At 44.4% G+C, this 68,156-nt stretch overlaps 1 long non-coding RNA gene across 1 annotated transcript; it reads right to left on the bottom strand.

Annotated features, from left to right (window-relative positions):
- Window positions 1-30,144: 30,144 nt before the first annotated feature.
- On the bottom strand, window positions 30,145-32,420 carry LOC144381752 (uncharacterized). Its single transcript, XR_013447531.1, has 3 exons — window positions 32,377-32,420; window positions 31,044-31,339; window positions 30,145-30,324 (listed from the first exon to the last, which is right to left on the bottom strand). It is a non-coding gene; the product is annotated as an uncharacterized LOC144381752 (long non-coding RNA).
- Between the last annotated feature and the right edge of the window lie 35,736 nt (window positions 32,421-68,156).

Genomic DNA, 68,156 nt, shown 5'->3' with positions numbered 1-68,156 from the left:
CCCCAGGGACCTGCTATCAGAAAACTCAAAAGGGAGTTTTCTACTATCAGGAGTTCTTGAAATAGCTTCACCTGGCAATGTGCAAGGACAGTACCAGATGACAATAAAGGGCATTCAATGAATCTATCCTTGTGACAATGTTGTTTAAGAAATTCAAAGTATTTTTGTCTATCATGTGACCAACAGCCTCTGAAAGGTGAAATGGCATCATACGGTGAAGAACAATTATATATGTGCTCCACATTCCTCACAGGGTGATAATGAGAATCAAATGAAATCATGTGTGTGCAAAAGTGCTCTGGGCGTGCCTGGGTGGTTGGGCGTGGTTGGTTGTGCGTGGGACTCTTGGTTTCCGCTTGGGTGGTGGGATCAAGCTCCCAGTGAGGCTCGCCCTCAGCACGGAGTCGGCTTGCAATTCTCTCTCCTTCTCCCCCTGCCCCTCCCGCTTGTGCGCTCACTCGCGCGTGTGCACTCCCTCTCTCTCTCTCAAATAAATAAATAAATCTTAAAAAAAAAAAAAAAAAGCGCTCTGTAAACTCTTAGGCCCAGTATGGACGGCTGTTGTTTTATCTGCCTGGCGACTTCCTACCATTATCTAACCTGCGATTCTAGCCGCTGACCACCATCCCTAAGCCTGAGCCTAAAGAATGAGATAGTGCCCCAGGTCTGGCCAATCATAGGCCCCAGGGATTTTTTTTTTTTGCCACAGTGATTGGTCCAAGAGGTGAACACATGACCCAGGCCAAGCCAATCAGAACTCTTCCCTAGGAGGAGTTTGTACCTCTTCATTTACTGGGTTACCAGCTGGAATAAAGGCTGCGTGGAATTCGTCACAGCCCTGGGTTCTGAACGGGGGAAGCGGAGTTCAGAGGTGGAGAGGGAGGTTCTGACCCATTGTTTCCGAGACCAGCTCCACGTCTGTCCTCCAGAATCACATGAACAAATTGTTGGTTAAATGAAAAAAATTCCCTTTTTTTCCTATAATAGCTTATTTGAGTTGGCTATTTTCCACCTGAAATAAAAATAATCCTAATAAAATACTATATACAAGTAATACATTATTCAAGAGATTTTTTCAAAGGGACTTTGAGAGCTTATTTAGAGATTGTAACCAACGACGATGCCACTCAAGACTCTAACCAAGAGTGGCCACCTTGCCTCTGGAAGAGCCATCCTTTTTGACCAACCATGTGGCTTCTAAGGGGGCATACCCTTACTGATGAAGGTGGAAGAGGATCCCAATCAGCCAGTGATTCCAGTCTGGCCCGCCCTGGTGATCACTGCAATGATAGTTTTGCTTAAATGCTTCCAAGTATGGGAGTCTCACCTCCTCACAAGGGAGACCACCCTACACCTCTGATTCTTTTTTTTTTTAAGATTTTATTTATTTATCTGAGAGAGAGTGTGTGAATGAGAGGGAGAGGGAGAGAGAATCTGAAGCAGACTCCACATTGAGCACAGAGCCTGTTGTGGAGCTCGATCCCACAACCACGAGATCATGACCTGACCCGAAACCAAGAATCAGGATGCTTAACCAACTGAGCCACCCAGGTGCACCTGTAACACCTCTGATTTTTAGAAAGAAAATGAATTCTGGTCCTTTCAGACTTTCCTTTGTCTCTTTTTCACTCTCTGAAGCTGCACAGGATGTCAACCTGCCCCCAACAACCTATACTCCCACCCCGCCTAAGTGGATGGCTCTTCAGATATGCGAAAACAGGTAACATATGTCCCTGAGTCTTTTCTTCTCTGGACTAAAAAGCAGCTTTGCTCAGGTGACAAGCCTATTAAACTCATCACCACCCTGACTTGTCTCACTGGGTGCCCACCAATGAGCCATGTCTCTCTTTGACCATGATATCCAGAACCACATTCATAAATGCAGCCAGGTTCTGACTGGTGCAGAGCATACCAGAACGATCACCACCCTGGATCTGGACCTGCACATTCTAGAAATGCAACCTAAATTTATGTCCTTTTAAAAACTTCTTCTCAGACTGTTGACTCATATTGAGCTTAAAATAAACTAGAACCACTAAATCTTCTCTCTAAAGAAGTGCTTTAACCTATCTTTTACTTTTGTGGATTATTTTTTGAAACCAACTTAAAGAAGTTACATGGATTCTGATTTATTCATTGTGATCCATCATTTCATATTTTTTTTAAAAACAATGAATATGTGAACAAATGTGTTCTGCATTGCTTAGGGTTGGGTCATTTGCAAATTAGATAAGCTTGCCTCTTTGACTTTATTCAAATCCTTGGTTAAAATGTTGACTAGAGGGGCGCCTGGGTGGCTCAGTCATTAAGCGTCTGCCTTCGGCTCGGGTTATGGTCCCAGGGTTCTGGGATCAAGCCCCACATCGGGCTCCCTGCTCGGTGGGAAGCCTGCTTCTCCCTCTCCCACTCCCCCTGCTTGTGTTCCCTCTCTAACTGTCTCTCTCTCTCTCTCGGTCAAATAAATAAATAAATAATCTTAAAAAAAATTTAAAATGTTGACTAGGATTGGGCCAAGGGCAAATAAACCTCCCTTCAGAAGGCCAAGGATTTTTTTTTTTCTGGGAAAGAGCCTTCAGCCAACTATGAATCCACCCACGGGTACACTATCCAACCCACCTTTCTCCATCTGGTCTCCATCATGAGAAATTTGTCAAACTCCTGAGCTGACCTAATTAACACATTAATGATATTGTCCCTTAGCATTGGAGAAAGGCCTAGGCCAACAGACATGAGTCAGGTTCATTTTGTGGAAGCGGTGAGAGGGGTAGCAGAATTGGGCCCTGCAGAGGGAAGATCAGACCTGCAGAGAGGTCCTGAATGCTTCAGGGTAGGGGAGCTTTTAAAGGGAGACTGGAGGAAATTAGAACACAAGGGCATCCCATTCACCTTTTTTCCAGGCAGTTCTTATCAGAAATACAAACTAGATCTAACCCCTCAGCACACAGTTCCCTAGTCCTTCATAGTGATGACATTCCCTGGTGTAAGCATGGTGTTACCAAGACGGCCTTACACTGCCAGAACCAGAATCAACATACTCTCCCTGGGAAGATTGCAGGCTAATCTTATGACTCTCCTAAGCCCTAGAGCCTTTGAACTTGGATAGATGAGAAATACTGCTAAACATCCTTAAAAGCTGGGGTGTGGGGCTCAGCTGAGTACATTTCTGGGGAAGGCCGTACAGGACCCACAATGGAGTGAAAGGGGCAAAGCTCTGATGAATGAGTCAAAGAGCCTAGGGACCCCCTGGAAAGTCCTCCGAGAGACTGTTGAGCCCAGGGAAGCTCACTAGGGCTTCCATGGGGATTTCACATTACTGGAATTTGGATTGAGGGTTTGGGTGTTTATAACTTTCACAGGGAACATTTGTGACAAGATAGTAGCTCAGAATTCTATTCATTTCATAAGCCCGCTGTAACAAATTACCCCAAACTAGATGACTTAGAACAGTAGAAATGTATTCTCTCACAGTCTGGAGGCAGAAGTCTGAAAACACAGTGTTAGCAGGGCCGCACTTCTTTCCGAGGCCCTGGGACAGAATCCCTTCCATGCCGCTCTCCTAGCTCCTAGGGCCTGTGGATAATCCTTGGCATTCCTTGGCTTGTAGTCACATCAAACCTATCTCTGCCTCTGTCTTCAAGTCACCTTCTCCTCTTGGTGTCTTCTCCTTCTCTGTCTGTCTCACATTTCTCTCTGCCTTTCCATAACAAGGACATTGGTCATCTGATTTAGGGCCCACTGAACAATCCAGGATGATCTCATGTCAAAATTTTTAAGATAATTAAACCTGCAAAAATCCTTTTTCCGAGTTAGGTAACACTCCCAAGTTCTAGGGTTTAGGACATAGACAGATCTTTTGGGGGTATTCAACCCATTGTAAGAATCCATCTCAATTTTTCTTTTGATGGTACCAAATCACTCTCTCATCTTGACCAGGAGCGGTGCTTTTCCTGCCAAAAGTCATCAAGAGTTGCAACTGGAAATGAACAGGAAGTGTAGTACCACCTATGGATGGAAACATAGCACAATATTTGCTGGGATCTGGAGAAGGAACACACATGTGTGCACACGCACACATGCACAGACACATATGTGGAAAACATTTTATTTGAAGCCCCCAACACCAAACACAATCTCACTCTGTGTATATCACCAACTAGAGTAACTATAAGTACAACTTGGGTATGTGTGCATGTATTAGGTGTTTTATAAAGGTCATTTGATCTTTATTATTATTTATCTATTATTTTTTCTCTTTGTTGCTTTTGCTCTTATCTCATTGTACGACGCCCACCTCCTGTTTATCCTCAGATCACTGCCTCCTTCCCTAGTTGCACTCTTGCACTTGGCTGTCCCCACACCAACCCCAGGTCTTTGGTGGCCAGCAAACAGATGATTCAGCGGCCTCTTCCTCCTGAGTCCGAACTGGACTCTGCTTACCATGCTTGCCCCATTCCTACTAGCTCCTCTCACCTATTACCATAATACCCCAGTGACTGTCGCTGGACAGGCTAGCACTTGAGGACCCTCAAGAGGAGGTCAGGGAGCATGACAGTAATTGTTGTAAAGGGCCATGGCCCGAGCAGTTATGAGCTCAACTCATTCATTCATCATTCATCTGAGCAGATGTCTCAGAGCACCTGCGCTGTGCAAGGCACCATTCTAGGTCCTAGGGGATAGGGGAATGTAAAGATGGTCCCTGCCTCAAAGCACTTAGAGCAATTTCATAACATCCCATCTCTCAGACTGAGAGCTTGAATCCAAAGCAAGAAAGAAGAGGTCATGTCACACGGAACACTGTAAATACCTCACTCTTTTGGTTCTTTACAAGCAGCATTCACACATAGCATCCCATTAGAATTAGTGTCATCACACTGGTGAGGTTGGCAACCTCTGAGAGTTTTTGGAGGAAGAAGCAGAGGTGCAGGTGATCCCCCAGGTTCCCAGACTGTGGGCGGCAGGGCTGGGGTCTGAGTCCAGGGGCTTGCTTCACTCCACCGTGAAAGTTTGTTTTCTCTTGCCTTGAATTCTGGGCCATTGTTAGCCTTCCTCCTTCTTCTCCCCCAGTGCTCCTGGGCCCCATGGCCCTCGTGGTTCCCTCTGCCTTTCCATCCTGAGATTCCTGGGCTCCTTCATCTTTATCCAGGAGCTTCTCAGTTCTCTAGTCTGATAAATTATGCTAATGGGTGAAAATAGGTCAAACACAGCAAATTTCCAATCCTATTTTAAGCTTCAGGGAGATGAAGCTCTAATGGAAAAAAGAATACAAAGACTATTTAATGGACATGCTGGCTGAGGATAAACTACTTTCAGCATCATGCAAACATTTATCCAGCACTTAGCATCTCAGAGGAAATGAGCTAGGAAGTACATGGAGGGTCTGGTGCAGTTGCTTCCCCAGGGCCATGGCACAGAAACCTGGGAGTTGGGGGCCAGCTGGAGCTCTGTGTGAGTCCGTCCTGTGAGACACTGGGCAAGTGACAAGCTCTTTGAGCTTAGTGTGCCGTGAAATAGAGATAAAAATATCTACTCACAAGGTTCTCGTGAGGCTCCGAGAGGCTAGAGTAGATAGACGTGCCTTGCAAGTGTTAGGAGTTTAAATGTTTAACAGGTTTGTTCCCTGCCCCCTCGGAGAGCTTACGTTCCAGCTGGGGCCGTAACGTCATTCCCGTGAATTGAATAGAGGTCAACTACACTCCAACAGTCTCGCCCTTCCTGAACCCTGCAAAAGAGCTACATACTTTGGGGAGGTGGTAAAAGGACAGAACACAGGTGAGAAGACAGAGGACAAGTGAGAGGGCAGGTGAGGCACACAGGTAGGAGTACAGTGGGGAGGGCAAGGGCATGTAGGGTCCAGGTTCTGGGAGCTCCAGGCATTCCTTATCTTGGGCAGCATAACTCCACTCTGCCTCTGTCTTCTCCGTCTCGGTCACTAGCTCCGTCTACATTTCTCTTCTAAGTACATCATCATGAGATTTGGGCCCCACTCTAAATCCAGGTTGATCTCATCTCGAGATCCTTAAGTTAATTACATCTGCAAAGGCCCTTTTCCAATGCCTAATGAGTGCCCCAGATCTTATTCTTAAAACTCATTGAAGCCTGCTATGGGAATGTAAAATGGTACAACCACTATGGCAGTTTCTTAAAAAGTTAAACATATGTCTACCATTTAATCCCGCCATTCTGTTTCTATGAATTTACCTAAGAGAAAAGAAACCAGATGTCCACGTAAAGACTTGTACACAATGTTCATAGCAGCTTTATTTGTAATAGTCAAAAATTGGAAACCCAGATGTCCAAGAGGCGAATGGATAAACATATTACAGTGTATCCATACAAAGAAAACCTACTCAGCAATCAAAAGGAATGCACTACACAGCAACATGGATGAATCTTAAAATAATTATACTGAATGAAAGAAGACAAAAAAAGAATATATACCGGATGGTTCTGTTTAATAAAACTCTAGAAAATGCTAACAGATCTATAGTGACAGAAAGCAGATCAATGGGTGCTTGGGGATGGGAGAGATTGGAGGGAGGGGGCGGAGAGACTACAAAAGGACACAAGAAAACACTTGGGGATGATGGATATGTTCTCTACGTTGATCATGGTGATGTTTATATGTGTGTCAAAACTTAACGCATTGTACAATTTAAATATCTGCTGTTTATGGTATATCAATTATACCCCAATAAAACTTTTTTAAAAACCCACTGCGAATTTTTAATTAAGGTAAAGACATGGACAGATTTTCAAAGGTCTTCCAGTCTGTACAGAAATGGGGAAGACACTAGACATAGAAAAACAGCCTAAGGCATAATTATGTATATAGTTAGGTAAGAGAGGAAATGCTGATTCATTCAATTTAATTGCTGTGTAGTATTCCATTGTGGAAATATACCATAATCTATCCATTTGCCCATTGTAGGATATTTAGATTGTTTCCAATTGTTTATTATTACCAAAATGCCTTAATGAATAGTATTGTAAGTTTCTCCAAGTACTCACATGTGCTAATGTCTCTAATGAAATACCTACAGGTGCAATTATTGAGTCAGAGTACAAGTGCCTTCAAGTTTACTAAGTATTGCCAAATTGCTGTCTCCAACGTCATTGCAAAAATATTCACTCCTGTCAGTATTTTTTATGAAAGTTCCCATTGTTCCACATTCTCATCAACACTTGGCATTATCAAAATGTTAAAAATTTTTATGGGTGTACAATGGTATCTAATTTTTCCAGTTTTCATTTCCAGAATTATTAGTGAGGTTGTGCATCTTATTACTCTTGGCCACTGAGGTATTCTCCTCTGTGAATTCTATACATATCTTTTGCTTGTTTTCCTAGTGGGTCACTTGTCCTATTTTATTGACTTGTTGTTCACCTTATATTCTTGTATCCTAATCCTGCATGCTGTATGCTTTGTAAAAATCTCCTAATCTGTGGCTTATCTTTTCACTTTGTTTTATGGTGCCCTTTGTTAATATTATGCATTTGTCTCCTAATGCTCCTGTAACAAATTACCACAATCTTAGTGGCTGAACACAACAAATTTACTATCTTATAAGGTCAGAAGGTCAGATATGGCTTTCACTTGGCTAAAATCAATGTGTAGGCAGGGCTGTATTCCTTCTTCAGGCTCTAGGGGAGAAATCCATTTCCTTGTCTTTTCTGTCTTCTAGAACCCATTTCTTGGCTGTGGCCCCTTCCTCAATCTTCAAAGTAACCACATAGAGTTTTCAAATCTCTCCCTCATTTTGACATTCCTATGTCCCTCTTGTAAGGACCAGGGGTCAGCCCAGTTTATTAAATTGTTCACTTTTCCTACTAATCTGCTATGCCGTCTTTACTGTATAGCAAGCTTTCATAAATGCATGGGTTTGTTTCTGGGCTCTCTATTCTTTCAATTATTTACTCCCTTGCTTCTCAAAGTGTAGTCCTCGGACCAGCAGCATCAGCATCACCGGGTACCTTGTTCAGAATGCAGAATCTCAAGCTGCATCCCATACTTTCTCAATTAAGACCTGCGATAAACAAGATCCCCAGGAGATTCCTATGAGCAGAAAAGTTTAAGAAGCACTAGTCTACCCAATGCTTTTGAAATCTTAGTTACTTCATTTCAAGCATTGATATCTGGTAACTCAAGTTCCCTTTTTTTCTCTTCATCATGATCAATTAATAGTTTGGGGAGGATTGGAAATTTTATAATAATCGAAATTCATGGACTTGTCGTGTTGGATTTACTTGGGGCTTCTTTTTTGTCTTTCAGTAAACGTTGGTAATTTTCTCCATAGAGGTTTTGTATATCCTTTTTGAAGCCCCAGAGGCAGGTTTTTATCCACACGAGGGTTACTCTGAGCCTCTCACTGGGCAGGGCGTGTCCTTGCTGCAGTCACTCACTGTGGTTCAAAACCCAAGGCCGTACCCACCTGCCCCTCGGGGACCAATTTCCACCGGGCACGCGCAGCGCGGAGAGGGACTTGCAGGAAGTGAGGCGCATGCGCAGCGGCCCTCGTTTCTTGCTGGTTGTTGGGGGCGCAGGGCCAGGTGTTCAGCTGTCTTCCCACCGTGGGCTCCCTCACCAGTGAAGTAAGTAGTCCGTCACCCGTTTAGAAAGCTCCGCACGCTCACGGCCTGTTCTAGGCAGATTTCCAGGGCAGTGTACAGAGCGGGTCTGAGCAGACACACATGTCCTGGTTGCTCTTGCCAGTAGAGAGAAGAGGGCTTGGTTCTTCAGCCACCCATCTTGCTTCTCAGTATGGCTTCTGCCATTGGTTCTCGATTACCCCTTCACCCCGCCGCCGCCAGCACCCTAAAACGACAGGGGAAGAAGTCCACTCGGTTCCAGAAAATTTAGAGGCAAATGGAGGAGCCGGGTGCCCCGCCCAGGACCCTGACATGGTAAGCATAGGAGTAGATCCAGTATTTATATAAGGAATTTGCAGAGTTCTGGTCAGTTTCCAGACTGGCTGAAGGCTTTGATGTCCATACAGATGTGGTACCCACGGTGGAGCAAAAACTGAAGCAGGATCAAGAAGTCCTTAAAGCTCCGCTTGCCCGATCCATGCTCTAGCAGTTCCTAGGCTCTGGGGATACCCTGAAGCGGCTTCCTGCAGGCCACTCTGTATCAGGCTCTTTGCTGATGCCAAGGGACTAAGCCCCAGTCAAAGGCCAGGGTCACAGCACAGTTTTTGTGTTTTTTTGTGTGTTGTTGATTTTAGCCATTCTCACAGGTGTGAGGTGTTATTGCATTGTAGTTTTGATTTGTATTTCCCTGATGATAAGTGATGATGAGCATCTTTTCATGTGTCTGTTTGTATCTGTGTTTTCTTTGGAGAAATGCCTGTTCATGTCTTCTGCCCATTTTTAATTGGATTATTTGTTTTTTGGGTGTTCACTTTTATAAGTTCTTTATCTATTTTGGATACTAACCCTTCATTTTTTTTAAGATTTAATTTTTTATTTGACAGAGAGAGCACAAGCAAGGGGAGCAGCAGAAGGAGAGGGAGAAGCAGGCTCTCTGCTGAGCGGGGAGCTTGATGGGGGGGAGGGGGGCGCTTGCTCCCAGGACTCTGGGATCATGACTTGAGCTGAAGACAGATGTTTAACCGACTGAGCCACCCAGGCAACCCTGGATACTAACCCTTCATTGGATATGGCATTTGCAAATATCTCCTCCTATTCTGTAGGTTGCCTTTTAGTTTTGTTGATTGTTTCCTTTGCTGTGCAGAAGCTTTTTATTTTGATGTAGTCCCAGTAGTTTATTTTTGCTTTTGTTTCCCTTGCTTCAGGAGACCTATCTAGAAAAAGTTGCTATGGCCAATGTCTAAGAGGTTACTGCCCGTGTTCTCATCTAGGATTTTTATGGTTGCAAGTCTCACATTTAGGTCTTTAATCCATTTTGAATTTATTTTTGTGTATGGTGTAAGAAAGTGGTCCAGTTTCTTTGCATGTTGCTGTCCAGTTTTCCCAACACCATTTGTTGAATATCCTTTGCTGCTTTGACAAAGATTAATTGACCATATAGTTGTGGGTTTATTTCTGGGTTTTTTAGTCTGTTCTATTGATCTATGTGTCTGTTTTTATGCCATCACCATACTGTTTTGCTCACTACAGCTTTGTGATATAACTTGCAGTCCAGAACTGTGGTGCCTCCAGCTTTGATTTTCGTTTTCAAGATTGCTTTGGCTGTTCAGAGTCTTTTGTGGTTCCATACAAATTTTATTAATATTGTTTGTTGTAAATTCTGTGAAAAATGCTGTTGGTATTTTGATAAGGATTGCATTAAATTTCTAGATTTCTTTGGGTAGTATAGATATTTTAACAATATTTATTCTTCTAATCCATGAGCATGGGGTGTCTTTCCATTTCTTTGTGTCATCTTCAATTTCTTACATCAGTCTTTTATAGTTTTCAGAGTACAGGTCTTTCACCTCTTTGGTTAGGTTTATTCCTAGGTATCTTATTATTTTTGGTGCAGTTGTAAATGGGGTTGTTGTCTTAATTTCTTTTTCTGCTGCTTCATTATTGGTATATAGAAATGCAACAGATTTCTATACATTGATCTTGTATCCTGCAACTTTACTGAATTGGTTTATCAGTTCTAACAGTTGTTTGGTGGAGTCTTTAGGGTTTTCTCTATGTAGTACCATGTCATCTGCAAACAGTGAAAGTTTGACTTCTTCCTTGCTGATTTGGATGCCTTTTATTTCTTTTTATTGTCTGATTGCTGAGGCTAGGACTTCCAGTACTATGCTGAGTAACAGTGGTGAGAGTGGATATCCTTGTCTTGTTCCTGACCATAGAGGAAAAGCTCTCAGTTTTTCCCCATTGAGGATGATGTTAGCTATGGGTCTTTCATATATGGCCTCTATGATATTGAGGTATGTTCCATCTATCCCTACTTTGTTGAGGGTTTTTATCATGAATGGATGTTGTACTTTGTCAAATGCTTTTTCTGTGTCTACTGAAATGATCATATGGTTCTTATTCTTTCTCTTATTGATGTGATGTATCATATTGATTGATTTGTGAATATTGAACCACCCTTGCCACCCAGGAATAAATCCCACTTGCTCATGGTGAATGATTTTTTAAATGTACTGTTGGATTTGGTTTGCTAGTATTTTGTTGAGAATTTTTGCATCCATGTTCATCAGGAATATTGGCCTGTAGTTCTCTTTTTGTGGTGTCTTTATCTGGTTTTGGTATCAGAGTAATGCTGGCCTCATAGAATGAATAGTAAATTTTTCTTCCTTTTCTATTTTTTGGAATAGTTGGAGAAGAATAGATATTAACTCTTCTTTAAATATTTGGTAGAATTTGCCTATGAAGCCATCTGGTCCTGAACGTGTTTGTTGGGAGATTTTGATTACTGATTTAATTTCTTTGGTGGTTATCAGTCTGCTCAAGTTTTTATTCCTTCCTGCTTTAGTTTTGGTAGTTTATATGTTTCTAGGAATTTATCCATTTCTTCCAGGTTGTCCAATTTGTTGGCATGTGGTTTTTCATAATATTCTATTATAATTGTATTTCTGTGGTGTTGTTATTTCTCCCCTATCATTTGTGATTTTATTTATTTGGGTTCTTTCTCTTTTCTTTTTGATAAGTCTGGCTAGAGGTTTATCAATTTTATTGATTTTTTTCAAAGAACCAGCTCCTGGTTTCATTGATCTGTTCTATTTTTTTTTTTTTAGTTTCTATATCATTTTTTTCTGCTCTAAACTTTATTATTTTCTTCCTTCAGGTGGTTTTAGGCTTAGTTTATTGTTGTTGTTGTTGTTGTTTTCTAGCTTCTTTAGATGTACGGTTATGTTGTTTATTTGAAATTTTTCTTCTTGTGGTAGGCCTGTATTGCTGTAAACTTCACTCTTTGGACCTCTTTTGCTGCATCCTAAAGGTTTTGGACTCTTGTGTTTTCATTTTCAGTCATTTCTCTGTACTTTTTAATTTCTTCTTTGATTTCCTGGTTGACCCATTCATTGTTTAGTAGAATGTTATTTAACTTCCATGCATTTGTGGTCTTTCCAGATTTTTTCTTATGGTTGACTTGTAGTTTCATAGTGTTGTGGCCAGAAAAGATGCATGGTATGACTTCGATCTTTTTGAATTTTTGAGGCTTGTTTTGTGGCCTAATATGTTATCTATTCTGGAGAAGGTTCCATGTGCACTTGAAAAGAATGTGTATTCTGCTGTTTTAGGATGGAATGTTCTGAATATATCTGTTCATCTCTTCCAGTCTGTCTGTCATTCAAAGCCATTGTTTCCTTGCTGATTTTCTGTTTAGATGATCTGTCCATTGATGTAAGTGGGGTATGAAAGTCCCCTACTATTATTGTATTATTATCGATTAGCTTCTTTGTCATTAGCTGTTTTATGTATTTGGGTGCATACAAATTTACAATTTGTTGGATTGTCCCCTTTATTATTATATAGTGTTGTTCTTTGTCTCTTTTTACAGTCTTTGTTTTAAAGTCTACTTTGTTGGGGGTGCCTGGGTGGCTCAGTCAGTTGAGCGTCCGATTCCTGATTTCAGCTCAGGTCATGATTTCAGGGTCATGAGATTGAGCCCTGTGTCAGGTTCTGCACTGGGTGTGGAGCCTGCTTAAGATTCTCTCTCTCCCTCTCCCTCTGCCCCTCCACCAGCAACTCATAATCTCTCTCTCTCTCTTAAAAAAAAAAAAAAAAACCTGCTTTGTTCAATATAATTCAATACAAGTATTGCTACTCACGCTTTCTTCTGACATCCGTTTGCATGATAGATGTTTCTCCATCCCCTCACTTTCAATCTGTGGGTGTCTTTAGGTCTAAAATGAGTCTCTTATAGGCAGCATATAGATGAGTCTTGTTTTTTATACATTCTGTCACCCTGTGTCTTTTGATTGGAATGTTTAGCCCATTTACATTCAAAGTAATTATTGATAGATATGTATTTATGGGCCTTTTATTATTTGGTTTGTGGTTGTTTCTGAAGATTTTCTCTGACCCTCTCTTGTCTTTGTCTCTTTCATGGTTTGCTGATTTTCTTTAGTTATATATTTGGATTTCTTTTTCTTTATTCTTTGCATATTTATTAGTGGGTTTTGATTTGTGGTTACCATTAGGTTTGTAGTTTGAACCCACTCTTTACTCCTCTCCTCCCCACGTGTTAGGTATATGTTGTTATATTTTATATTCTTTTATCTTGTGAGTTCCTTGACTGATTTTTACAGAAGTAGTCATTTTTACTGCTTTTGTGTTCCCTAACTTTATACTGTCACTTTTGGTCTCTTTTTCACTCAAAGAGTCCCTTTAATATTTCTTGCAGGGCTGGTTTAGTGGTCATGAACTCCTTTAGTTTTAGTTTGTCTGGGAAACTCTCTATCTCTCCTTCTATTCTGAATGATAGTCTTGCTGGATAGAGTATTTTTGGCTGCAGATTTTTCCCATTCAGCACTTTGAATATACCACACTCCCTTCTGGCTTGGAAAGTTTCTCCTGAGAAACACCCTGCGAGCCTTATGAGTTTTTTTCTTGTAAGTTACTCAGCCTTTGTCTTGCTGCTTTTAAAATTTTTTCTTTATCACTATATTTTGCCAGTTTAATTACAATATGTCTTGGTGTGGATCTGCTTTTGCTGATTTTGATGGAAGTTCTCTGTGCTTCCTGGATCTGGTTATCTGTTTCTTTCCCCAGATTAGGGAAGTTTTCCACTATTCTTTTTTCAAATAAATTTTCTCTTTTCTCTCTTATTCTTCTTCTGGGACTCCTATAATAATGAATGTTATTACATTTGATGAAGTCACATGGAGTTCCCTACGCCTAGTCTCATTTTGCATAATTCTTTTGTTCTCTCTTTTGATCAGCATGATTACTTTCCATTACCCTGTCTTCTAGGTCATTAATTCATTTCTCTGTTTCTTCTAGCCTGCTGTTCATTCTATCAAGTGTGTTTCTCACTTCGTTCATTGAACTCTTTATCTCTGCTATGTTATTCCTTATCTCTGTCTTTAGGGTCTCACTCATGTCTTCCACTCTTTTCTCAAATCCAATGAATATCCTTATAATCATTACTTTAAATTCTCTGTCAGGCATGTTATTTGTATCTGTTTAACTTAGATCTCTGGCCATTGTCTTGTCCTGTTCTTTCATTTGGGATCAATTTCTCTGTCTTTGCATTTTATCTAAGTCTCTGTGCCTGTCTCTCTGTGTTAGGAAAGTCAGCTATGTCTCTCATTCTTGAGGGTAATGGCTTATGAAGAAGAGGTCCTTTAGTGCCATGCCATGTAGTGCTCCCTATTCCCCAGGCCTGGCACTTCAGGGAGTACTCCAGTGTGTGCTGCGTATGCTCTACTATTATATCCTGGCCACGTTATCCTTCAGGCCAGTTGTCTGCAGAAGCTCTCTTTGCCTCTTGTGGGCAGTGTTCAGTCCCTAGCCTGCATGTGGTGCATTTTAACTAGGTGTGATTTGGTCTGTTTGTGAAATGAGACCGATCACCGCCACCGCCAGAACCACGACTCTGCAGAACTCCCAAGTTGGGAGATGTGGGGTTGGCAGGGGGTTGGGCCAGTCTTCGGAGAGGGGCCCACTGAGCTGGGACTGAGGCAAGTGTGACTGGGAGGGGCAGTTCCTCTGGAGCATGGGATGGGGGTGGGGCTTGATGTAAGCAAGTTAGATAGCAAGTCTGACCTCATTTAGGACTTTTTAGAAAAAAAAAAGTCCTAGAGGCAGGTTAACTTTTTATAAGCAGTTAATCTTGGGCAAAGTACTTACTTAACATCTTTGAGCTGCAATTATCTCATTTGTAAAATGGAAATAATAACAGAACATTCTAAAGGATTTCATCATGATTAAGATGCTTTTGGCTACAAGTAATTCAATTTAAACAGTAAAGAAACTATATCTCCTCACACAAAAAGAAGTCCTGATACTTCTGGGGTGGTTACCTCAGTAATCAATGACACAATTATTTTCCATTTCTTGGTTCTGACATTTTCTTTGTCTCCTTACTGTCAGGCTAATTCCCCTGCTAATTGCAAAATGATTGCTAAAGTTTCTGGCATCCAGAAATTATTGAGAAGCACCTCCCTGTCCCCCACTCATTAGGCTTCTCTTCATATCCCATTGGCTAGAATTTTTTCACATGTCCATACTGAAACCAGTCACCCCAAGAGAAATGGGATCACAGTAATTGGTTTTGACCAATTGGGATATAGCTTTCCTTGAGTTGCTAGGAAAAGTAGTAGACATCTGAACAAAATTAGGTCTCTGCCAGCCATGAAGAAGGGAGCGGGTTGTTTGGTAGGCAACAAGAATGTCTACTACAGCGTACAGCGCTGTTCCAAAACTGTAATGAGATCATTTGTAGAAAGCTGTCAGAATGGTACCTGGTGCACAGTAAGCTCTCAAATCAATGTTAGCTAGAAATATTTCTCATAGACTTCACGATTAGGTTAGAAAATGGCAAGTTTGAAACTTGTATTGTTCTTATAGTGCTGGATGAATAATATAAACAAAGTGATCACAGGAGCACAGAGGAGCCCTTAACCTGGTGTGGAGAGAGGAATTGTAGGGTGTGTGGTAGGGGGAGGGACCCTGTCAGGAAGAGATGGCCTTGAATTGAGTCCTGAAAGACAAATAGACGTAAGCAGATTTTTTAAAAAGAAAGGATGGAGTGGGCATGGGGTATGGGAGCAGGGACTAGGAATTGTAGGGTGTGTGGTAGGGGGAGGGACCCTGTCAGAAAGAGATGGCCTTGAATTGAGTCCTGAAAGACAAATAGACGTAAGCAGATTTTTTAAAAAGAAAGGATGGAGTGGGCATGGGGTGTGGGAGCAGGGACTAGAGACTTACCTGTCTTCTATGCACCTGAAAATGCCTGGGGAGGAGGAGGTTGAGAAAACCTTTGGAGCCAGATGTACCCTGAGGGCAGGGTGATGTCAAAATATTAAATGTCTTAGACAAATTGATCTTGAGCACATGTCAAAGTTTATTATCTTGGTAGCAAAGAAACCAGCAAGGTGACAAAAGAGTGTGCTGGTTCAGAGAAGGCTTATATAGTTAGGAAAAAGAATCTTGTATAATTAGCCAGATTTTATTTTATTTATTTATTTTAAGAATTTTTTATTTATTCATTTGAGACAGAGAGATACAGAGAGAGAGAGAGCAAGAGCAGTGGGGAGAGGCAGAGGAAGAGGGAGGAGCAGACTCCCCGCAGAACAGGGAGCCCAAGGTGGGGCTTGATCCCAGGACCTGGAAACCACAACCCAAGCCGAAGGCAGACACTCAACCATCTGAGTCACCCAGGCGCCCCAACTAGCCAGATTTTAAAGTGAGAAAGATTGCACAGTCATTTCTCAAGGTCATAACATTATCGAGTGCATATTGGCTGTGTGAAAGTGAATAAAGGAAGCCAGAAGGGGGCACTACCACTCATCGTCAATTGCAGACCCCTACATGATGAGAGTGATTTGCATTCCCAACAGAAAGAAGCCTACTTTATGATCCCAGCTGGAGGAAGATTTTCTCCTTGCCTGGCAACAGCTCAGCCAATAAAAGACTGTCACAACTCAGCCAATGAGAAGCCACAACACTTCAAACTCCTGGTTTACACTAATGCACTTTTTACTTAAAAGAGCCCCTCCCAGCTCCCCCTCTTTCCTCTATAAAAAAGCGTTCCTCTCCTTTGTTGTCTGGACTTGCCTATAGTTTTGACATAGTTTGCATGTCCCAGATTGCAATTCTCTTCTATTCCTGAATAAACCTATTTTGCCGGTAAAATAACTGACAGTTTTATTTTTCAGGTTAACAGTTATACCAAAGAGCAGCTGTAGCAGGATGATCTAAGATGCTGGGTGTGCTGAATGTCAGTCAAAAGAGGGGGAGAAAAAAAATAAAAGACCTGGCACATTTAAGAAGCAAATGATAAGGGTTCATTTCTCTCTGATTTTGGAAGAGCCAAATTGTATCCCCAGCCAACTGACAGATAATCAGGTAATACAGTCAACTAGGGGGATGAGCAGAAGCATGAGTGTGAGGGGAAGGTCAAAGTGGGATTAAGTTCTCATTTTAAACAGTCACCCCTGATGATTTGTTACATTTGGGCCACAAAGGTGCAAAATACAGTTTGCCTGCTGCTTAGTTTTGGATAACATTTTTCCTCACTAGAAATGAATAGCAGGCCCTAGGCAATGCTGGTGGTGGGGGGGAGTGGGGGAGTTGAAATTTATTCTGGAAGTTGGAGGGAACCCCTGCTGGATTGTAAGGCTCATTCTGTGGGATCTAGTCCCTTTCTCCTGGGCCTGGAAGTCCTACAATAACACCCAGAAGGAAGAGAAATGAAGACAAACAACATGCCCAGTGGTGCAATTTTTTTTTTTCGTTTAGATGAGGCAATACGTCTGTGCTTTCAAGCACCTGCCTGTACAAATCTGATGTGTGCAACTGGCTTTCAATAAGAACCGCAAATGACTCTATTTCAACCAGTCTCATTAAGTCCTTTGCCTGCCTCCCCCAGGATCAGCTACTGCAGATTCCTCGCTGATTTTCTCTGGTCCAGCTTCCCTCCAAAGAGAGGAGCCACCAGAAAGCACCTGGACAGTGACAACGTCTACCTGAGGCTCAGTTTGCTCTAAGCGCGAAAGGGCAGCTCTTTCTGAATGCTCTCCAAGAAGGGACGTCTTGCTGAGACAGAATGTTCCAAATCGGTTACACCCAGAAGATATAAAACCACCAATATGTTTGAGAAAAGGAGCAATGAAGGGAGGGAAAGTAAATAATTTTCCACTTTGTTGGTTGGCTGGAAGTTGAGAAGAAAGTGAGAATGCCCTCTAGGCCTTCCATGGAACCGTGGGCCTCTGCCAACCCTTGGTCCGCATGTCTGCTGGGGAGCCCTGCGTGGTCCCTCACATTCTACCTCACAGTCACCTGCCCCTCTGAGCTCCCGAGGGTACTGCCCTCTGTGAAAAAGGCCCTGCTGTGTTGGTGACCAGGGCCTCGCAGATCCAAGGCCTGGAGAAGAACTCTTCCCTCCTACCTTCCCCCCCCCCGTCCCCCCACCCCGGCCACTTCAAATCTGTGTCTTTTGCCCAAAAGATCAGAGGAGAAAAAGAAGGTGAGAAGAAAGTACACTGTAGCTGAGGTATCATAACCATGCGCTTACATGCCACCCTGGGGCGACACATTTCTTCCGACAGTCTCCCCTCTGGGTCCCCCCAGGGGCCCGCAGCATTCTATTTACTCTAGTGTAAAAGTGGGTACGGCGCTCCTCACAGCATCCTGACTTCCCTTCACGTGAAACTTACCACCCCCCCCCGCCAAAGCATGCACAGACACATGGTTCCAAACATAATTACTGGTTATGGGTCTTCTCCACCCTGTGACCTTCTCAAGGGCAACTGCAGATTCTAATGTGGATTTGTGTTCCAGGCCCCATCCTGGTGTCTGCGCATAATCGGCCCTGGGAAATGTACTCTAGAGAGTCACTGGACACTGGGGGGGGGTTGCTGACTCCGGGGCCAGGGCCACCCCAGTGCCCCTGCCCTGCTCACCAGGCCTGGGGCCTCAGTCAGGACAGACCACTGACAAACTGGAAGCCAGGCTCAGAGGGCCCAGCTCGGCCTTTCCCTCCCCATCAGCTGCCAAATAACAACATAAAAAGAGGGTCTGTCTTTCCCCATGCCTGTAAATGCTGGGACAAAGCTCTGTGTTCCTCCTATTGTTGGGGCTTTCCTGTTTCAGCCCCTGAAGCTGCCACTTGGGAGGAGCAGGGCCTTTCAGCAGGTGGATTCTTTCCAGCCTTGGGCATGGCTCTGCTCTGGGTGGTGTATTTATTTGAACTCCTTTAGCAAATTACACCTCCCAGAGGCCTGCAGACTTGCAGCCAAGGCTGATTTCTCTGGGGAAAGCACCTTACGGGGTAAATAGGCAGGGCTGTGCTCCACGAGCAGAAAGACACTTTGAAGAACAGCTAATGTTTTGTTCTGCCAAGGTAATAAAAGCCGCTGTATCCAAAAGGGCCCAGAGGGGAGGAAGAAGTAACCTTGAACTTGAGAAAGAAAAATAAAATCTCTGGAGTTTATAGATCCTGGTGATCGCCCAAGCCAGCTCCAATCCCAGCAATGACAAATGTAGAAGCTCTACCCGTGGCTTGTCTCAGCAGTGGCTGTGTGCTTTCTATGACCACAGAAGGTTCAGCCTGGGCTGGTTCCCATTCTCTCACTCCCCTCTTTCAGGCTCCCTCCTGCCTCTCTAGCTTTCGCCCTCCTCTCTCCATCTTGTCTTGCCTTTATTTATAATCTTACCCCCCCCCCGCCCCCAAGCATGCACAGACACATGGTTCCAAACAGCTCTCCCCTCCCTCTGCTCAAAAATTTTTGAAGTTTTATGTTCTATTTTTTTAACATATTAGAAGACTGTATTACTTTCCTAATATATTTATTTTTGATATCTTATAAATATATTTGAAACCACTGACTAGCAAATATAACTGACATTTCAAGAAGACATTCCTTGTTCACCCTGTGGCTCTTTATACCACTGGGGCACTGCTGAGCACTCCCAGGGGCACCTGTACCTTGTTTGAGAAACATAGATCTATAAATTCCTGCGGTTTTCTTTCTTATTTGCAAGCCCATTCACCATCAACCGTGTAGGTGACATGTTCACATTTGGTTTATGTGTTACTGAATTGCACTACATGGTGGAAAAGTTAGCAGCTGTAAGGGTCATCGTATGGTTGGCCCATCTGGAGCTCAGAGAGGGTAAATGACTGGCTTAAGGCCACAAGGCTAGTTGGTGGTAGAGTTGGGACTTGTCCCCAGGTGTCCTTTCAGTCGGGAGCCTTCCATTCTTCCACGTCTCACCGTTTGATGATTTTGAAGATCCCATTGCATCCTAAAATTATATAATTCAACATAAGGACATAGAAGTCAATCCCTGTGCCCTCTTCAACATACCGTCTCTTCTTAAATCCATTCTTCTTTGTCATTAAACTTTGTCCATAGACCCCCAAGCAGCTTTATATCCTGTTTTCAAAATTGTAGTTAGGTCCTAGACGAATTAATTAATAACCTGAATTAATCTAATCACTTTTTGTGTAGGACTATTCGTTGGCGGTGGGACTTCCACTATTAGCTCGAATATCATCTTCAATAAGATACCCCCTTCCTCCAAAACCTACCATGGCTCCCCATTACCTATGGTGTCAAAATCTTTGCCACCTCCTTCCCTTCCCTCTGGGATCTGGGGTTCTGGGCTGGGGATGTTGTGTTACTGCGGAGGATAGGCCAGGACCTATTTGGCCCTTGACATGGGATTTGAAGACTAAACAAACAGGGTGTTGCCAACAAGTGAAGAAGGGCTTGCTAGGAAAGCAGGAAGGGGAGTAGACAGGGCTGGGTACTGCAGGTGGCCCTGGGAGAGGAGTCTTAGCAATCCATTTCAGTTTTCCTATAACCTAAGTCCACCCATCTACTTTCCCTTCATCGTTGGCTCCTTTTCTCCTCATGCGATGTGTGGGCAGCCCCCCAACCTCTGCTTGTGCATTCCTAAAGTCCTCATGTCTCCTCCCGAGAGGGCCTCCTACCCCTGGACTCTTCCCCTCCTATCTTCTCACTACACAGCTGCCAGACCCAAACTCCGTCTTCTCGGTTCCCTCTGCAAGTGTCTTCTGCCTCCTGCTTAAGCCATGAAGTCCAGCTGCCTCAGTTTGACCTCCAGAGTCTTTCAGGTCCCGTCCTACCCTGAACGACTTCATTTCTTGCTGTTCCTTCACATGAAGTCCTCTATGAACAAAATAAATGCCTCTCCTGCAGAGCAGCGGGACCAGCTCCTCAGGGGTGTGGGAAATTAAAAGAGGTGACCCCCCAGGGGATATCTTTTTTTCAGCAGAGTTAATTTTCTTAATAATTTTCTATACAAGACGGAAGAGGCTGGGCGGACCACTATAATGTGCTCCCGCTTACCTGGCATGGGACTGTAGTAGCTAGGATAAATGTCAAGCTGTGATGGCAAAGAGAACCCACACTTAAATGGGAGAAGGAGGGGACACATAACAGTCTGGGTGGCCCTGGCTGTCAGGGCAGCCCCGTCCCATGACATCAATCAAGCACTCAGGTTTCTTCCATTTTTGTGCTGTCTTCATCCGCAAGTCCACAGCCACATTCCAGCCAGCAGGCGACGGAAAAGAGAATGCGAAGAGGGAGCAAACTCAGCCCTTCTGGAATTGAATTGGAGTTTGCACATATGACTCCTGCTCATATCCCACTGGCCAGAGTCTAGTCACATGGCCTCTTAGATGCAAGGGAAGCTGGGGAATGTAGTTTCTTGATTTCTCCCCAATTCAGCAGGGAGAAGGAGAGTCTTCACTAAAAGGAAGAAGGGGAGAGGAGATCTACTGGGGACCACAGCAGCCTCTGCCACAGCAATTTCTCCCTTCAGCCCTCACATCCCCCCCTTACACAAGGGTAGTGACTGTACCCTCCCTATCACGCAGAGCTATCTGCAAGATAAAATAAAATTGAACCCATGAGGGCTTAGGAATATTTTTTTCAAGGGTTTTTTTTTAAGTGCTGTGCGAGAATGCAAAATTCTATAGCCGCTTAAAAAAAAAACTGTCAGGGGCGCCTGGGGGGCTCAGTCAGTTAAGCATCCAACTCTTGATTTCGGCTCAGGTTGTGATCTCAGGGCCGTGAGATCGAGCCTCATAGCGGGCTCTGTGCTGGGCTTGAAGTCTGCTTAAGAGTCTCTCTCTCCCTCTCTTAAAAAAAAAAACAAAAACAGTCTCTCAGTGTCATAAAGGTAGACAAACACCTACCATATGATGTAGCAATCCCACTCCTAGGTATTTGCCCAAGACAAATAAAAAGTTACGTTCACACGAAGACCTATACACAAATATTAATAGTGGTTTATTCATGGAAACAATCCAAATAGATAAAGAAACTATGGGAAACACACACAGAATGAAATACTACGTACTCAGCAATAAAAAGGAATGAGTTACTGAATATATGAAATAAGCTAGATGAATCACAATGCAGTATGATAAGTGAAAGAAGCCACATTCAAAAGGCTTCATGCTGTATTACTCAATTTATATGCCATTCTGGAAAAAGTAAAACATGTAGGGATAGAAAACAGATCCGTGATTGCCAGGGGGTGATTGAAGCAGAGATTGCCACCTCTTTGGGATGGGAAGAACCGCTGACCCGCAAAGGAGCATCAGGGATTGGGGTAGTGGAGTGGTTCTATGTCTTCCTTCCGCTCGTGCTAACACAACTGTATGTGTTTGTCTAAACTCACAACCATACACTAAAAGGGGCACATTTTATTAATTTATACCTTAATCAATGACCAAATAAAGTGTTATTCTAATGCAAGTTGTTATTAAGAATCATCTACCCAACAGCTCAAATAATGACTTAAGCTCACATCTGATGAGATAATCTAGTTCATAACTGTTTCTTACACATGTTCTCAAATGGCTCCCATGGCAGCCCGGCGAGGCGGCAGGGCCAGCCTCTCTCCTCTTTACCAGAGGAAGCTCGCAGCGGTTCAATTATTTGATAATGTCCTGTAATCAATAAGTGACCCAACTGCCATTTGAACTTAGTTTTCTAAATTTTGTTCTTTCCTCTTTCAAGGCCATCATGCTGTTTAGAAGTTTTAAGTAATGTCAGATAAAGAGCCCCCAAAATAAAAAAATAAAATAAAATAAAAATCTACTGGTTTGGAGCAGGAACAACAATCAGACCAGTGGATTTTCTTGAAACTCCTGATTTGCCTTTCCCTGGCACCCCACGCAGGATCCTCTGGAGCCCTGCCGTCTCAGTGAAGGCTGCTCTCCCCTCTCTGGGGACCACAGTGTGACTCAGGCGGCCGGATGGGGCCTCTCTGGCTGTGGGAAGAGAACACAAGGACTTTATGACTTCCCAAAATTGGCCCCCTTGCAACTCACTGATCGTGCCCTTCCCCCAAGGCCACGGCAGTAGCGGACCCAGACAGTAGAGCCCCACGCCAGGATAAACAGCAGAAGAAGTAGGACGGCGAGACTCGCCTAATCAAGGAAGACTGTGTTGGGAAACAGGTGTGGGTGCTGCGCAGTCAGATACTTCTTTGTCTTAATCTGTGCATCAGAAGGATGGGGCTGATTCATGTCTGTCTCTTTCCAGAGTTTAAGAGTTATGAATATCTGTGTGGAACTTTAGAATGAAGTGTTTTCACATGGGTGAGGTGGTCTGATTCCCCTTAGAGAGAAAATGATGTTGCTGTCATCCTTATCTGCAGGTGAGAAAATAAAGACCCAGAGAGCCACGCTAAACGTAGCTGTCCGCATCCAGCTCAGATCCAGCTAAAAATTGGTGGAACGGGCCTTGAACCCATCTTCCACATCCAAAGTCCATATTCTTTTTTTCACATCGCTCTGCCTCTTCTTTTCACTCCCGGCAGACACACTACCTGCCTGCGCCAAGCACATGGGCTGGGGGAGCATCATGAGCATGTTGCCCGTGGTAGTGAATCCAGTGGTCCGGGATGTGCCACCAAACAGCTCCTTACTGGCAGCTATTTCAATAAGGTACTTGTCATTCGTGAATTTTTTTTTAATCCTCTTCACCTATTTTGCCCATCCCCCCACCCCCTGCCCCTCTGGCAACCATCAGTTTTTTTCTCTGAATTTGAGAGTCTATTTGTTTGTCCATTTGTTTTATTTTTTAGATTCCATGTAGGAGTAAAACCACATGGTGTTTATCTTTCTCTGTCTGACTTATTTCACTTAGCATGGTACCCTCTAGCTCCATCCATGTTGTCGCAAATGGCAAGATTTCATTCTTTTTTATGGTCGAATAATATTCCATTGTGTGTGTGTATATATATATATATATATATATATATATATATATATATACACAGCATCTTCTTTATCCATTCATCTATTGAAGGGCACTTGGGTTGCTTCCATATCTTGGCTATTGTAAATAATTCTGTAATAAACATAGGGGTGCATATATCTTTTCAAACTAGTGTTTTCATTTTCTTTGGTTAAATACCCAGTAGTAGAACTACTGGCTTATGTGGTATTTCTTTTAATATTTTGTGGAATCTCCATACTGCTTTCCACAGTAGCTGCATCAATTTATATTTTCATCTACTGTGCATGAGGGTTCCCTTTTCTCCACATCCTTGCCAACACTTGTTATTTCTTGTGTTTTTGATACTAGCCATTCTGACAGGTATAAAATGATAATATCTCATTGTGGTTTTGAGTTGCATTTCTCTCATGATGAGTGATGTTGAGCATCTTTTCATGTGTCTGTTGGCCATGTTTTAATCTGATTATTTTTTGGTGTTGAGTTGTGTAAGTTCTTTATCTATTTTGGATATTAACCTTATTGGATATATAATGTACAAATATCTGCTCCCATTCAGTTGGTTGCCTTTGTTTTGTTGATTGTTTCTTTTGCCATGCAAAAGACTTTTATTTTATGTAGTCCCAATAGCTTAATTTTGCTTTTGTTTTCCTTGCCTGAGGCGACATATCCCTAAACAGGTTGCTAAGGGGAATGTCCAAGAAATTACTGCCTACGTTTTCTTTTAGTTTTATGGTTTCAGGTCTCACATTTAGGTCTTTAATCCATTTTGAGTTTATTTTTGTGTATGGTGTACAAAAGTGGTCCAGTTTTCACGATACTGTTTATTAAGACTGTCTTTCCCCCATTGTATAATCTTGCCTTCTTTCTCACGGATTAATTGACCATATAAGTGTGGGTTTATTTCTGAGCGTTCTATCCTGTCCCATTGATCCATGTGTCTGTTTTTGCGCTAGTACCATGCTGTTACTACAACTTTGTGGCATATCTTAAAATCTAGGATTGTAATATGTTCAGCTTTGTTCTTCTTTCTCAAGATTGCTTTGGCTATTTGGAGTCTATTGTGGTTCCATACGAATTTTAAGTAATTATTTTAAGTAATTATTCTAGTTTTGTGAAAAATGCTACTGGTATTTTGATAGAGATTGCACTGAATCTATAGATTGCTTTGAGTAGTATGGACATTTTAACAGAATTAATTCTTCCAATCCATGAGCACAATTTATCTTTCCATTTGTTTGTGTCATCTTCAATTTCTTTCATCCATGTTTTATAGTTTCCAGAGTATATGTCTTTCACCTCCTTGCTTAAATTTATTCCTAGGTCTTTTATTCTTTTTGGTGCAATTGTAAATGGGATTGTTTCCTTAATTTCTCCTTCTGCTATTTCATTATTAGTCTATAGAAGCACAACAGATTTTTAAATATTAATTTTGCATCCTGCCACTCTACTGAACTCATTTCTTGGTTCTAATAGTTGTTTTTGTTTTTTTTTAAAAGATTTTATTTATTTATTTGACAGAGAGAGAGACAGCGAGAGAGGGAACACAAGCAGGGGGAGTGGGAGAGGGAGAAGCAGGCCTCCCGCTGAGCAGGGAGCCCGATGCGGGGCTCGATCCCAGGACCCTGAGATCATGACCCGAGCCGAAGGCAGTTGCTTAACCAACTGAGCCACACAGGCGCCCCCTAATAGTTTTTTGATGCAGTCTTCAGGGTTTTCTATATGTAGTATCATGTCATCTGCAAAGAGTGAAACTTTTCTTACCAATTTGGATGTCTTTTCTTTTTCTTGTATAATTGCTGTGGCTAGGATTTCCAGTATTATGTTGAATAAAAGTGGTAAGAGTGGCCATCCTTGTCTTGTTCCTGACTTTAGAGGAAGGGCTTTCAGTTTTTCCCCATTGAGGATGATGTTAACTGTGAGTTTTTTCATGTATGTCCTTATTATGTCAAAGTATGTTCCCTCTAAACCCGCTTTGTTGAGAGTTTTTACCATAAATGGGTGTTGTATTTTGTCAAACGCTTTTTCTGCATCAAGGTGATCATATGGTTTTTATTCTTTTTCATTTTAATGTGATGTATCACATTGATTGATTTGTGAATATTGAACCACCCTTGCAGCCCTGGAGTAAATCCTACTTGATTGTGGTGAGTGATTCTTTTACGGTATTACCGAATTCAGTTTGCTAATATTTTCTTGAGGATTTTAGCATCCATGTTCGTCAGGGATATTGGCCTGTAGTCTTTCTTTTTTTAAAAGATTTTATTTTATTATTTATTTGACAGAGAGAGACACACACACACAAGTGAGAGAGGGAACACAGCAGGGGGAGTGGGAGAGAAAGAAGCAGGTTTCCTGCCGAGCAGGGAGCCCGATGTGGGGCTCGATCCCAAGACCCTGGGAGGCTCAGTCTTTCTTTTCTTGTGTCTTTTTCTGGTTTTGGTATCAAGGTAATGCTGCCCTGGTAGAATGAATTTGGAAACTCTCCTTCCTCTTTTATTTTTTGGAATAGTTTGAGACTAGGTATTAACTCTTCTTTAAATGTTTGGTCAAATCACTGGTAAAGCTGTTTGGTCCTGGGGACTTTTGTTTGTTGGAAGCTTTTTGGTTACCAATTCAATTTTGTTACTAGTAATCAATACTAGTTCACATTTTCTATTTCTTCCTAATTCAACTTTGGAAGATTGTATGTTTCTAGGAATTTATCTATTTTAATTTGTTGGCATATAATTTTTCACAGTATTCTGTTATAATTCTTTTTTTTTTTTTAGACTTTATTTATTTGAGAGAGAGAGAGAGCGAGCATGAGCAAGGGGGAGAGGCAGAGGGAGAAGCAGGCTCCCTGCTGAGCAGGGAACCCGACACAGGGCTCCATCTCAGGATCCTGGGATCATGGCCTGAGCTGAAGGCAAATGCTTAACCGGCTAAGCCACCCACGTGCCCCTCTGTTATAATTCTTTATACTTCTGTGGTGTTGGTTGTTTTTCCTTTTTTATTTCTGATTTTACTTATTTGGGTCCTCTCTCTCTCTTTCTCTCTCTCTTTTGAGTCTGGCTAAAGGTTTATCAACTTTGTTTATCTTTTCAAAGAACCAGTTCTTAGTTCCATTGATTTTTTCTACTGTTTTTCTCTATTTATTTCTGCTCTGGTCTTTATTATTTCCTTCCTTCTACTAGCATTGAGTTTTGCTTGCTCTTCTTTTTCTAGCTCCTTTAGGTGTAATGTTGGGTTGTTTGAGATTTTTATTGTTTCTTGAGTCAGGTCTTTATCACTATAAACTTTCCTCTTAGATCTGCTTTTGTTGTGTCCCAAAGATTTTGGACCATCGTGTTTTCATTTTCATTTGTCTCCATATATTTTTTTATGTTGTCTTTGATTTCTTTGCTGACACATTGGTGGTTTAGTAGCATGTTGTTTAGCTTCCATGTGTACGTGTTTATTCCAGTTTTTTTCTTGTAATTGGTTTCTGGTTTCATACCATTGTGTTTGGAAAAGAAGATGCTTAATATTTTTTTTTTAATATTTTATTTATTTATTAGAGAGGGAGACAGAGCACAAGCGGTGGGGGGTGGGGGACGCAGCAGGCAGAGAGGGGAGGGAGAAGCAGACTCCCTGCTGAGCAGAGAGCCCAACGTGGGGCTCTATCCCAGGACCCTGGGATCATGACCTGAGCCGAAGGCAGATGCTTAACTGACTGAGCCACCCAGGCGCCCTGATTTCAATTTTCTTAAATTTACTGAGACTTGTTTTCTGGCCTCACATGTGATCTATCCTGGAGAATGTTCCATGTGCAATTGAAAAGAATGTGTATTCATGAATCTTTTAAACCAATTTATATTTATTTATTTAAACCCATTAAATCTTTTGGAGGAAGTAAGCTCTTCGAGTATTACCCTGCCCTCTACAAAATGATATTTCTTTTTTTTATTTCTCTTGAACTGACCTTTTCCAAATTGCAATAATTGTTTCCTATTCCTACTCTTTCACGTTCTGTGAACAAATCATTCTAGTCATGACTTCATGGTTTTATTCACATGCTCTGCTCCATCACAATGTTTGGTTTATTGTGGGTTCCCATTGGTCCTTGTCCAAAGAGGGTAATTTTGCCAGGAAGACCTCAATTTGATGGGGTACCCAGGGCATGGACTTCAGTGCTGAACTAGGCACCTGTGCTTACAGAAGACTTTCTGAAGGTCTGCAAGGCAGAATATAATGATGTTTCCCTTTAATCAAGGATGCTGCTTTCTCAACAAAGAAGGAGTATAAACTCTGATAACTGTTTTATTCTTCAAAACCTGCCTCCTGTCGCATTGCATTTCTTCTGTGTTCACTGTTTCCCAACACCTCACCCCAAATAACCCTATTTCCATGTACCCTCCTGCAGGCTGGGGCAGGCCCCCTCCCAGGGCCCATAAGTGTTGGAGCTTCCGTACTGCCTAATTACCTGCCCTGTGGAAGCCAGGAGGGGACTAGCCGCAGCTGGAGTCCAGCTGTAGGGAGATGGAATATTAAGACATTTTCCTTTCTTCCAAGTCCTTGTTAATTCTTCCTGGTGGTGATTAGCCAGTTATTTTTAGCTCCCTCTAAGCTTCCTGGTTAGTATTCAGGGCTGGTTTAGACAGCACAGAGGCGCACTCAACATGTTAATGCTCCGATTCCATTTGGTCTCATTGAAGTGAATAAAATGAACTTGCAGGGTGGCCCATCCCCCAGCCTCCCCGGGTGCACCCTCTCCTGCGGCTCCCTGAACCATTGGCTCCTGTCCAAAGGGTCTGCCGCTCTGGGGCCAGGGACAAAGTCTTACAGGAGGGATCTGGAAAATGAGCAATGTGGGAGCCATAGGAGGAAAATGGAAATAGCACTGCACCGGGAATGAGGAAACTAAGGTTTAATCTGGACTTTGTCACTAGCTAGCTGTGTAACGCTCAACAAGTTACCTGCCACCAGTAGGATCGTGTGGCTGGACACATCCGCCCCTCCGTCCTTTCCAGCACTGAGATATGATTGATTCAGCAGGTCTAAACCAGTAGCTGAACATGAAGAAGCCCAAGCCTGTGTGAAAACATCTTGAAAGTGAGATGCATGTGCCTTTGTCTTTCTTCCTTTGGTCCATCTGGCTTCCCTTTTCGAGAACTAATTCTTAAACGAAGGGTTGCTCTCACTCCTCGACCCCTCCTCAGGCTCCTTCCCCTCCACATTAAGGCCTGGTGTTTGTTGCCTCTCACAGAAGTCCTAGAGGTGCTGGGCCTGCTCAGGAGCTGCCACAGATGCAGCAGATAGGACATCTGGGGAGATGTGGGCCCCTCAGTGCTTTGTGTGAACAAGATGGAGGAGCCACTGGGCTCAAGAAAGCAATCCCATTCGACTCCGTTTCACCAGCCTACGAGTGATATTATTCTAAATGACACCTCTTACTATACTTTCTCAAGCAAATACTGACTTGAAGCCAGTTCAGAGGGATGCACCCACCGTCCTTTTTCCAGCAGTTCACTTCGTTTCGGTGCGGTGGCAAGGCCAGCCCTCCCCCTGGGATGCCTCTCCTTTGTAACAGGGGCATATTAGCTGCCGGACTCATAGTCATAAGGATTAAATATTAGGAATTCATTGATATAATTTGGCCCAGAGCCTCATACATAGTAGGTGCCACTCTGCTTTTTTATTAGCCCTGGTTTGAAATTAATTAATTAATAATAGCCAACTTTTACTAAGTGCTCACTCTGGGCCAAGTAGTGTGCAGTGTACAAGTGTGTCCTATGCTTTACAATGGGGACCACAACACCCCTTTTTACAGATTAAAAATTGAGAACTGCTGGAGGTAAGCCACTTGTATGAGCTCACACGTAAGTGTGGAGCTGGACTTGAACCTAAGCTCTCTGGGGCCAGAGTCTGAGCTTTCCGCCATACGTATATGTGTGTATATATATATAGCTTCTGAATGTGGAGATATGATTTTTTTAATGTGTACATCCTTGAGGGTTGCACTCACTTTTAAAATTCCCATGAGCCCTGCACAAAGTAGATCTTAGATTTTAATAGATATTTTATTGATCAGTCAGAACACACCTTTAACCCCTTCATAACCAACCACTTGTTCTGACTGTCATTTCTCTCCTGCAGAAGCTGACAAACTTCTCTACATCCCCAACATAGTCCTGCATTTCCCCTGTCTCATCTTCCAGTCCGTGGATTGTCGTATCTGCGCAATGTTTGTGCAAACCACATTGGCTATGGACTCCACCAATAAAGGTTCTTTGGGCTCCCTTCCAGGCAAAGCCCCAGGCCCTCCTTCACTGCACCCCCCCCCCCCCCCCCCCCCCCCCCCCCCCCCCCGCCTCGGCCCCGCTCCATGTAGCTGTTGAGAGAGCTGGGCTTGCAAGCACCTCTCGGCTCCTCTCCCAGTCTTCCTCCAGGGCATAGCTCTCCCTGGACTGACCTCTGGCTTCTCCATGACCAGATCACGGCACGAAAGTCACTTCTGAAATAAGTTGAGAGCGTAACAGGCATGGGACAGTCAAGCATCGCGGACCTGTGGCTGTGACACGAACACTACAGCGCATGCGTGTTCACCTTGAAAAGGTTTCTACCTCTTCCACTAGGGCTGTGCCTCCATTGACTAGTAATCCCTCAGGGGACAGTTAAGATACCTGTGCCTGAGTAGAACCGGCTGGCTGCCTCTGCAGGCCTGGCTCAGGCAGGACCAGTCCTCTCCAGCTGGGCTCGGGGGCGCCTTCCCCTGCCTTACCTCCCGCTTCGTGTCCCTCTGGACCAAACAGGGGCTCCACCCAGCCGCTGCGGGGGGGGGGGGGGGGGAGGGCGGGGGCGGGGAGATCTTGAAACTGCAGCTGTTTGCACAGAGGTCAGGCAAAGCCAAGCCCAATGCATCATTTTGTAATGGCTCTCTCTGCGAGCAGCTCTTACTTAAAGGGACCCCAGCTGGTTGACATTTGCCCCTCCCTCTTTGAGTTTTGGAATTGAAGGAAACTCTTGTAAATCTTCTAATGCTTGGGACGACGCATCTTACTGGAATCATAAACAGCACCACAACAGGTTCACCTGGGCACTTGGTTAAACAATAAATGCGGTCTGCTTTGTTTCCTCTCCCCCCAGCCCAGCAGGCCCCTGAGCGGCCGGGGGAGGGGCGGCTGAGCAGAGGGTTGTATGGCTTTAAGAGAATCAGAGAGGGAGTGTTCTCACCTTGGACTCAGAGAGTACAGTGTGGATGCTGATGTACGTGGCCATTCATTCGTCCACACCTACACGGCGTGGGGCCCAGTTCAAATGCCATTTTCTAGCTGTGTGCTCTTGGGCAGGTTGCTTCATCCTTCTGAGTCTGTTTTCTCAACCGCTCAGTGAAAGCACTCCTATTTAGGGTGATCCTGATGAGCGAGGGAATGGAGGGCGTCCGTGCTCCCTCTGTCGGAACTCTGCCCACCGCCTTCAGGTGGTGATGGAAAGCCTGCCTCTGAGGCCGGTCCTGGGTCAGAGAACCCCTAAGGCCAGGGAAAAACAGAGTTATGGATCACCTCGCCCCCACAAGGAGGGTTTCTACCAGAAAACCAGAAAAGACGTGTTGATGAGGATGTGGAGAAATTGGAACCCATGTGCAGTGTTGGTGAGAACGTAAGATGTGCAGCCACCATGGAAAACAGCATGGCGGCTCATCAGAACATTCCAGATAGAATTACTGTATGATCCAGCAAGTCTGCTTCTGGGCATGCAGGTTTCCCCGCTACCTGAAAGAAGTGTTCCTATGAAAACTTTCGTAAGCTGAAATGGCAGAAAGCAAAGAGGTCATTACCATTAATTTATATGGGAAATTTTTTAGGATTCCCAGATCCAAAGAGTAACCTCTCTTAGGCTTTTCTGATGACTTAGGATGCATTTTGCTAACAGACGCACAAAATAAATCGAGACACATCACAGATGTGCACGGACACAGTTCAAGGCTGTGGTGGCTTAATGCCGAGATGCTGGGTGTTAGCTCCCGGGGGAAGGAGCCCCAAAGGGCCACGCTTGCCACTGGCAGGTGAACTGCCCCATAAAGGCTTGTTGCAAAACACACGCTGAATGCTCTTCTTGCTTTTTTACCTTTTTTCACAAAAGCAAAAATCCTCTTTGGATTCCTTTGGGTTAGCAAAAACAGGTACTAATGTAGGTCTTTTGTAAAAGCAAAGTGCCTTGATGCAAAGTTTCAAAAAGCTGGGCATACCTGTATACCCAAAAGAATTGAAATCAGGGTCTTGAAGAAAGATTTGTGCACCCATATTCACAGCAGCAGAAGTCATGATAGCCACAAGGTAGAAGTAACCCAGCTGTCTGCTGACGATGAATGGATAAACAAAATGTGGTAGATGCATACGATGGAATATTATTCAGCCTTAAAAAGTGAAGAAATTCTGACATATGGTACAACACGAATGAAAGTTGAGGATATTATGTTAAGCAATAAACCAGGTACAAAAAGACAAATATTGTATGATTCCCCTTATAAGATGTACGTGGAGCAGTCAAGTAGAATGGTGGTTACCAGGAGCTGGGGCAGCGAAGAATGGGGAGTGGCTTAATTGATACACAGTTTTAGTTTGGCAAGATGAAAAGAGCTCTGGAGGGGCGCCTGGGTGGCTCAGTCGTTAAGCGTCTGCCTTTGGCTCAGGTCATGATCTCAGGGTCCTGGGATTGAGTCCTGCTTCGGGCTCCCTGCTCGGTGGGGAGCCTGCTGCTCCCCTTGCTTGTGCTCTCTCTCTCTCAAATAAATAAATAAAATCCTTAAAAAAAAAAGAAAAGAAAAGAGTTCTGGAGATTGGTGTCACAACAATGTGAATGCGATTAACACAACTGAACCATACACTTTCAAATAGCTAAGGGTAATTTCAATGTTGTGTGTATTTTACCAGAGAGACAGACCGAAAGACTGAGTTAAAGTTGTGGAGCAAACCAGTAAAGATTAGAGCAGAGGGACGCCTGGGTGGCTCAGTCGGTTAAGCATCTGCCTTCGGCTCAGTCATGATCCCATGTGCTGGGATCGAGTCCCGCATTAGGCTCCTTGCTCAGCAGGGAGCCTGCTTCTCTCTCTGCCTGCCGCTCCCCCTGCTTGTGCTCTCTCTCTCTCTAACAAGTAAATAAATAAAATCTTAAAAAGAAAAAATAACTCTTAAAAAAAAAGATTAGAGCAGAAATAAATGATATGGAAAGTAAAAAACAACAACAGAAGTGATAGAGCGAAATGATAGTGATGGTAGTGACCAGTAACAGGTTCTTCCAGCCAGGATGGAGTGAAGCCCTCATCGTTCCAAGCTGGGGCTGGAGATCCGTGGTCAGCTTTGTTGGTCGAGTTTTGACCTCACCTTCGAGAGTCTGCAAATGAAACAGGGTGCATGTGTGTGTGAAAATGTAGACCTTTCATCTGTTTTATTTTCTCTACAGTTGTAGATAATAATAGTAATTAAGTATTAAACTGGGCTTTGTGTATATCATCACCTTCAATTTTTCCAGCAATCCAATTAAGTAGGTGTTCTTAGCCTCAATTTACAAGTGAGGGATGCAGAAGTTCAGGGGACTAAGTCAGAATGGCACGAGTTGTGTAATTAGCCAGCTGGCACAGGGCATATAGCTTCGGTTGTCATGATGGTGGGCGCTAGGCGCTGGGGGCAAAGGTGTGCCTGGCGCTGCCCTGGGGTTCCTCGGGACATACACAGTGACAGAGACTCAAAGCAGAACCTTGAGGTTACGGAAGGGGGCCTCACAGAGACTTGGGAGTTCATGAAAAGAAGAGGACACCGAATTGGCAGAAAAGAGAGAAGTAAAGGAGGCCAAAACCCTAGGAGATGGGAGGGAAATAGTAGATTGCAATGGAAAAACAGTATTCATTAGGGGAAAAGGGAAACGCAGTTACAAACAAGATTTCCTACTGTGGATAAAAGGTTATCGGGCTGGGAAAACCCTCTGGAAGGAGTGCTACCGTAAGCGCATTTAAACCCACATAATAATAGCTAATATTTACTGAACGCTGATTGTGTGCCAGGCCCTATTCTAAGTTCTTTATGTACAATGGTGCGTTTAGTACTTGCAACCGGCCGATGAGGTAAGTCCTGTCCATTGTACTCGTTCTGTATATGGAAAAACTAAGGTTCAGAGAAGTGAGGTGACTGTAGTCCCCCATCACAGAGCCAGCAGAGCCAGGATCCGGATCCGGATCCGGATCATGTGACTCCGGAAGGCAAACACCCAGTTCCCACGCTGTGTGGTTTGGAGATACGGAGTAATCATCCAGCCAAAATTAATTTGGCCATGGACATATAAGTACCAGTGTTGTTTGGTCAGTAATTCGTATTTCGAGACTGGCTCATATTTTGTGCATTGTATGAAGTCACAAAAGGCCTACAGATGCATGTGAGGAGCTGTAAGGGGCGGGGGTGGGGGGCAAGGCTTAGAATGGTAATGATGCTTGCTAACTGTTGTTTTGAACAATAAATCATGACTTCACCCCTGCCCATCCTGTATTCATCATAGAGCCAGCAGACATCTTGAGGGGAGCTCGCAGAGATCAGAGGGACCTAAATTAGGCAGGAGGGAGTGTTTCTAAGTGATGGAAATCCAACTCAAAGGAGCTTGAGCAAAGAAGAAAATCCGTTGGCTCATCCGCCAAGCTTCAGGAATGGCCTGGAGCGGAATCAGCAAAGAAACACAGAAACTGTCCAAGAGACTCCATGAGGCACCAATCCCTAATTAAGGCTCCACACTAACCTTAGGTCATCCTTGCTTAAAATTTGGTCAAAGGTCTGTTGCTTGAGAATCGCTTGGAGAGGGAGGTGGAGGAGCATGTTAAAAATGTAAATTTCTGGAAGGGAAATTCTAGACCTTGGAAATCAGACTCCCTGGGGATGTGGCCTAGGTGACTCTTGCAATTCAAAATTTGAGAACCGGTGGCTAGGTGATAATAGCAACAAAGTGTGTCATGTGATCTGTTCCCATGCCACGCTGTCCCATGGAAACCGTGCTCCTTTCCTGATACCTCGCTGAGTAGTTAGTTACATAATAGTGTGATTAACTGAAGCCATTTCCCCCACTGGACCGTGGGCTTCCTGAGAGCAGGAACCACATCTGTTGGTACAGTGCCCTCCATCATATCCCCACGGAGCTAAGCTCGGTGTCTGGTGCACGGTGAGTGCTCAATAAATATTTGTTGAATAAATTAAGTAAGTGAATGAATGAATGGCTACAATGACTTATGGTCCACGGAGTACTCCCACATACTTTGCTCATTTAATACACACAACAATCCCCCGTGGGGGAGGTAGTCTAGACGTTATTATTTCATTTTTCAGGTAAAGGGAGAAAGTGACTTGCTCAAGTCACGTACAGAGTAAATGGTCCCTCAGCTCTCATCCTGGGGTCTTCCAATGGGCTCATTCACACAGGGCTCTACAGGGCCCACGGAGCTGGCGGTTCATCATAAGGATGTTCCCAGGAAGGCAGAGAGGGGGGTCCCATTCCCCAACTGATCTGCAGGCCTCTTTCCTGGGCACTCCTTTGAGTTTTATGGATCTCTTCCTGGTTCAGCTCAACTTCTTCAGCTATGTTATATCGCACGGACTCCTCTCTGCTGGGCTCAGGAAAGGAAATCAAAGGAAGACAGTAGGAGAAAGAAGAGTCCAGTTGTTCAGAGACCTGTAAACAGGTCTGACCTACAGACGACAGGCAAAGAGCCTCATGTTACACCCAAATATCCCCAGCCCCAGTCTGCTGTCTGTGCACCCCAGATGAGAAGCACCCCCACATCTAGCAGCGGAGGGGCAGCCTGGGCTTGCCATTATGATGAGGGCAAGTAGCACCAATCATCTGCAAAGATGGCTGGAACCCCGAGGTGTTCTGTCATTCAAGGTGTCACCAAGTATTTGCTTCGCACCTCTCATGCTCCTAACAATCTGCTGGGTACAGTGGAGGGAAAACAAGAACGCAGGATGCAGACGCTTGCATGGAGGAGCACAGAGTGTCGTCGTGTTGGGAAGAATGTGAGGTTATGGCACAATAAGAGAAATTAAAAAAATGTGTTACATGCTGGTTTTAATGCTGTGGGAGGGTAGGAGCGAGCTGTTTGGGCCAGAGGGCAGAGGAAGTGTCATGGAAAATGTGACTGAGTCTGGAGACGGTTGTAATTTTGAAAGGCTGTGGACAAGGGGAACATTCCTGAGAAGGCAAGAATGAGCCTACAGAGGTCTGGCCAACAGGAAGAGGTCAGCGAGGAGGTCGTCTGTATATTCCTTCGACACTGGGCTCTACCCCTCTCTAGCTTGTCTATATATCTCTCCTTTCAAACGGGAGGCTCATGATGATTATGATAATAGATACTTTAAAAAGTAATAAACATCTCAATCATCTACTTCATAGGATTGTTGTTGTAAGGATTAGATGAGTTAATGTATGGAAGGAAATTTTTTTTTTTTTTTTTTGGAGAGAGAGAGCGTTCAGGGGAGGTGGGGCGGGGGCGGGGGTGGGGGGTGGGGAGGAAGAGAGAGAATCCCAGGCAGGCTCCAGGCCCAGTGCATAGACCAACGTGGGGCTCGATCGCACCACCCTGAGATCATGACCTGAGCCGAAATCAAGAGTCAGATGCTTAACCCACTGAGCCACCCAGGCGCCCTAGAAGGAGTTTTTTTGAAGTGCCAGGTTTAAATAAACAGTAGCGATCATCAACAACATTCCTGGATCTTCTGCTCTGTGGCAGGCAGGCAGGCGGTGTGGCAGGGGTAAAGGACCAGATCCTTCCTCTAGAAGTTCACCCAGGAAGGAGAAGAGAGAGCCAGGTAACCCAAATACAGCACAAATGCAAGTGCTACGTATGAGACAGAGGAAAGCCCAGGGCCCTGTGAGACTCAGCGAGGGTCACCACTAAGCCTGCCTAGGGGCATCCCGGGAAGACTTCCCAGAAGCGGTGATGACTGTGCACTCCAAAGTGAGAAGTTTCTCAAATGAAGAGGGAAAGGGGGAAATGCCAAGCACTAGAAGTACCAAACGTAGTGTAGAGACTGTGTGGCATGAGAATTTGAACTGGAGAGTTAGGTCAGCGAGGGTCTGGAGGACCTTGGGTGCCTTGCCTTAAGAAGGGGCTGAGGAGGCTGGTGGAGGCCGGATCTGAGCACGCAGTACCCTTGTCTTCCTGGGCCTTGTTTCTTCATCCATAGGAAGGAAGCTGGGAGAGCCGACCCCTGCGTCACTCTGAGAACTGAGGAGCGTCAAGTGTGTGGATTCCCTCCCCACTCTGCTCCCCGCCCCCACCTTGCCCACCAGATTTATACAATTGCCGGGCCAGCCACAGATACTGCAGAGAAGGACAGGTTAATAGACACGTTGTTAAATCATTTACTTGACACATATTTATTGAGCACCTGCTAGATGCAGGCGGTGGTGAATGAGGGCAGATGAAGTTGTAAGTGCTGAGCCCAGGCTCCTAAAAATGGGGCAGGAAGGGACCTGCAGAGCTCAGTCTGGTGGCCCTGCCTTGCCACCCAGGCGAAGATAGCACCCATCTCTTTGGGCAGAATGAATGCTGCCAGGTGCGAGGGCCTGCGCCTTGGGGTGGGGTGGGTGGAACGTGGGCTAAGGCTCCCTCCCGCCCTCCCTCTTGGAGCGCTCTGTCTCAGCTACCAGCCTTCCTGTGAAGAGAGATTTTCACAACTTGCTGTGGAAGCGGGCATTCACTGGAGTTCGTGAGCAGAAACCTGGCAGGATGTGTGGGGACCCTGGCACAGTCCCAGGCTCCCACAAGACAGGCAGACTAGCAGCCTCAATAATTTGTAGAAGTTTAGGTAAATAGAAACGCGCTCGTTCCCGGGCTCTAGAAATCCCACTCCATCAGGGCTCTAAAACCAGCCTGCCGGGCATTGTCCAGTGTAAAGGAGTGCTTTCTTTGTTAAATCTTTTAATCCTGCTGTCTCTTATCTTGCCCACTCCCCCACATTCCCACAGATTCCTAGGGAGCCCTCTCTCTGTTCTGATGCAGATTTATCCGACTGGAACCAGCTCAGGTCAGGAACAATTGGAAAGTAATGGGCTGGAGGGGTTTCTGTCATTTTCCCAAAGACAAAGGCTTAATATGGGTGGAGCCTGGTGTCGGGACTAAGTTCAAGGTCTGGGACAGAAACTCCCCACAGGCTGTTCCTGGGGGCTGCTGGCTGAGACACCCCATCCTAGCTCTCAGCTGTTCCTGGGACCTGACCTGTTGGAGCTCAGGCCCTTGCTTGCCCACCACATAACTACCTCCTGGGTGTCCCCAAGAATGATATTTGGATGTCAGGTACCTGTGGTTTCCTCACCCTGCTTCCAAGGCCTTGTATATGAACCCTCCTTTCCCCATTCACCTCATTCATGTAGGTTCGAGGCGATGTGACAAGTAGGGACAACATCTACATCATAGAATTATTGTGAAGTTTAAATTAGATATTATACACAAGCCATACGGTAGACGCTTGGGAACTGTGGGACTCATTCTCTCTTTCTTCCCAGTAGTTTGACACTCAGCCAACAAAAATGTTGAGTATCTACTATATGCGTAGGGCTATGTTAAGCACTGTGAGAGATACACTAGAGGTATAGGCCACATGGTTTCTACTCCTAAATCAGTCAACTCAAGAATCAGAAATTAGATATTATAGGCTTGCTCTATGCCTGGGATCATCTAGGAACAGTGACACATGACAATATGCATGAGTATGACACCATCCCGTCCCATGAGACTCTTACTCTGGGGAGATAATATATCACAAGGAAAGTTAAATTATAATATAAAGACCTAACAATGCTTGAGAGAACAAATGCAAAAACCACATGATGTGCACAAGTCACTACTAAATAGCAGGAGTGTTTTAGCAGGGAGGAATACTCAGGCTGGACATCTGGGGCTCAGGAGGCCAATGGAGAGGAGGAAGTGGGGCTGGGATTCCCAATTTCATAACTGGGGTTTGGGTTGTTGTGGTTGTTGTAGTTGTGATCAAGAGAAGAGGCTAAATCGTGTAGCATTTACCACACTGTAGATCAAAGATGGTGGGGTCTGAAAATTGAATAAGACAACTTATTTCCTCTGTCCCTTCACTGCTGAGCAAGCTGGAACAACTGACTTAACTTCTCTCTTTTTCTGCTAAGAGGAATAATAGTAGTTTCTACCTCATGGAGTTCGAAAGATTAAATAAGTTATTTTTATCTATATCATTTGATATAGCATTGGGCACTTATATATCAAGATGTTAACATTTGTTATTATTTATAATATAAAGAGAAGCCATGGTATTGTTTTTTTGGAAATGCAACCCAGCTTAAGCCTTGAAACAAGCCTTCTTGTTTGCTAGGAAAGACCTGACCACTGCTATCGTATGTGAATTCAACTTTTTAAAACCACTTTTCATGTTTTATTTGCTCATTTATTCGATTTGGGAATATAAAACCCGAGCCACTCAGGAGAGGAAAACTCTGAGTTTTGGTTTATCTCAAAACCCATTTTCCCGCATCCAGCAGATTCTGGAGAAATACATACATGCGTCCTGGGTCTGCAGGACTGGGCAGCATGGGGCATGCCTGCCTTCTCAATCTGGCCAGTCTCAGCCTGGACCTGGCTCTGAGTGGGCAGATTTCAGTCCTTCTATTTCTTCCCCTGGCTAGACTTAGCAGAGGGGCTCAAAGAACTCAAGGTCGTTGTCTCTCATCCATGATAAGTGGGGATAAGCTTAGCAAGGTTACTCAAAATCCACATTCTGCCCAACGTGCTGCTTAAACAAACTCTTTTTTGTTTGTTTGGCTCAACAGGCCCTGACATTGAGGGCTCTGGAGTCTTCCACCTCTTCCCTCGCTGGTGGGTGTATCAGTGAGGAGAGTCAAAGGGCATCTGATGAAGAGAAGGAAGAGAAAGAGGGAGGAGGAGGAAGATGAGGCGCAGATTGAATCATTAGTCGATGAATAATTGAGAGTTGACTGTACTTGAAAATTGACTTTGATAATGGTTTGGCCAGAGTGGGGGCCCCAGAGACTCCATTCCAGCCTCATCGTGGTAACCACAGGACCAAGAGCCAGGCATGCAAGGTGCTTTCCTAAATGGCAACAGCTGTTGCCAGCATTACCCAGAGGAAGGTGTTTCAGGGGGTCAGGAGCCCGTGCGCTCCTTCAGCCATATCATCGGGGCTGGGGAAAGGCTCTGAGTCCAGGGCCCACACAGCCCGCAAGGACAGTGGTCTTCCACCGGCCAACATGGGGAGGGACAAGTGAGCTGGGCCTTTGGCTTAAAGGCCCTGAATCTTGGAGCCTCGGGAAAGGGTTTGCAGCTTCCTTCGGTTTTCCTTTCAGTCCTCTTTGACAGACTTTCATGGGAATGAGGCTCAGGGCAGGAATGGTATGTGCCACAGGTAGAGACTCGCCATCTCACTGCCATGTTGGCACAAAGCCCCCATTGTGAGTGAACCAGAAGGCTGGGTTGTGCCGCATCTGTGAGGGGGTGGCAAGCTCGGTCTACCTGAGCACTCAATCTGCTAATTCCCCAACCAAGGAGTGGTGTGCTTTTTCGGGCTGTGGTGTCACCTCATTCACCCAGAAAGAGGCAGTCAGAGGTTTGCAGGGGGCAGGCTGGGGCTCTCTTTAAGCTGTGTGACCCGAGCACATTGCTAACTACCTCGGCTTCTGTTCCCTCTTCTGTGAAAAAAAGGTCAAAAACGTTTCCACTCAGAATTGTTGAGAGGAATATAGAAGATCAAAATTCTTATGATGTCTAGTGTGGCTCCTGACAGACATCAGTCAGTAGAAGTGTTTTCCCCCCTCACATGGGCGACAGTACGAGTGTTTGTGGTCTCTTGACAAGTGGACCGATCCCTTCTGAAGTGTGGTCCCCCCTCAGGAGCTGCGGCTGTCCCAGGGCCATCTGTTAGATTATGCTGTTCTGTACTGGTCTGCGAATGGAGGGGACCCCCCAATATTTGAAGTCTTTGGGGCTTTTGCCCTGAAGGACAAGAACCCTTCTCTGCCTCTGAAAAAGAGCAGCCCAAATTCAAAGCAAGGGAAACCATGGAAAGCCACAAAATATCATGGGGACCCTCAGCTACTCTGAAGGTCAAACCATGAAAATTGGGATAAGATAGCCATTTTCCTCAGGCAGCCAGAACACGGAGCCAAACAGAACTCAAGGGACACCCAGGATGAAGAGCATTCCTTTCAGTCATTTCTTTGGTTGATTTGTGAAGAGCCTAGAAGGCAGAGTAAACTTGATGAGAGAGGTGCTAGGGGCGTGAGTCGGGGCACAGGGTTTGAGAGGGAAGGTCCTTCAGCCTGACGGACCTGCGGGAGAGGAAGCTTCAAAGAGACAGTGATTCCGGGCTGGTAGCAAGCATGGCTCCCACTTCACCGGTTGACCTGAATGATTGTTTAATGCTTCCAGGTGTTCGGCTTTTGATAGTTGTGGACCTCCGCCAAGAAGAGGCAGAGGAGAGAGAACAGAGGGGGTTGCTGAGATATATGTGGGCAGAGGTCCTTGTCCCCCAGGTTGCAGAGGGACCATACCCAGAGCTGCCCCTGCCTGGAAGGTGGTGCCAGGTGGGGAGCTGGGAGTCCGCAGACAATTCCTGGGCCCCTCCCTCCCCCTGAGATGCTTGCCAGTGGGGAGGAAGCCCTTCCCCCAGACCAGCTCCCCTTGGCTCCCCTTCCCCTGGCGTCTGTCTCCCCAGGGTAGCCAAAGAAGATGAGCTCATTTCTAGAACCCGAGAGGTGGCTTTGACCCCATCTTGCCAGTTATTGCGGGAGTGGGACAGTTGAATCCGGGCAGGGCATCTCGCTGGCACCAGGCCAGCCTCGAATTGGGCAAATCTGCTGACTCATCTCCCTCTTCCAAACCAGCCCCGGGAGTTGGCATGCAGGAAGCGGCTCCGAGGAGTCTGATGGCTGATGGTGTGGGCCACCTGGGAGGGACCAACAAAGGGAAGGGACGGAGTAGTGGCTCTCGGCAGGAGCCATCACCCACCTGCCACCCCAGTCCCACATTCCACTAACTGCACGGGGGACAAAGATGTATGCTCACCTGAGGATTTCAGGGCTGCTTTTCACAAGCAGAAACAAGCAGAGCCCAGGAAGGAATGTTGTAATAGGAGCAATGTTATGCTTTGCATGAGAAAAATGGATACCTTGTCTTGGATAATCTCCAAAAATTAGGCTCGCTGTTTGGTGAGGCTTAGTGGCTTCTTGAGGGAAAAGGACCACATATTAGGGTTTGAAAAATTAGCAGAGAGAAGTTTAAAGACTAAAACAGCCGTGGCCCATCCTCCCGTCTCTGCCACCCCCAGATAGTCTCTGGAGATGGCTAACAAGTACCTGATTAGATAATATACGTGTCCAAAAAGGTACAAAATAAAAAGTGAAAACTCCCACCTGCCCCCACCCCTTGCTTATTTTTCTCCCCAAGGCAACCACTTTAAGAACTTTCTTCTGCTTCTCTCTCAGAGGAAAAATGTTTATGTATAAAACTACGTATCCGTTTGTGCTTAAATATTTTTAACACCAAAATAGCCTCAAGATTACACAACTCCCTGGGACACCAACCCTGCTGTGTTTTCGGGTGCCCTGGCAAGGACTGCATTCCCATAGCACACAACATGAACGGTGCCCACCAGAGTTATGCAATGTGGTAGGAGTGTTGTTTCCACTTCGTAATATACCCCAGAGCTCTTTCCAGATCAACACAGAGATTTATCTTTTTTAAAAAAAAAATCTGACTTCACTGATCCCACATTTAGAGGTACCATAATTTACTCAACCAGTCCCTACGGATGGACAATTTGTTCTTTTTGCTCCCCTCATTGCAAAAATGCTCCAATTAACATCTTTGTGTACATATCTTAGCAAACTTTGGTGAACGTCCACAGAATAAATGCTTATCAGCAGGATTCCTAAGCCCCCTGGGTACATACATTTCAACTTTGCAGATTTTATCTAATCAGTATCTATAAAGAACAGCTACTCCAAGGAACAAAAGAGTTTCCCTGTTTGAATTTCTCCGTGAAATAAGGTGAAAAGGATTGACCCAACATTGGAATGGGACCCCTTGTTACCAAGAGCAGCATTGAAGGTGTGTGTACACAGATTGGGTGGAGAAGAGGGAGGTGAATTGGATGAGGGACAAGAGTAAAAGAAATCCTTCAGAATTTAAGAATGGCTGTCATCCTAACCACTGATAAGGAAAAGAGTAGACAAAGGGGTTATAAAAGCCTGCAGTTAAAGTCAGTGTCCCCTAGCTGCCGAGTAGCCCAGAAACAAAGCAGGAGGTCACCCTGGGCTGGAGGCTTTTACAGTATTTGCTAGGATTTTCCCAGAGGCTCCCCCCGTTGGATGCGTGATTCAGTTACCCAGTGTGGCTCTCTGTAACAATTCATTATTGTCTCTCCTGGTCCTGTGGAATGACTGAGCTCAGCCGGGCGCCTCTCACTTAGAGTCTCCCGTGGAAGTGCCCTCATAGGCGGGCTGTTGTTTCAACTGGAATTGCCCAAAGGAATTTGTGATCTCCCCCAGCTTCCTGTAGATTACTATCCTCCAAACGGGGAGAACCAAGGCTTAGTTAGCCATTTCTCTTTGGTTCCCAAGAGGCCGATCCCCCACTCACACTGCCTTGCAGGAAAAGGGGGATTTATTAACTTGAGCACCTTAACTGTCCAGGAGGGTTTCAGGAATAGCTGGGTCTGGTTGTTAAAAGAATGTTATTAGGAATGTGTTCCTCTCCATCTCTCAAATTCCCTTTTCTCTCTCTTGACCTCTTTCTCAAATAATGCCACCAAGCTCTCCAGGCTTAAGATTAGCAAGAAACCCTCTTCCTCACAGCAGCTTCAGCCCCATCCCAAAGCTGTCATTGGGCTGGCTTGGGTCACAGGCATGTCCCTGAACAGATCACCACGGCCAGGGGAGTGACACGTTGTCCGAGCCTTGGTCTTGTGCCAACCTCTGGGTCTGAGAGGTGGGGTCAGACTTACCCAAATCACAGGGACTGAGACTCAGACTGAGGATGAGGTGAGACTGGTTCCTTGAAGTGAAGGTGGGAGAAAGGAGACATCGTACAAATGTTAAGTATCTGCCTTCGGCTCAGGTCATGATCTCGGGGTCCTGGGATCGAGCCCCGTGTAGGGCTCCCTGCTCAGCAGGGAGCCTTTTCCTCCCTCTCCCTCTGCCCTTCTCCCCTGCTTATGCTCGTTCTCTCTCAAATAAATAAAATCTTAAGACCATCGACTCCAGTCCCCAACCCGGTGATGGAATCCCTCACACACCACCTGTGTGAACCCTTAGATATGATCAGTGGGAGGAAGCGTGCTCACAGCCTCTGAAAGCAATCTGTTCCACTATGGGGCAGCTCTGAGTGTAAGCCATTATAAAGTAAGATAAATACCAACACTCTAATGGTCCCTGTGTGTCAGGCACTGGGCTGCACTTTACATGCACATTTTAATTTATTTTCATAATATCCTGTTAAAAGAATTATTATTATTGAGCCTGCTTTACAGAGGAAGAAATTGAGACTAAAAGCCATTAAGTACTGGGTGTTATACGAAACTGATGAATTATTGAACACTACATCTGAAACTAATGATGTACTTACTATATGTTGGCTAATTGAATTTAAATTAAAAGAAAAGAAAAAAACAGAAAAGCCATTAAGTAACTCAGATACGTCAAGGACAAAATCTTCATGGTAAACTTCTACACTATAAAGGTCTGCCCCACTATGATTTTTACCCATTGACCTTTCTTTGGCCTTTGGAATTAATTGGATAAGTTCTTCAAACAATTATAGACAGCTATTACATACAGCGCCAGACTTCCGTCTCCTCTGGTAAGCATCCCCTGCAGCCTTGTAAATTCAGAATGTAACATTGTTTGCAGAGATTTCCCTAAATGCCCTTCTCTGGGCGTGCTCAGTGTCCCTCATTGAAATGTGCTTAAAACCAGCCTGCCTCAAATGGGATCCAACCAGCGCGAAATGCTATGGGACCTCCTTCTTGGCTACTGTACATCTGTCAGAGCAACCTCAGTTTACCCTCGGGCCTTAAGGAGCCATGTTCCACTGACAACTCAGATTGAGGGTGGCTTCCGTCCTAAGGGCTTCATCAAAGCTTCTGGGGAGTCTACTCCCAGGTTAGAACAGAGCAGTTAACGTTGTGAGCCTCGGGGGTAGGGCTTTACTTTTACACTTGTTCATTTTCACCCAGTTCATTTGGTTTCTTGTCCCAACCACTTCTGGAAATTCTCATTCTGTCCTTCTACACCCCTGTCAACTCTCCCAGCTTGGGTCATTCTGAATCAGAAATTAAAAGAACATTTGAGGGGCGTCTGGGTGGCTCAGTCATTAAGGGTCTGCCTTCGGCTCAAGTCATGATCCCAGGGTTCTGGGATTGAGTCCCACATCGGAATCCCTGCTTGGCAGGAAGCCTGGTTCTCCCTCTCCCACTCCCCCTGCTTGTGTTCCCTCTCTCGCTGTGTCTCTCTCTGTCAAATAAATAAATAAAATCTTAAAAAAAAAAAAGAGAACATTTGACTGAAGAGAGGTTTGAAAAGAGAATGCCATTGGAGGCCTTCTTAGGGACATATTCATCGGTTAACAAATCCCACCAACTATACTCTCCCTCACCTTCAGTTCCTACCTTCCTTATAGGAGTTTATAAGCCTATCAAATACTATGATGAACAAACTACTGATAAGTCATGTCCAAGGACCTAGTACCCTCTTAAAATATTTCAAGGGGAAGAGAAATTTGTTTCTCATTCTTTTTTTTTTTTAAGATTTTATTTATTTATTTGAGAGAGAGTGAGCATGAGCAGGGGGGAAGGGCAGAGGGAGAGGGAGGGAAAGGCTCCCTGCTGAGCAGGGAGCCCTACACAGGGCTCTATCTCAGGACCCCGGGATCATGACCTGAGCCAAAGGCAGATACTTAACCGACTGAGCCTCCCAGGCGCCCCTGTTTTTCATTCTTTTATCAATTTAATTATCTCGTATTTATTGAGCAAGAGCTCCCTCTTTGTTAGCTGAGCAGCTTTTGGCAAGTTGCTTAACCCACCTGTGCCTTCATTTTCTAATCTGTTAAAATGGGGATAATAGCTTCACAGAGCTGATGTAGAAATTAAATGAGATAGCCAAGCTAAGTTGCTTAAAATGGTTCCTGGCATATGATAAATACCAAATAAATATAAAATACCGAGTCCTGCTATGAACTCATTCCCTCTTGGTTCCTGGGTCAGACTGCCTTTCATGTTTGAATTTTGTCCCTTGGCCCTGCTTGCCTACAGACTGCTTGCAAATGCCCTCCCCTCCAGCAATCCGGGCCTCCCTCAGGATGGTGGCCAGTTCCGATGAAAATCTGGTGCCTTCTCTTTTCTCCCTCACTTTGCTTATTTGTGGTTTGATCATCTTGGTGGCATTTTTCTAAAAGATTTTATTTACTTATTGGACAGAGAGAGAGACAGCGAGAGCAGGAACATAAGCAGGGGGAGTGGGAGAGGGAGAAGCAGGCTTCCCGCTGAGCAGGGAGCCCGAGGCGGGGCTCGATCCCAGGACCCTGGGATCATGACCCGAGCTGAAGGCAGACGCTTAACGACTGAGCCACCCAGGCGCCCCCATCTTGGTGGCATTTTTAAGGCCCTCTTGCCATGCCTTCTGTCAGGGTTGGAAGTCCTTCCTGGCAGGTGCCTGCAGCAGCCCCCGCTCAAGGTTTTGACAGTTGTCCACAGCCAGAGAAGTGCTTTGCAGTCTCCTGTTGTCAGCAGTCCCCTGAGGCGACTGCCTCGCATCACCCAGACTCCTAAATTGGAAACCGTAACTCTCCTCCTCTCCCTTGTTTTCTGTAAAGCCTTGATATTAGGATCCAGTAGGTTCTTTCCCACTTCTTTCCTTGCAAAGTTTTTTCATATAAATGGGTTCAGGGTCTGAGGATTTCCTTACCCCAATTCCCTACTCCCCAACACAGACACACACACACCTTATAAAAATTGGAATTATTATCAAAGGAAGAAGTTTTCTCTCCACCCCCATCTTTTCATTCCTTCACATTCTCAAGGCCACCCCAGGGCCACCGTGAGACCCAACTCCTGGGGAAACCATTTAAATAGAATACATGATAAATGGTGACCTCCTTGAATAGTGCAACACAGCAACATGGCCCAACTCTCTCTGTAGCTGGGTCCTCCTGTCCTCCATCCCATCTCTTCTTATGGACTCCTAATTCTTGGTAGCAGGACATGTTGCTAGCTTAGAACAGTGCACTAAGTTACTGATATGGGTAGGTGGGGAGGGGAAAGAAAACCACCTTGCTGACAAAGAGACAGTGTCTGAAGAAGATAGCACTTGGAATGCCCAGGGCTCAGTGTGATGCTTGGCCAAATAAGAGGAGGGACAGCGGGATGAGCTTAAAGAGTCTCTGCCCTTTCCCAGCCCAGGAGCCTTAGTCTCTTTGGCTGCTGAGCAGCATCAGTGAGCAGGAGCCCCTGGCTTTGTAGTTGGAGGCCAGGAGAGGACCTTGGGTGGCCCTGTGAATCCAGAACTGGACACAGTCATACCACACATATGCCCAGCATCCTTTCCCCTTGTAGACTCTTCTTTGAGAAGAGAAGAAGGTCCTCTCCAGAGGAGAAGTTCTGACTCCCTAATGGATTGGGTAGGAGAAGGGCTGGCAGCCATGCAACCTTATAATTCCCAAGTGTTATGATTGGGCCGAGGGCTGACCCCCCAGCCTCGGCTTTCTCTTGACAGGGTACTCGGTTCCTTTCTCGACTCAGAATCAGTGGCCCAGGGATCTGCTCCGGGCACTCCCTCTCCACTCCCCCACTCTGAATTTTCTCTGTGGCACTTCCACCTGCTAGAATGGAAGCCTAGAAGACAGGGCCTTCACCTCAGAGCCTAGAACAGTGCCTGCCCAAACCAAAGTAGCACTCAGGACAAAGTCTTTGAAGGAATCAGTGAATGGGTGGGAGGGACACAGCCCAATCCCACTGAGTGAGCTGGAAAGGACTTCAGAGATGATCTAATCTTTTCCTCTAATTTTTCATGGAAGGAACTTGAGAGCAATCCAGAGATTTTAAGTGATTTCTCAGATTTGACACTAGAACTGGATTTTGCCTTTTTCAAGGAGCTTTCAAGGCACACTACCCCCATTTGACTTTTCACACACTCCAGGGGGAGTGTTATGAGGGTGGAACAGTGGCCGAGAGAGGTAGAGTCAGTTGCTCAGGGTCACACAACCAGAATTTAAACCCAGGTTTGTCTGACTCCAGAACTGCTGCTTTAAACCTTTAGGATGGGGATGATGAATATATTTCATCTCAAGAGCCAAGTGCAATTAATTGGGCATGCTCCTGGGAGCCACCATTTTGAGAAGGAGTCTGAGGCTACATCCAGGTTCAGAAGGCAAGAATGCATGATTGATTAATAATGTCTGCCATGGGCATAGAGGCAGGAGTGGCAGAGTCTGCCATCCTTAGGACTGGAAGATGTTGCAATATTACAACATTAGGCTCCTGATGCAGGACTCATTCTCACTTACCATACTGCTTCTGAAGCCAATATTTCTACAGTTCCTATCCCAACGACCAGAAGCCTATGGGAAGGCAGCCAAGGCCTGCCCAGCTGGAAATGAGCAGAGCACTTTTAGAAAGGAATTGAACGCACATTTGGTTATTCCAGAATCTCTTGTCCGTCACACAGGTCTCAGTGTTGCCTCCATGTTGGAAGGACACAAGTATGTTAATGACAGGAGGACAGAGAATCCAAAATCATTTATCTCTACTTTTAGAGGCATTCTGTGACCTTTTGGCACAGATTTACTTGGGGTCCTGTTTTCCTCAGGGTCCGCTGACAGCAGGGAACTTCCCTGACATGCGCTATGTGCGAGCGGGACTGGAGAAACATTTACGGCCAATGACGACAAGGCAGAGCCCGTCTGCACAGGATGGAGCACGGGCTGTAGAGAGAAGGCCTGGCCACGCGAGGCTGGACTGCCAGGAGTTAACCCCACAAAGTGACCCCGCAAAGGTTTAGGCCCATAAAATACCTCGCCGCACATAGGCCTGCCACAGGCGCAGTGACGGGCATCTCCATTGGCTCCCACCTGCCTGGACATGTTCTGCACGGTGCTGAATAAGATGGGGTCTGGACAGACCCTGAGTTCAAGGAGACTCCGCCCCAGGTAGGGAACCAAGACCAACACAGCCCTCGTGAAGGCATGCGGGATGCCCCAGGGCCTCTCTAGTTTCTCCTCACTCTCCTTCACAAGCAGCCTACCTTGACGCAAAATGTGTTTTCTGGGAATTCCCCTGATATTTTGGGTTGCCTCACAGCTCCGCGCCTTTGCTCACTCTCCTAGGCTACCCGGCAAACAGCTCTTCACAGCTTTGAGTTCTGTCTCTGCCCCTCAGCAGCTAGGAGGCCCCAGGCAAGTTTAACTCTGCTTCTGTTCCCTCATCTGAAAAAGGGGATAATAATCAACTTACCTGTAAAAATTAAATGAGTTAATACATATTAAGCGCTTAGAAGCATGTTCGGCACTTAAGCACTAAGCAAGAGTCAGTAATCATTATTATTCATCCTTCAAGACTCAACTTGAACTTCACCAGGAAGGAAGCATTGCAAAAAATACCCTAAAGAAAAAAGATTGCCTGGAAAAGATATCTGCAGCATGACAAGGCACTAAGTTCCTTGGTTTACAAGGAACAAATACAAATCTGTAAGAAGACAATAGTTCAATAGAAAAATGCCCAAAAAACAGAAACGTGTGGGTCACAGAAAAAAAAAAAATACAAGTGGTCAAAAAGCAAGAAAAGATGCTGGGTTTCACTCCTAAGTGCAAGTCAAAGTAGCAAGGCATTTTTCGCCTGTCAGATTGGCAACATTTTTCAAGTTTGATAATAGTCAGTCTATGTCAGCCAGGATGGGAAAACTAACAATTTGCATTTGCTCTTAGAGGGCATATTGATTTCTGCAACCATATTATTTATTTATTTATTTATTTAGATTTATTGCTTCATTTTAGAGAGCATGAGTGGGGGGATGGGCAGAGGGAGAGAATCTCAAGCCGACTCCCCACTGAGTACAGAGCCCAACGCAGGGCTCCATCCCACGAGCTGAGATCATGATGAGATCATGACCCGAGCCAAAACCAAGAGTCAGATGCTTAACTGACTGGGCCACCCAGGGGCCCCTGCAACCATTTTAGCAGACATTCTGAAAATATTTATCAAAACTAAAACTGCGTGTTTCCTTTAGTCCACCAATGTTCCCATTGACTTTGATATCCTCACAAAAGAACATCCATATATGTCATTAGCATATTCTAGGTTTCTAGAACTGTGCCTAGCATACAGAGATGCTCAATAAATATTTGTGGAGTAGACGCACCAAAATGTTCATTATAGCAATGTTTGTAGTACACAAAAACTGAAAATAACCTGTCCCCCAACAGGGTGGGCTTTAAATAAATGATTGGAGAAATCTGCACTTGTTAAAACCAATATCTTACCTCTGCATATTTGGAGTCAGGAAAATTACTCATATATAAGATGAAAAAAAACCCACCTAAAAACATCAAAGTGCAGGGGAACCTGGGTGGCTCAGTCGGTTAAGCATCTACCTTCGGCTCAGGTCCTGGGATCAAGCCCCAAGTTGGGTTCCCTGCTTAGCAGTGAGTCTGCTTCTCCCTCTCCCTCTGCCCGCGCCCCCGACTCATGCTCTCTCTCTCAAATAAATAAAATCTTTAAAAAGAACCCATTAAAGTTCAGAACAATAAACACTGTACAAAATCATTGGTGTAGATGAGAAAGAATATGCATATATACATATTCAAATACTATAGTGTATGCATTCTTTTTTCCTTGGAAAGACACCTTGTGAGCCATTTATAATTCCTTTGGGGAGAAGGATCAGGGACAGGGAGGTAGGCAAGGAGAGAGAATTTTAGATTCATTTTATACTTTTATATTTGAAATGTATTATGTCATGGGGCATCTGGGTGGCTCAGTTCCTTGAGCATCTGACTCTTGATTCGGCTCAGGTCATGATCTCAGGGTCATGAGATTGAGCCCTGCATCAGGCTCCCCACTCGGCATAGAGTCCGGAGTCTGCTTAAGATTCTCTCCCTCTCCCTCTGCTCACCCCCAACTTACGTGTGCATGTATGCGCACACATAGACACTCTCACTCTAAAAAAAAAAAAAAGAAGAGAAGGAAATGTAGTCTGTCTTTCACCGCATGCGTGTGTTGGCTTTAAAATAAAATTTTTAAATAAATATTTTAAATTATTAAATTAAATATTTTTAAATACTAATATTTAAATTATAATAGATTACAGGATAAATAAACCAGCGTGCCTTTTGTCTTGGAGTAGCTGACAGGGCTCTCTTACATCCGCCCTATCTATCTCTCAGCCTCCTCCTGGCCTCCCGCTCCGGCCTCCCACTCCAGCACTGCCGACCGAGCCAAGGCCATTCCCTGCACATCTTCCATGGGCTGGCCGGCCCCTCGGCTTCCTGTGTTCCCCTTGCTCCACTCACCGTGTTCTTTAAGGCATTACCCCACACCCTATTCCCAGGTGAGGCTGGTGCCCTTGCAGGGTCCCCAACAGTGCCCCGTACACACATCTGTCCCTGTACTTCTCCACTGTCTTGAAATTCATCTGTTTGTCTGGGAGGGAACAGTTGTGAGAGATCTTCAGGACAGACCCATTCTTCCCTGTCTCTGTGACCTCCACTCTCAGTCCGGTGCTTCGTACATGAAAGGCTCTCAACACATGTTGGAAAGATGCATATTGGGGGGAAGGGTCTTGTCTGGAAAATTGTGGAAAAAAACCTCTGAAACCTTGTTATGACTAACGCCATTAGAATGCATATGTAAAAAGAGGACAGTACCACTTGCACAACTGGATATTCAACCAAAGAACCTGCTTCTCCAGTAACATCTTATCAGGAATAATTGATTCCAGTGCCAAAAAACTCACCCCCCCTCCCCAGATTGAGCAGCCTCTTTCTGGGTCTCCCTCGCGTCTCTCAGGCTGTTCTGGTTTCTGTCGGCAGGCCCATCAGGGCAGCCCCAGCAAGGTCGCGGAGTCTTGGAGGAGAGAGGGGGTCTGTAGTTTATTCGCCCTACAGCAGTTACCTAGTGATAAAACCCCTACCCAGTGGGACAGTCCAGGTGGGGCTGGGGGAGGTTAGAAGGTGCTGTGAGAACTAGAAGATGCTGGCAAAGAATCTCTAAGTACAAATGGATTTCCAGGGAAGATGAGCACTTGAGAGAGGGAGAAGAGACAGCTGATTAGCATAGAGTTGAAAGTTTTTAAGGCCAAAAGGGCAAAAATAATAGAGTCAATCAAAGTTTCAAAGCTGCCCTTAAAGCGATTTTCTGGCAATTTCATGGGACTTAGGTCTTCCATGAAGGGAAAGTCTATGGCAGATGGATTGGACGAGTCAGGATTCTGAGGTCTCCAGACATCTGTACGTAGAAGCAGGTGCTGTGGGGGGGGGGGGGGGCGGACCAAGGGTAGGCTGTGGGGAATGGGGTGGGAAGGTCAAGTTGAGAAAGGTGTGCAGAACTGCCTGTCAGTTTTCTTGAGCTACTTGCCACCCTGCCCCAGCTCCCTCCTCTCTCTGTTCTGGCCCTGACTTTTGATGCACAAAGGTCACTGTGGCTTTGGCACCAACAGCCTGAGTGGATTCAGTCACATGGCCCCGGCACTCAGTGAGGCGAGGTGTGCAGCAACATTGAAATCATGTGCACTAGGAGGGTTCAGTGCAATGGTACCTAATCCCAGCTCTGCCGTTCACCTGCCATGTGACCTTGGGTGGGCAGCAGCTCTCTCTGGGCTAACTCGGTATATAGTCTCTGAGATCTCTTCTGCGTGAACATTCTCTTCCATGTTTTCTGAGACTCTGAACTTCCAGAAGCAGTGGAGGTAACCCAGAGAGAATAAAGGTTGGCGGAGTGATGGAAATTCAGCAAATACATCTTTCATCTCTCACCAGGGATCTTGTAAGCAATAATTGGACCATCTCACCCATAGTTTCTGACTTAATCACAGGACATGTATTGAAGGCTTATTATATGTTAAGGAACTGGGTTAATATTTTGGAACAACCGGAGAAAATAATAATATTAACAGCAATACGTTGAACACTATTACATATGTTACATCCCTTAACCATCAGTTCTGGGGAGGTAGGTATTACCATCCCCATCTCTATAGAAGAAAACAGAAGCTTTAAGAGATTAAGAGTCCTGGCCCAGAACACACAGTGAGTAAACAGCAGGGCCAACAGAAAAACCCACAGTGGTCCGACTCCAGAACCCGAGCACTTTACTAGGATTTACTGACTCTTCTGGAAATAATTATAAGAGGCTTAGAAAGAATAAATAATTGTTCCAGGAACTGACACAACAAATATGCTGCTCTCTCTTCCCTCACCAGGTTTATTTTCCAACCCAACTGGAACTTCCCACCAGCAGCCCCTAACTCAGCCACTCGCTTGATTGTTGTCACACAACTCATGACGATAGGTGGATGGCCCACCCATCTGGCAGGTTTCATTACCCGAACGCTTTCCACCATTTTTGTTCTCTTTATGCAGATTGTCATAAGCAGCTTTTCACAGGAAGGGAAATGAACCCATTTCACAATATTTCCCAGAATTTGGATATCACCTGCTGAGCTCAAGAAACCTGACTGAGAGCCCTCAGTTTTGTTTTGTGGTTGTTGTTTAAACTCATGGCTACTGAGCTGCTTGATCAGACAAAGGGACAGATGATAATTTAACCTCCAAAGGTCCAGCTGCCAGGAGCCAGGGAGTTCTCGCTCTGTGGCTGAGCCCTGGGCTCCAGGGTAGAAGGAGAGGCTCAAGCCACCTTGGGTGGCGCTGGAGGCCCACTGGTCCTTGCAGAAGGCCTGGAAGCCAATTGAGTTAGTATCTCTTGGGAGCCAAGTAGCAGGGACAGAGGAGAGAGGTTTGGTTTAGCATCGTGAGTTTATAAACTGCTGATCTGAGGTCCGAAAACAACATTCTGCTCACAGATGTGGAGCAAAAGAAAAAAAGCTTAATTGACGTAAGCCACTGGTGGTCACAGATAACATATCAGACTTGAACACAGACTCAGTGAATGCAAAGCAACTCTTGAGAGAGAATAATAGAGTTGAATATAGAGTGGATAAAGGGGCAGATCCTGCAGACGGCTGGAAGAGAAGTGCCATCTGGGTTAGTGGCCCCTTAGGATAGGCCCCAGGAGTTAGTTGGTAAGGATGTCTATTGGGAGCCACCTGTTAAAGAATTCTAGAGTTACCACTGTTCAAAGGACCTCAGCCAGGTTCCATGCTGCAGATGAGGATGCTGAGACCCAGGGGAAATGACTTGCCTAAGGTCACGTAGTAGAAGAGAGACTGGAACCAGCCTTCCCAACTGCAGTCCCAGTGCGCTTGTCTTCTACTTCCCACTGTTTCAGCATCTGACTGGCTCTCTCTCTTTGGCCTTGAGAAATGGTTTCACTGTTTCTCATTGTTTGTGTATAACTATAGTGACCATTGTGGGGCGCCTGGGTGGCTCAGTCGTTAAGTGTCCGCCTTTGGCTCAGGTCATGATCCCAGGGTCCTCTCCGTGTCCCTCTCCCTCTGCCCCCCCGCCCCCCCCCCGGTTGTGCGTGTACTCTCTTTCTCTCTCTCAAATAAAGAAATCTCTAAAAATAATAATAATAATAATAATAAACCCCTATAGTGACCATCTTGGTGACTCCCAGCATGGCGTCCTAGTGATTCAGCCTGTGTGGTGGGGACAGGGCTTGTCATGTCCTCTGTAAGTTATTTCTCACATGCAGAGCTGTTAAAGGGCCCATGAGGGTTTCACCTGAAGGGATGAATGGGTCAGATTGACAAGAGGCAGATAAAGAGGGCCTCTGGAAGGGACAGGGAGAGGGGAGGGGGGGATGCACTCACACACAATGAAGGAGCACCTGCCGGGAGAGGTGCAAGGGTGGCTGCGTGTGAGGACAGCACTGGGCGACATTCCCCCTAAGGTCTCAGCACCGCCGAGACTTTATGACAGGCTCTACATGATAAACAGGCCAGGAAACACAAGTGTGTCCCCTTTCTTGAATGTAAGGGCCACACAGGCAGGTATTTTTGCCAGTTTCCTTTTTCGCGAGTTTCCTTATTCGCTTCTATCAGCCCAGGGCCTAGAGCTGGGGCACAGCTCATGGGCCAGATCCCGCACACAGCTTGCTTTTGTAAACAAGGTTTTACTGGAATACAGCCATGTATTGTCTACAACCGCCTTCACACGGCAATGGCAGAGTTGAATCATCGTGACTGACCGTATAGCCCGTGAAGCTGGAAATATTTCCTGTTTGATCTTTTCTAGAAAAGTTTAACAATCCCTGATCTAGAATGTTGCCAACATCACAGCCAATGCTTAATAAACATTTGATGAATGAACAAACCATTTTCTCTGTTGGGATCACAGAGGTGCAGAGACCTTAAGCTTAGAACATACAGGTATAAAAAAAACCCCCACAAAAACAGGCATGGAATTCAGAGCTGACAGATCTGGACTTGAACTCTGGTTCTACCACTTATGAGTGGTGTGACCTTAGGCAACTTATTTCCTCTCTCTGCGTTTCATGTGCCTCATTTGTAAAAAAGCAATAATACTAACCATTTACGATAAAAGATCAAATCACATATTGCACAGAAAGTGCAGAGCCTGGCTCGTGTAACACAGAAGACATTACCTAGTTATTAATAACTTCAAGGGGTCTTCTGTGCGAGAGGTTGACATGGGACCCATTGGACACTGTGGAACAGAGTCAGTCATTGGAAGGCCTGAGCTCTCCACAGAACGAGGGGCAAGGGCAAGTTCAGGGATGATTGTCAGGCAGTTCACCATTTAAACTTGTAGAAAGCGACCAGTCAGCCAATTTACATATGATGATATTTAAAATAGTGAATGAATAGGCAAGATTTAATTGGCTATAGATTTCAGGTATTTTTCCACCAGTGAAAAATAATGATCCTTCCATGTTCTCTCATCTATTCCCCTGATGACCAATTGCATACAATTGGCTGGAGTCAGGGCTGAGCAGCCTGAGGTCATGGGAACCAATGGGAGTTACCCAGTCATAGAGGGACTGACCGTGGCCCTCTGCACCAGCTGACAATTGAATTCTCAAGGAGGGATGTATTTTCTCATACAAGGCAGGTGTGGTCCCTTTGTGTGGTGGATGGTGTTATTTCACATAGGTAATTTTTCTCTAGTGGGAACTCTTTTTTTTTTTTTAAAGATTTTATTTATTTATTTGACAGATAGATACATAGCGAGAGAGGGAACACAAGCAGGGGGAGTGGGAGAGGGAGAAGCAGGCTTCCCGCTGAGCAGGGAGCCCGATGCGGGGCTCGATCCCAGGACCCTGGGACCATGACCTGAGCTGAAGGCAGCCGCTTAACGACTGAGCCACCCAGGTGCCCCTCTAGCGGGAACTCTTAATGTACCCTAGGTATTCTGGCAGTCTCCAAGCTCTCTGATTCCCCAGGCTAAACCAGAAACAAAATAATCATGGGCAAGTGCAAATCCACACTAGCAGGAGGCGGAGTCAGAAACATGCAGTAACTTAGGACTGAGAATGCCCGTGTCCGTAATTGCCCTGCTTCTGAGATTTTGCAAATTTCCCCCCATGCCTGCTTTCAGTAATATATCGGTACACGGGTTTTCTTCACTCACATTGAAGACAGACATGGCAATTCCTAGAACCCTTTGGGACTAGCTGGCAAGTGCATGTTCCTGTGTGAAAACTTATCCCTCTTTCTTGTTCACAGGCGTGAAGTCCCGATCCCCAGCTCTCATTAAACATGGCTCATCTCCACCAGGTAGAATTCGACTACAGGTGTCTGTAGGATCTGAGAATCAGCTGTGTTTGTTCTAAGGAATACAGGTTTAATAACACGGAAAACTGAAGAGCTATCATCCAGATTTACATTTCTTTGTTTTTGTCTTCTCATGTATCAGGCCCAGGACACTGTAATCTGCTAAGAGTTTTCTATCTTCATAGTTGTCTCCTGGGCCACCTCCCTCTGACCTTCAACGGTAAACATCAACTATCAGCTGCTAACTAGACCGCCATCTGCCACCAAGCACATTCCAAAACAGCCACACATTTTGTATGTCCCACCAAGAACTCAAGTATGTTTCCACATCCTTCCAGAAAGCACAACACAAGCCCCCCAATGCTCCTATAAATATCCTTAGACAAATTTCAAATCATGTGAGGAAGAAACCTTAGAGTAGGAGAGCTTGGTGGCTGATGGGTAGTGGTAGGAGCTTTGAGTGAGAAAGTTGGGAGTAGTCCCAGGTTCCACACTCATGCATGAACTCATGATCCGCATCTTCCTTTTGGGATTCTCTCCATCCCCACGTGGGCCACACTCCCTTCTCTCAAGCAATTAAACTTTGAAGTATCTTACACTTAATATTACAATAACTTAGCCAAAAACATAGATGACCACCAATCCAGGAATTCCTGTGGTTAACAAAAAAATAAACAAATCCTCGATTTCCTTACAATGCAATAACAAAGTCGATGGTATTTGTCCAGGTGAAGAGAGACAAGACAGAGGGCTGGCAAGGACTGGTTCCTTCACTCTGGCTCCACTTGCCCTCAGTCACCCACTGAACCATCTCGATGCAGACCAAGATCAAAGGCATCAGTAACCCTCAACAAGAAGGTGGCTTTTCTTCATAAAGTGGGGGGTCCCTACACAAGTCTGGAGGGCTGAGTTAATGATAGCATACGGAGTTGCAAGGTTTGACAGGAGCCTCCTACAATATTTTGCACAAAAGCTGAAGAAGACATTAGCAGAGTCTTTCTGGACGTAACACTATGCTCTGAACTTGAGGGCTGGCCTCTTCCGTTTCCAAGGAATGCCCACACCCATGAAGCCGAAGGCTTGTTCTGCTTAGCCAGACCCAAACCTGACCAGCCTCACCCTGTCACCACCTCAGGCATTGGCCTCATTTTTGGTGGGGTAGAGCTCTTTCTCCCAGGATAACCCACGGTGCTCCCTGCCCTCTCTTGTGTCCTCACCTAAATCCAAATTGTGCCTCTCCCCTGGCAGCTGGATTATGTCCTAGAGCTCTGCTCTGCTCCCAAGCTCTCATCTTTTCCTCATTGGCTTGATCCTTGCTGTCCTGGGCTCACTTCCAATCGTTCTCCCAAGTCACCCAGCCAATTCTCTGTGCCCTGCCCTCAGCCAGGTATCTATTTTCCATTCCCCAGTTGCCTACAGAACACCTCGTCCCCTCTTAGGCTTTCCCAGGCTGGTGAGAAGACAGCGAAGTAGGTTTTCCCTAGTCCACTCCAGCTAATCTCTTAGACTCCACTCCCAAAACGTGCTTACCTGTGGAAAAAGCCAAACCAACATAAAGGAATGGGGGTGGAGTGGGGAAGCAGTGAACAAGAGTGCTAGGTAGGGAGCAGGTGCATCTCTGCACCTTCATCTCCCACCAGAGCCAGGCTGCAGGGAGACTGGGCCTGAGAACTTAGGGAACCTCAGGAGGGCAGGAAACAGATGTGCGCGTATCTGGAATACCCCTCGCTTGAAATCCACCCATTTGCGTTCACGTGCACTTACTCACCTCATGGGTGAGAGGTCATTATGGAATGCAGGTTTTCTTTTTGCCTGACTCCTGTTCCACTTAACCCCACTTCCATTTTCTTATTTCTTTCTCTCGACTTTTAACTCGTACTACTTCGTTTTTTGTTTGTTTGTTTTTTTTGTAATCACCCAAATAAACCACCAGAGTTCTTTCTGGAACAAGACGGCCTTAATTACATCTACTGATGTGTTCTCTTTATTATGCTTCCATCCATGCACAGAAACACAAATGTCCCCTGGACAGCTGAGAACACACACAAACCAGCAGCTGGGGACACATGTGAGTGACACACAGAGATAAACACAAAACGACGTGTGTGTCCACAAATAGGCCAAAGTATTCATTCATGGGAGCCCCAAGGATAAGCATATTGACATCTGCAGGTCCATTTAGAACAGTGGGTGAGAGGGCTCCTGCCTGGCGCTCTCTGGGGACAAGAGTGACTGAGAGCAGAGGTGAGAGCGGAGCAGGAAAGAGGGAGATGGGCGGATGAGAGGGACCTAGTAGGTGTGAGAAGCACTAATAGTGAAGAGAACCCAGGAGTGTCCTGCTTGATTGGTATTATTATGGTCTTGAGGTGTCTGTCCAGATTGGTTTGTCAGTCTTAGGCTCCAAACCTCTGGAGGACAGGACTGCATTCCCACCCAGCACTGCCCCATGCTTCATCAGAAACAAAGAGCCTATTGCCGGCAACGATGAGAGTAGGCAACGCTCTGTTCCTGGGTTTGTTGACTGGCTAAATAACTTGACCCCCAGAACTTGAAGGTGCCATAATACGACACTGTGTTTTCATTGTTTTTTTTCATGTTTGTCTCCCCCAAGAGCAGAAAAGGCCTGAGCATTATTCATTTTTGTATTTCCAGAACTTAGAACCATGCTAGAATATCATGGGTGCTCCAGAAATACGGATTGAGAGATTGAGTGAGTGTGAGCCTGAAGAGTGGAGTCCAACCTCACCTCCACCCACAGCAACCCCTTCCATCCCAGGGCATCCCAGGCAGGTGCCAAGCCTCTGACTAATTGACAATGCAGAACTCCCTACCCCTGGCTCCTGTGGGCATTTGAGTTTGCAACCTCTCAGGTGAACACTATTATAATTCCAATTTTATGGGTGATAAAACTGAAGCCAGAAATTTGCAAATGCTTTCTTGGTCGCATTGGTAGCAAGAGGTAGAGCCAACACTGGTCTTCCAGGACCCAGAGCCCTTGTTCTTAACCACCGGATGAAACCCTACACGCTTACTAGCTGCGGGGCCATGACGTCATCAACTGAGTGTTCAGGTGGAAGCTTCCTCACCTGTACAGATAATAAACCTACTTAAAATAGTTGTGAGATTCAGATGATATAAATGCAGCAATAAGCAGAGAAATGGTAGCTACACTTTCCAAGGGACTTACCCTTCAAATTTGAAGGAAGCACATGGAGAGTTTTCTTATCTAAACCAACTTAGGTAAGAGGTTATATTCAGGTAGAACCTCCTCCTTGAACTAACTAAAATAATGATCAGTTCTTCATCAACTTACCCTTCAGCAAACATATCGCAACGGTCTTTCACGTGCCTACTTGGTACCAAAGGACAGGAAAGCCTAGTGGGAATGAGCTTCAAGTCAGAAGGCTTAGCCTGATAGCCTCACTCGTATTTCTACTGGCTGAGTGAATTTGCACAAGTTACTTGACCTGCTCAGCCCTCAGTTTTCTGACCTGTAAAATGAGAATGATAATACGTACCCCACACAGCTGTGAGGTTTAAATGAGATTTATATTCAAAAAGTGACCCGATCCATTCTCTGATGCAACGCACACCCCTATAACATTGTAGCTACTATTCCCATCATTGCCCAGCTAAGCATGGTGTAGTGGGAGCAGTCCAGTTGGTTCAACAGCAGCCGTAGTACTAATTCCAACCTCAGATTACTGTATTATTTATTGGAGAAGGGAAGAAATATTTCATCACTGATACTGTTTAGAATTTCCAGTGCAAGGTAATAATAAAAAAGCAAACCGACCTAATCTGTCTTATTGTTTTAAATTCCCTCCAGGCAATGCGCTCCTTACTGATTACACATGGAACAGACCACTCCCACAACCAGCCATTGGTAAGCAAATGAATTATACCCTTGTGCCCAAGTATTCAGGTGATAATCAGAATTAATTGGCAGTTATAAACCACATTTATAGTAACCCCTTTAGATTCTGTGCATGGAATCAATAGGCTTTGTTAGAAAGCAGCAAACATCTTAGTTAATCCAATCAAAAATTCCATGGGAGCGCCTGGGTGGCTCAGTCATTTAAGCCTCTGCCTTCGGCTCAGGTCATGATCCCAGGGTCCTGGGATCAAGTCCTGCTGTGGGCTCCCTGCTCAGTGGAGAGTCTGCTTCTCCATCTCCCTCTGCCCCTCTTTCTGCTCGTGCTCTTGTGCTCTCTCGCTCTCTCCCAAATAAGCAAATAAAATCTTTTTTAAAAAAGTCCATGAGTTTTTCCTATTCTAAAAAATTTTGACTGAAGTATCATATAAAGAAAAGCACACATACCACTCAGCTTGCTGAATTCTCGTAGAGTGCACTCACGTAGCCAGAACCCAAATCAATAAACAGAACATTGCCAGTACTCCAGAAGCCTCTTCAATCCCGCTTCCAGTAACTACCCTTTGCCTTCCTTCAACACATCAGAGATCTTTCTAAACTGTAAATCCGATCATGTCATCCCTCTCTTTAAACCTTTTGCAAATGTTTTCAATACCCTTAGATTCTAATCAATCAAAACTCGTCACCTGTCTATGTCTGTGCTTAATGATCCAGCCATGCCAAACTTTCTTCCTTTTGCTGAATAAACTATGTGCTCACTCTCCCCTTTGTCTTTTCAAAACTATATATAATAGCACCATTGGGATATAATTCCTATACTATGCAATTCACCCATTTAAAGTGTATAATTCAGTGGTTTGTAGGATATTCATAGAGTTGTGTAACCATCACCATTCTCAATTTTAGAACATTCCCATCACCCCAGAAAGAAACCCAGTGCCCATTTCACTCCCCATTTCTTCTCAACCCTGCTCATAATCTACATCCCGCCCCTATCGATTTATCTGTTTTAGACATTTCATGTAAATGGAACCATACAATTATGCCTCCTCTTTTTGGACTGGCTTCTTTCATTTAGTGTGACATTTTCAAGGTTTATCCATGTTGTACCATCTATCAGGACTTCATTCCTTTTTATTACGAATAATATACCATTGTAGCAAAATGCCGTATTTCATTTATCCATTCATCAGCTGACTCACTTTTTAATTGTTTCCACTTTTTAGCTGTTATGAATAACGCTGCTACGACTGTTCACGTCCAAGTTTTTGTGCAGACATATGTCTTCATTTCTCTTGGTTATACACCTAGGAGTGGAGCTGTTGGGTTATACAGTCACTGCTGTATGTTTTAACCTTTTGAGGAACTGCCAGTCTGTCTTCAAAAGCATTGGCTCCATATTACAGCCCCACCAGCAATATATCATATCCTCTATAACACTTGCTATTACCTGCCTTCTTTATTATAGCCAGCCTAGTGTGTGAAGTGATATCTCATCATGGTTTTGCTTTGCATTTCCCTAATGACTAATGTAATGATGCTAAGCAGCTTTTCATGTGCTTTATTGGCTATTTGTAGATCTTCTTTGGAAAAATATCTATTCAGATCCCTTGCCCATTTTTTAATTGAATTTTTTCTTATTGACTTGAAAGAGTTCTTTATGTAGTCTGGATAAAAGCCCCTTACCAGATGTATGACTTAAAAATATTTATATAAAATAGAAAAATTGGGGGAGAGATTACTGTGGCTTTTATTTCAATGCCAAGGTGAGTCTCAGTGTAGTGGGGCACACGTAGAAGAGAAAGCAGCGAGTCCAGAGCACTCAAGGACGTCTTAAAGAAGAGGCTTTTCTGAGATGCACCTTGAAGAATGGGCAGACTGCAGGATGGGAAGATCCACTGCTACAATGCTGAGCCCCTTATCATTCAACAGTAGGTCAGGCCTTATCATCCATTCCCATCAGATCCACAGTATTTACTGGGGACCTGCCCTCTGCTAAGCACTCTTCCAGAAGCAAAAAGAAATAAAACAGTTGCTCTCCTTCAAGGAGTTTACCGCCCATGTGGGTGAGAAAGACATATAAACAAACATCAAGATTTGCAATTCAATGTGCTAAGTACAAGTACAAGCATTACAGAAGCCCAGGGAAGGGAGGTTAGTCTTGGACCACTTTGGACTTTCAGATGATTCATTAAATCAGGGAGGTTTTGTCTGAGGCCTTTGACTAGAATTCATGGGACTGTTAATTAGGATGAGAAAAAAAATACATCTTTATTTTTAATACCCAGAATTTATATTTGGCATTCTCTCCACTTAGGAGTATAAAGAACAAACCATAGTAGTATTTGCAGTAATCGTGACTTGGTCATAAAAAAAAAAAAAAAGCACAGATATTTATATATTCTATTAAATTGTTATGGATCTGAGGTAATATTTATGCTCATCACTACTTCGAAATCATGATAGTTATTAGATCCACGAGTAGATCTTGTTATTTAATGTGTTAATAAATAAGTAGTATGTTATTATAGCCAAATTTGATTTCTTAACATTTTGATTACTATATTTCAATGCAATTGGTTTCCTTTGTAATCCTGCATGTTTCCTTTTATGTATTTATAAACTGAGAAGGGCTTCTGAGCTTAATCAACTGCCAGAGGATAGATGGCACAAAAATGTTAAGAAAGCCTACATTAAATAATTCTTCACTGAGGCTAGAGACTGCCCTGAGCCCAAAAGAGAGACAGACAAATAAGCAGATAATTACAGTATAATAATAAATGTATGACAGAGGTCTGGATAAGGTACTATGGGAGAACAGAGAAAAGAAGGACTAATTCTTTCTAGAGCTTTCAAGGAAGGCAACAGGTGACATTTGAGCTGACTCTTGAAAATGAATAAAGTTGAAGAGACCTTCGTGCATCAGGTCCAACCCTGTCTCCAGTCCTTGAGTCACCTCTATGGCATTCCATCATGTGGATCCAGCCTCTGCCCCAAACACTTGAACCTGGAGGCATGCATCCAGAGGCTGGCTAGAGTTGGAGGTGGAGGGGAGAGCAGGACAGGAACTTGATGGATGGAGTCACGTGACAAAGGACAGGCCTGTATCTGTTGGAGCCAAAAGGAGACCAGATGGACGGGAAGAAGTAAGACTACCAGGGGCTGTGGGCTGAGGTCACACAGAGGAAAAAAAAAAAAAAAAGACCCTGGCCTTAAGAATCAGTCAAACCTGGGTTCCACTCTAAAATGGACAACTAATAACCTGCATGACCTTACACAAGTTTTTTAATCTCTTTGAGCCTCTGTTCTGTCACATGTAAATATGAGTTAATACCTATATTTCAGGGTTGTGGGGACCAAGTGACAGAGCATATGGAAAAGTACTTGAGCACAAAAGAGACAATCGATGACAGTCAGAGCCTCTTCCTTTCAGTTTTGCCCAAAGCCAGCTTTTGCTACCCTCGTCCCTCAGATGGTCATTTGATCTTGATTACTCATTCTCTAGGCCCAGTAATAACTAGATTTATTAACTTCTTACTATGTACTTGACCTTGTGCTAAACATTGTCTCTTTTCATCCTCACAACATCCTATAAAGGTAGAAACCTCTATTTTATTGAGGCTCAGAGACATCAAACAACATAATTTGCCCAAGTTCCCACAGCTAGGAAGTTCTAGAACTGGAATTTAAACCCAGATATGGCTGACATTAAAGTCTATGCTACACATTGTGCTGCTTCTAGAGAGACATTTGGAGATGACTCTGTTGGGTAGACCTTTAATTCATCTATCAACATTTGACCAAAGCTCTAGAAAGCTGTGCTTTAATATACAATGCCTAAAAACACCAAAATCAATGAAAGCAAAAAAGCAAAGAAGTAGGTTGGACAAGTGAGAATCCTTAAAAAGGAAGATAATCTAACTAAATACTTATAATAATAACAGCAAATTCTTGGGCACTGGAGAATGTCACCTTTGTTCCCAGACAGCCGAAGGCAACAACTGTAAGATTTGAGATCCTGAAGTTCTTCTTTAGGGTTCTGTGATTAAAGTCACCTGGAATGGTGGTAATATCTCCACTCACAATCTGTCCACCCTGACATTAAGCTATGGAGATCCCAATCACAAAGACTGCTATTTGCGTAGTGCTTATGGTTTAGTCAACATTCTCATTTACGGGGTTATCTGCTGATACAACCCTGGGAGATACATAGGGCCAGGGCCATTTGTATTTTCAGAATAGGAACCTGAGACTCAGAGAAGCAAGGTGACTTACACAACCAAGGCCAATGAGCTAATAAGACAGAAGCATGATTTAAACCCTATCCTCTGACCCCTTCTCCAGGGCGAGTTCCACCTCCACTGGCATCTATCCCTGTCCAAATTAGACAGGAGACTGAGACACTTTGGAAGCACACTTCTAGGATCCTGCGAACTGTGTTGGATGATGGGTTCGAAGCAAACAGAAAATAGTATTCACATAAAAGTAAAAATGTAGCATTTCTTGAAAGAACTTTATTGAGATATATATCACATACCATAAAATCCATGTTTTTAAAATGTATAATTCAGTGCTTTTTAGTACATCCACAAAGCTTTGTTACCATAACCACTAATTCCAGAACATTTTTTTTTTTTAAGATTTTATTTATTTATTTGACAGAGACACAGCGAGAGAGGGAACACAAGCAGGGGGAGTGGGAGAGGGAGAAGCAGGCTTCCCGCTGAGCAGAGAGCCCAATGCGGGGCTCGATCCCAGGACCCCGGGATCATGACCTGAGCCGAAGGCAGACACTTAACGACTGAGGCACCCAGGCGCCCCAATTCCAGAACATTTTTATCACCATAGAAAGAAACCCATGGCCACTGCAGCCATTATCCATTTCGGATTTTTTCACTCCCTGGAAACCACTTATCTATTCTGTTTTTATGAATTTATCCTGCTGGACATATATGAACACAATTGCTCAGTATGTGGCCTTTTGTGTCTGGATTTTTTTTCACTTACATCATAATGTTTTCATGGTCCACTCACATTGTAGTATGTATCAGTACTTCATTCTTTTAATGGCCAAATAATATTCCATCATGTGGATATACCACATTTTATTTGTTCATTTATCAGTTAAGGGACATTTGAGCTGTTTCCACCTTGTGGCCTTATGAATAAAGAATGAAAGCTGCTATGAACATTTGGGTATAAGCTCTTGCATGGACATATGCTTTCATTAGGGTATATACTGAGGAGTGGAATTGCATAGGTAACTCTATGTTTAGCTTTTTGAGGAACTGCCAGAATAAGGCAGTTCTTTATTCTATGTTCCTTTATTCTTCACAGTACTATTCTATTTGTATTATTTCCAAAGTGGCTGCACCATTTTACACTCCAACCAGTGGTGTTTGAAGGGTTCCACTTTTTCCACTTTCTCTCAGTACTCGTTGTTATCTGTTTTTATTGGTATTAGTAGTATATATAACCATCCTAGTGGGTGTGAAACGGTGGGTGAGATATCATTGTGGTTTCAATTTGCATTTCCCTGATGGCTAATGGCATTGAGCATCTTTTTATGTGCTCATTGGCCATTTGTGTACCTTCTTTGGGGAAATGTCCATTCACATTCTTTGCCCACTTAACTGGGTTGTTTGTTTATTGTTGAATTGTAAGAGTTCCTCATACATTCTAGGTACAAGCCCTTTATTGGATATGATTTGCAAATATTTTCACTCATTCAGTGGGTCATCTTTTCATTTCCTTGATAATATCCACTTAAGAAACAAACTTAAAATTTTGATTAAGTGCAATTTATCTATATTGCCTAATCCAAGATCACAATGACTACACATGTTTTCTTTTCAGAGTTTTATACTTTTAGCTTTTACTTTTAATTCCGTGATCCATTTTGAGCTAATTTTTGTATACGATGTGAGGTTGGTGTCCAAATTCATTCTTTTGCATGTAGATATCTTGTTGTGCCAGCACTCTTTGTTAAAGATTAGTCTTTCCCCATTGAATTGACTTGGAAATCATGTCAAAAATCAATTGACCATAAATGTAGGGGATTCTTTCTAGACTCTCAGTTCTATTTTATTGATCTATATGTTTATTCTTTTTTTAAAATAAGATTTTATTTATTTATTTGGCAGAGAGAGACACAGCGAGAGAGGGAACACAAGCAGGGGGAGTGGGAGAGGGAGAAGCAGGCTTCCTGCAGAGCAGGGAGCTGGATGCGGGGCTCGATCCCAGGCCCCTGGAATCATGACCTGAGCCGAAGGCAGTCGCTTAACCAATTGAGCCACCCAGACGCCCCTATATTTTTATTCTTTTTTTTTTTTTTTTTTTTTTTTTTTTAAAGATTTATTTATTTATTTATTTGAGAGAGAATGAGAGACAGAGAGCATGAGAGGGAGGAGGGTCAGAGGGAGAAGCAGACTCCCCACTGAGCAGGGAGTCCGATGCGGGACTTGATCCCAGGACTCCAGGATCATGACCTGAGCCGAAGGCAGTCGCTTAACCAACTGAGCCACCCAGGCGCCCCCCTATATGTTTATTCTTATTCCAATACTGCACTCCCTTGATTACTGTAGCTTTATATTAAGTTTTGAAGTTTGGAAGTGTAAGTCATCTAGCTGTGTTCTTGTTTTTCAAGATCACTTTGGCTATTCTCTGTCCCTTGCATTTCAATATGAAGTTCAAGACCAGCTTATCCATATCTGCCACAAAAAAAGGTAGCTAGGATTTGAGTGGAGTTGCAATGAATCTGTAGATCAGTCTTGGAAGTACTACCATCTTAACAATATTAATTCTTTCAATCCATGAACCTTGGGTGCCTTTCCGTTTATCTAAGACTTCTCTAATTTCTTTCGATGACTTTTGTAGTTTTCAGTATATATGGTCTTGATTTACTTTTGTTAAATTTAGTCCTAAGTATTTTATTCTTTTTATGCTAATATAAATGGGATTGTTTCCTGTGGTATTATGATTTATAATATGAAATATATATTAGGTCTTCATCCTCATTCCTAGCACACAGTTCCTAAACCCTTGTAATTTCCTAAGTTATTAGAGCAGTAGGGTCATCTTTTGTTAGAACATTTGGATTTTGTCCTCGGTTCCTGAAATGACTTCAGAGAAGTAAAGATGAAATGGGTATCTTGTTATTTATAACAAGCCCCTTTCAACCACACTTGATTTTATGTGAATGAGGGGACTTTAGGAAAGCGCCTAAGGATGGGGGCTGGTTTCCAAAAATAGTTTCACTTCTTTCTTTTCTATCTGGATGCCTTCTATTTCTTTTTCTTTCTTAATTGCTCTGGCTAGAACGTCCAGTACAATGTTGAATAGAAGTAGGCAAGAGCACTTTCCTTGTTCCTGATCTTAGGGAAAAGGTTTCAGTATTTCACTGTTAAGTATGATGTTTGCTGTGGGTTTTTCCTAGATACCCTTTAATAGGTTGAAGATGCTCCCTTCTGTTCCTAGTTTATTGAATACTGTTATCGAGAAAGCATGTTGGATTTTGTCAAATGATTTTTCTGTATCTATTGAGGTAATTATGT

The sequence above is a fragment of the Halichoerus grypus genome, chromosome 5 (genome assembly GCF_964656455.1).
Source record: "Halichoerus grypus chromosome 5, mHalGry1.hap1.1, whole genome shotgun sequence".
NCBI lineage: Eukaryota > Metazoa > Chordata > Mammalia > Carnivora > Phocidae > Halichoerus > Halichoerus grypus.
The sequence above is the reverse complement of the archived record's forward strand: the minus strand, read 5'-3'. Positions and strand labels throughout refer to the sequence as shown.